This window comes from Talpa europaea (genome assembly GCF_964194135.1).
Source record: "Talpa europaea genome assembly, chromosome: 7".
Taxonomy (NCBI): Eukaryota; Metazoa; Chordata; class Mammalia; order Eulipotyphla; family Talpidae; genus Talpa; species Talpa europaea.
In genome coordinates, this window is record NC_140074.1 from 3,604,013 (window position 1) to 3,675,343 (window position 71,331).

At 50.9% G+C, this 71,331-nt stretch overlaps 1 protein-coding gene across 1 annotated transcript; it reads right to left on the minus strand.

The window, feature by feature from the left end:
* Positions 1-2,131: 2,131 nt before the first annotated feature.
* GPR107 (G protein-coupled receptor 107) lies at positions 2,132-40,575 on the minus strand (the record flags this gene model as incomplete). Its single annotated transcript, XM_084237312.1, has 18 exons — positions 2,132-2,228; positions 4,466-4,587; positions 5,234-5,317; positions 6,379-6,428; positions 13,057-13,100; positions 14,035-14,165; positions 15,958-16,075; positions 16,444-16,517; positions 17,614-17,689; positions 21,562-21,695; positions 22,588-22,698; positions 25,123-25,179; positions 26,338-26,375; positions 27,220-27,362; positions 29,629-29,708; positions 29,961-30,011; positions 30,301-30,420; positions 40,435-40,575. The coding sequence occupies 18 exons, from the start codon at positions 40,573-40,575 to the stop codon at positions 2,132-2,134; spliced, it is 1,671 nt and encodes a 556-aa protein (XP_084093438.1).
* Between the last annotated feature and the right edge of the window lie 30,756 nt (positions 40,576-71,331).

Below are 71,331 nucleotides of genomic sequence, written 5' to 3' on the forward strand. Positions count from 1 at the left end.
TCAGGCCTGCCCAAGCTCAGTCACCAGCCGTTGGGCATTGGGTGACTGAGCCCAGAGGAGCTGGGGGGCAGGGTACGGAGAACCGGCCCCCAGAGAAGGACTGCCTCCCATGCCACCTGCAAAGCTCGGGTAGGGTGCGGCCGCCCCACCTGCCTCCTCCACTCCTCCGCTCCCAGCAGTTAAAATGAGGACAGCTCCGTGGAGACCCTTTCCAGAGGGCGGCTTCATCATGCCCCTGCTCTTGCCCAGCCCTCTGTGGCCTGCCAGGAACACCTGCTGGTGGGGTGCAGTGGGGCAGCCCGGCGGGGGGGGGGGGGAAGCGTGGCAGTGGCCTGGCCTCAGCGTGAGGAGTTCTGCGGTGCTGGGGTGGGGTTTGTGTGCAGGAAAACAGAGTCCTAAAAACAGTCTCATCCCCCCTGCAACTTCCTTCTCCTGTCTCACAACTTGAAATACTTAGGGTGCATTTTCTGCTCCCACAAAGGGGACGGCAAAGCGACCCTTCCTCCAAGGTCTGCAGGGCGGTGAGCAGCAACACCTCCCGGGTGCCAGTTGACCCCAGTGCCAGCTGACTCTGGCGCCGCTGCTCAGAGCCGGGCTGGGCAGCAGAAGCCTGGTGAGGGCTCGAGCATGCCACTTCCTCACAGGGGGGTGACAAGCGAGATGGCAATGGAGAGGGAGAACTGCTTTCAGGGGAGACACTTCAGGTTCCCAAACGAGGCTATTGAGGGTTTCCTGTGGTTTCCAACTAACCCTGTGGTTTCCGACTGACCCTTCCAAGCCAGAGGGAAGAAACCACCACCAGACACCACCACTGCGACCGCCCAGGAGGCCCCGTCCCTGCAGGTGCAGCTCACTGACAAGCCCAGGCGGGCGCCGGGGGTCAAGCCTCTCACCTGGCACTGAAAGAACCGACTCAGCCACACTCAGGCTCCTGTCTCAGGCCCAGGCACCAAAACCACAGCGGGACAGCCCAGCAGGCCCTCGCCCACCCTGGTCACAAGGGCCCTGCTGTGCTTGCCCCATTAACTCCAATGACCCGCCAAGAGCGGCAAGACGGACCACCTCAGGCGACTCCCCGGGCTTGGACCAGACCAGGAAAGAGGTCTCTGGGTCTCCACAACACCTCCCTGACCCCAACCCGAGAGCACACCGCCCCATCACAGCCACACCCCCGGAGCCGGGGGCAAGGTCAGCCTCCTCCCTCTCTTCAGAAAGGCCACCTGGCGACAGGCCTTTCAACAAGCACAACTCCGTGAACCTCTCCCGCCCCAGCTGCTCTTCAAGGAACACTCCTTCTGCTGCCCCCTATTATGAATATCAAAGCAGATAGGCCCGGAGGAGACCAGGAAACAAGATACGGGCCTCTCCAGTTAGCCAGGGGGGGGGGGGGGGGGGGGCCGGGCCAGAATGCCTTCTGAGTATCCACATGTGTTTCTGGACATCCAGCAGGCCACACAGCCTGCCGCGACCTAGTGCCCACTTCCCTCCAGCTGGGCCGTGCTGTGTGCCAGGGACTGGCCTCAAGGGGACATCACAGGCGCAGAGGACAGCAAGGCCACTGGGCCCCCAGAGTCGCCATGTCCTGGTCAGTCCAGGGCCAGGGCCAGAGGTCAACAGGCAGGGCTGAGAACCTCGAGGGCGGCTTGCATGCTGCCATTGGGCTGTGACTTTTTTCCTAAATGAACTGAATTTCATGCCCTCGTGTCCCTTCCTGGTGAGTCCCCTCACCCCCCTCAACACCTGCCCCCCCGCAAGCGCACCCTGCACTGAGACTGCTTCAGACACCAGACACCCACCAGTCCCTGTCTCCGCGGCCGCACACCTGGGGTCACCGCAGACACCTTAGAGCTCCCAATGGAAATAAAAAAGAAATATAAATTAAAAAGTCTTCCTTTTATCCTCCTGCTTCCTCCCCGCCATCCACAGCTGAAGGAGAATTCTAGCTGCCTCTAACCAGCCACAGATCCAGTTTCCATAAGAGAGAGTGAAAAATTAGGTTTCCGTGGCACTTCACTCCCAGCCACGTGCCCGGTGGTGTCACTGTCGGGAAGTGCCACCCGCGCTCCATCACCAGTAGGACTATTAATAAGTTAAGTGTCGGCCTGGACAGTGCCGTCCTCGGAGCCGCCCGTCACGCGGTGCCTTCCCAGCCGCCCTGCGGCTCCACCGAGCCGTTGGTCACCTTCTTGACTTTCTTCATATTCTCCATCACCCCTGACGTCGTCACTCTGCACAGGGAAACGCAAGGAAAACTTCAGGCTTAGTGAAAAGGTCGCCGTCCCCACAGCAGAGCTCAGGAAGGGGCAGGGGCTGGCTCTGGAACCAGACGAGCCTGGGCGCAGAACCTGACCCATCCTCGCCAGCCGCGGAACGCTGGCCAGGCCACTCGCCCTCTCCCTGCTTCTGTACAGTAAGTCGTCCCCGCTTCCAGAACTGTCAGGACAGTCTCACCAAGTGCTCCGTCATCCTTAGCAGCAGCTGCTGTCACAATCAACGTTCGTCTGTCGTGTCCTCCACTAACTTCCACGCTGCACACACGTATGTCAGTTTGAGCAAGAGGACAGCATGCGTGTTACGGTCGCCGGTCTGGAAAGGAAGCTAATCAGCAGCGGACATTTACAACAACCAGCCACAGTGGGTCAGTCCTGAGTCAGGGCACAGAGTGGTTTGGAGGAAACTTCTGGGCCCGTCCAGAGACTCTCTTACCACCAGAGGCTGCGCCGAGCTGTGCACTGTCAGCGGGAGCGGGGGCTGAGCTCCCACCATGGGTCCCTCCCAGCAGAGCTTGTTCTCTGTGGGTGCCTGGTGCCAAGGTGTGGGGAGTCTGCCCCTGAAATGTGGCCAGGACATGGAGCACGAGGAGCCGGCACAGGGGCGCTTTGCCAATGTGAGCCCCGGTCTCTCAGGATGGAGCCCAAGAGTCTCTCTATCTTAAGGAACTGGGTGGCACCAGAGCAGGTGATGCCAACCGAAGACGGGGTACTCCCCAGCAGGTGCCCCACAGGGACGTCAAGGCAGAAAGAGCTCCGAGGACCCCAGGGTGTGGGGTGTGCATCATTACACATCCGTCCACCCATGCTATGTTTGGCACCAGGAGCCACCCCAGGGTGAGGTGTGACTCTGGGTGCTGACAAGTCAATGTGGCCTCATTGGCTGTGGCAAGATGTGCCATCTGGGGGTGCTCGTAGCAGGGGAGGCTCCACATGCGAGGGACAGGGGACATCTCTCCGCCTCTGTCTGTGTGGTAAACTGACAACCGCTCTAAAAAGTCGCTCCGCAGGCGCATAACCCCGGGCCAGCGCCACCCTGAGGCTCCAGGTGCAGCGCAGTCCCACACTTCCCCGTGGGCTGGCAGGCATTCCTGACCAGTCAAGTCAGTTCAAGCCACCAGCTTGACACTGCCAGGACCCATCTGCCGCACCCACATGCCACATGCTGTACCTGCCATTGGTCACTCAGGGGCATCGACACACCCAGAGACTCTCCCTGGGCCTAACGATAGGACTGGCACAGGACAGAGACAAAACTGAGTGGGGCTCTTAGGTCCCCAGTCCTGCGACTGAGTTTGAAGTCCCTGGGGACAAAGGGATGCACGGGGGTGGGGGGGTGGGGGGGTGGAGGGGTGTGTGTGAAGCTGGCTGGGGCTGGAGCAGCTTTGCAGCCCGTACTGAAAGACGAGGAGTGGCGGGATGAGATGAGAGGCAGGAGGGGGCAGCAGCACAGAAGGCAAAAAGCACGTGTTCCCTGCCCCCACTTTTCCTGATGGCAGAAATAGTCCAGGCTGCGGAGAGCACACAGCACACGGGGCCCAACACATATGTGCGTTCAAACAGCGCCTGCTGCTGTGTAACTTGCTGCAGTTAGCATTTTAGCATCAAGGTGGGTAAACCTCTGTGGCCTGGGCCCAAGGAGAGGCTGAAAGAACTAAAAGGGGAAGATAAAGTCTGCATTAGTCCTGAGCCTGGCCGTATGCAGGTGGGAGGAGTCCATCACCCGGTGCCCGCGGCCCCAGGGAGAGTGGGTAGCTGGCCAGGCTCGCTTCCCACAGTCTAGTGTCAGATAAGGTTGGTGAGAAAAGACAGGAGGAGGTAGAAGAGAACCATCCAGCTCCCAACAGCGAGCTGGTGCTCAGGTGTGGCCAGCAGACGAGACCTGGAGGGGCGCAGACTGAGGTGTGGGGGGTGCTTGGTTCTGTGGTGGGGTTAGACGCTGCGCCCTCCTCAGGAAACACCCTCCAACATGGAAGACAGAGCTCGTGGCCTTCTAGAAGGCATAGGCGAGGGCTCAGCATGCCTGGGCTGAGGTGGACTCTGGAGGATTTGAAGGTGCCATAGGAACAGCACAGCCTGGGGTGGTGGCCCCAGAAGCCATGAGCCCTCTTTTGAAAGGGGAGGTACCACCTCTGGAGAAAAGGAGCTGCTTCACACTGGTAAAGGGGCAGGGGAGATGCGAGGGGGATTCTTACACAGACTCCATTTCCAAGTCGTCATCTTCCTGAGAGAGCTGGAGGTAGGGGTTATCTGAAGCTGGGCGGAACTTATACCCCGTTAGGACAAAGAACACCAGCGTAGCCATCTCGTCCAGGAGCTGTGGATTTAAAGATCACCCCAAACGAAGGGATTAGCAACACGGTTCTCCAGAAAGCAGCAGGACTAAACAAACAAGCCCCCCTGCATCCATCCATCGGCCACTCACTCACTGAAATACCAGAGACCCTGCAAGGGGGCGCGTCCCTTAGAACGTCAGTCAGCTCAGGCCTCAGTGGAGCATTCTGCTGCAGAGCGCTCTGGGGCCCTGCTTCAACCAGTCTTCCTCAGTATCTTTTAAGAGCTTGTGACAGCCCCACAGTTCCCCACAGTGCCTAAAGCACCAGGTGAGAACAACAAGAAAAAGGCAGAGTCCCAGGAGACGGCCCCACCGGCGATAGCGGTAAAGAAGGGAGTTCCCGGCTGCAGCAGCGCCCGAGCCCCACAACCGGAGGAAAAGACCGTGTCCCCATCTAGACTGAGTGACAGCAGGAAACCGCCCTCTTGCCACTTCTAAAATTGAAAACTCAAATCAATAATGCAACTACTCTTTAGATTTCGTATGAAATCTAGCAGCTCTCCCAGCCAGGTAAGTTTACTGTAGACCAGAGCGACCGAAGGTCTCAGTGGCCACAGCCAGATAAGTCTGGATAAATCTGGAAAGACCTTCAGCCACAACCCGCGCCACCCAGGGCCGCCGGCCGCACCTGGTAGAGCCACTTCCACTGGAACGGGACGGCCAGCTTGAGCAGAAATGCGATGATCCTGGTGAAGTATATGTAGCACACGATCTGGGGGAGACAGAAACCGCCGTCCTCCAGCAATTTGTTTTCTCAGATAAACCACAAAGCAGAATTGCCTGAAGAAAACCAGCTCCTCAGTGCCAACTCGCTAACATTGCAGGGAGCCACGTACCCCATGCCCGGCTACACCCAAAGGGGCCCTTCACTGTCTATGTGACTGAGCTGCTGGCAGGAGCTGCACCCACGGGAGAACAGAACACTTGGCGTGGCCTCTGGCACTGCTGAGTGACTCCGCCCCCCACCTACTCACACACACACTGACTTCAACCCCAAGCATCATGTTCTTATCCTACCTGGGGAAAATATGGACTTAGGGTCTTTTCAGCAGATGCTATCAGTAGTTGGGGAGAAAGGACCCACAAACTGAGCACCCCGGCCCACCCACCACAGCAGGCGCTGCTCTCCGTGCCCACGCCTGCCCAGGGTGGCCAGGCTCGGGAGCAGAACCTGCACACCAAGCGCGCAAGGTGATGGCCAAAGCCACAGACAGTGGATGACTCAGAAACTCTCTTGGGAGTCCAGAGGCGAACTCTGGAAGGCCCAGGCCTTCCAGAGTCCCAGAAATCCAGACCCCCGACTCCCACAGGTCCTGCCCCCCAGTACTGCGCTTTCGCGGCCTGTTCCATCCAGTCTAGCCCTGTTTGAGGTGTGATTCCATTTTTGTAAAGAATTAAAAGAGCAAGTCTAAGCAACAGTGACCCGCGTGGCACACGGCCAGAGCAGAATCCAGGGCAAGAGCTGGTGATGCTCAGTGGCCATTACCTCAGGTGATGGTGGGGGTGGGGAGAGGGAGGCGGACCCAGTCAGGACCAGAGGGGGCTTTTGCCCTCCCTGAATTTTCAAAAATATCCAGCATGTGTATTTACAGCTCTGTTTAAAACTAAAATTTAAAAAGAATGAATTCAGATATTTAATCTCCCACATCTAAGGAGACAATTGAGTTTTATGACACGAAATCCACACAGCTCCGGGCCTTCACCAGTTCTCTGGAAGCTCACTTGCTCTGCTCCTCTGAGTTTATTTACAGAATTAGGATAGTTTTTACTCACCAAGACGTAATAATGTCTGAAGAGTTTCAGCTTTGCTAGGTTAATAGCAGCTAGGGAGAAGAAAGAAGAAAATAAAAGGTTCATTAACTCCTCAGTTTTATACAAGCCACACTCTGGGTCAAGGGGGCAAATCTAAAGTGGATGAGTAGGGCCTCCCCGGTGGCGCAGCGGTTGAGTGCTGGGTTGCGAAGCTGCCTGCAGAGTCTGCGGCGCTGGTTCGATCCCCCAGCTGCTCCCCGGCCACCGGAGGAGGGTCCCACATGGCGCGCAGACCTCTCCTGCCGCCCGCTGCTCCCCTCAGCAGTGCACTTGGGTCCTTCTACCTGCTCTGCTCCCCGCTCTGGCTCTGGTGAATTCTCTCGCCCTCCCGCACTTCTGACTGTACCCAGTGCATGTATAAACAAAACAAACAAAGCAAACAAATAAATAAATAAATAAAGCATGCCTCTATTAAAAAAAAAAAAATTAAAAAAAAAATAATAAAGTGGATGAGTATTGGGCCTCCCCGGTGGCACAGCAGTTGAGCGCTGGGTTGCAAAGCTCAGGCCGCGCCGGTTCGATCCCCGGCTGCTCCCCGGCCACCGGAGGAGGGTCCCACATGGCGCGCAGACCTCTCCTGCCGCCCGCTGCTCCCCTCAGCAGTGTACTTTGGTCCTTCTCTCTGCTCTGCTCCCTGCTCTGGCTCTGGTGAATTCTCTCACCCTCCTGCGCTTCTGACTGTACCCAGTGCATGTATAAACAAACAAACAAATAAATAAATAAATAAAATATGTGCCTCTTTAAAAAAAAAAAAAAAGTTTAAATAAAGTAGATGAGTATTGCCCAGGGGTTTCTGGAAATGCAGCTGCTTGGCAGGGCCTCCCCCATTGCCAGGAAGGTAGGGGAGTATGTGGGGAACTTGGCTGGCACCGGCAAAGTGGGGGACACTCCACTCTGGGTGGGCAGCTTTAAACTGGTTCTGCTGGAGCTACTAACACCAGAGGTCAGGAGACACACGCCCAGCCCCTAGCCACCGGATACACCCCACCTCTGCCAGTGGTGCAGAGGGAGCCGCACCCCCAACTAGGATCAGTCTCAGGTCGGGTCCTGAACCCCATCTGAGGGAGTCTCCCACAGGCTACGGTTGTGAATTCAACGAACCCACGATGCATCCTGCAAACTTCACTTGGGTTTTCACTACGGACTGGTAACAAGCCCTTTAAATAAGACCTGCCAGGCTGGGTCCTATCTTCTCAGCTGCTCAAGGTCAGGGAGCCTGGGCCGCTAACTTCCTGCTGCTGCCTCTGGCCATGAAATATTGATGCCCACAGAGGGCAGCAGGCTCCCTCCCCATTAGCAATCCTTTCATTCATCATAAACCTTCCAGCAGGAGGCAAATTAATTTTGCTTAAAAGCATTCAATTACAGTCTCTGTTTAAGAATGGGACTGTGGGTGGTGAAGGTTCAAATTTCCTCTCCCTCCCTCCTCTGGCTGCAGATTAGTAGGGGGCAATCAAGCTTAGAATTCCACAAGAAATCCCTGGAATCCTAGGTTCACCTTCAAGGTGATTAGCAACTACAGCATCTGCATGAACCAGCTCTGAGAAACCAAAGGCATCCAGGAGAGGAGGGATGGGGGCTCCTTCTGGAAAATTCTACTTCCCAAACTCAAGAGGGGGAGCACCAATGCACTCACTCTTATACACACACAACACTGAAGAAGCTAAATTTGAGGGGCAGGGGACCAAAGGCCTTCCTGTGCCCTCTCTGGCACCCTGCTCCCCCTCCCCAGGGTCTGGGCCAGGCCACAGCGGGGTACAGCAGCACTGCCACTCGACCTCTGGCCGGTCCAGACACAGCAGCACTGGACTCCTTGAGGCACTGGACTCCTTGAACGCCAGGTGAGTGCCCTGTCTGGCGAGTGGGAGGGGCTTCCACAAGCGGAGACATGAAATCTGAGAAGTGCCGGGTAAATGAGTCCCACTGACTTGAAGCCTTGCCTGTGGGAGGGCCCGGCCGCCGGCCACCCACCCGTGTTCCCAGGTGTGTTCACCCCAGCACTGCCCAAGTTGCTCTCGCCCCACGGAGCCTGCACATGTGGCCTGTGGGCCCCCAAACAACTACATGGTTCTAGAACAAGCCTCAGTTCTCCTTGCTGTGAGAAACTGAGAAAACAGCACCACCCCTTACACCATCTAAATAACAGAAACACTCCCAAAGCCTCTTTTGAATTTTTTTGCAGTAATTAATTCTGACAGATGGAACTGCAGCCTCAGCTCCACCAAGAATCAGCAGCCCCCCAGAGATGTCAGGATGCCAGGCCAGGACAAGCAAGGCCGCCAAGGTCAGGCCCAAGGAAGGCTCCCCACCCACCGAGGGGCAGGGTGAGGTGAGGACGGCCCAGAGCGGGCAGCGTCCCAGCAGAGAGCTGACCTGGCAGTGGCCAGCAGCCAGTCTGCTGCCCCCCTGGGGTCTGCCTGGAGACACAGGCAAGGAGCTGGAGGGGTAGAGGGAGGAGGCGACTGAGAAAACAGAGGGGTCAAGGCGTGGCAGGCCCTGGCTGGACAAGGAACATGTGTGAACGGCCGTGGGGAGCAAAGGGCACAGGCAGCAGCTCCCTGCTGTCAGGCGCCGAGCCACACCTTATGCTGACAGCAAGACGCCCTGAGGGGAGAGGGCAGCACCCACACATCTGGCACCCACCAGGAAATGTCAGCAAGGCTCTGCCGCCCGGGACATGGACTGACCAGCGCTGCTAAGAAACACGGCCTCGAGCAGCAAGACTCAGTCACACGCAAGACGCTCACTGACTAGGCTGCTGCTGCAGGCCCGGCTTGGACCCCATGAGGCGTCCCAGGCCCAGGGAGGCAGGAGGGCCAGAGCGGGACGCCTGCTTATGAAGGGAGAACAGGAATAGGTAACACTGCAGGGTCTGCGCATCTGTACATCCACCTCTGCTGCTTCCTGGCTGTGGGGCCCCACGGAAGCGGCCTAACCTCTCTGAGCCTGAGTTTCTTCGTGGGTAAAAGAACACCACCTGGCTGGAGGGCGGCTGCTGAGTGGCACAGCACCAACCCAATGCTGAATGTGACACAGGGCCCGCCACCTCCACAGGACTGCACGGTGGTGGTGACGCTGGACAGTGGTGGCCTGGGGGCCGCCAAGACCCTGCGGTCTCCTGCAAGCAGTGTGGCCTTGCATGTGCCATTGAGTCAGCCTGCAGAGTAGGAGGACCTGGCCCCCGGTGGGAGCACTGCTCCAGCTTTGGGCAGCGAGCAGCAGGGCCAGCAGGCCAGCTGGGGTCCCCCAGCCTCCCTTTGCTTTTCTTCCCCAAAAGCTTTCCCTGGAGTTAAGACGGCCGCTCCCTGGACCACGCGGGGCTTGGGGGACTCCCTGGACCATGGGAGGGGTTCCCCAGAAGAAGGCAAAAGGCAGTGACGCTACCTGAGCCCCAGGCCTGCTCGGCACTGGCTATTTGGCCACCTCTGCGTCTACACCATTGATGATCCTGCCACCAGGGGAACACGTGGGGTCTAGTCAGGGAAGCCGCCTAGGAGGGCTGTGCCCACAAACACCTCCAGGCCTCTGCTGTACTCAGGACACGCATGGCTCAGGATGAAGAAGCCCTTCCTCGCGGCCCATGGCCAGCACGTTGCTGTTTAAGTGCTTTTGAAGCTCATGGAAAAGCTACGGTCCTGCGGGACACTTCCTCTGATATCTCCTCAGAAACACACGGGGGAAAAGGCGACCAGGACAGTGATGGTTAACGAAACAGTGTAGAACCCCAAGCCTGCCCGCCAAGGGGAGGGCACCATGGCGGCGGCAGCCATGAACCCCGCAGGTGGAACAAGAGCTGGCGCCTCCAAGAGACTCAGCCAAGCTTCCTCCCCCAGGACATGCGCAGCAGTGACAGAGGACCTGGGAAGCCATGTCTGTGGCAAAAGGAAAAAATGAGGCTTAAGCCCTCAGGTTCAGTCAGGAAGAAGCCACCACCTGGACTCCATCTGCAATCCCCAAGGCAGGAGAGCCACAGACACCCCCGCCCACTGCTGCCAGCCCGGACTCCACGGAAACTGAGATTCCTGAACCCACATCACTGTCAAGGTCACGCAATGAGTCAGGGGAACAATCACCCTAGAGCAGGAAGCAGAGTGTCAGCAAAGCACTTCCGCATCCAAAAGAGGCTGCTGCCCATGCCCCGAGGAGGGGCTGGATCTCGGGGTGGGAGTGGGGTGTGAGCTGAGCAGCACTGAGGACCGACCGCAGGAGGCCGGAACCAGCGCTCAGTGGCAAGCTCAGCCCCGCTTTCCAGACAAGATGGGCTGGGCCAGGCCACGCACAGCCACACTGAGGCTGGCTCACAGAGGGTGCCATTCCTGAGAGCTCTCTGCTGAGGGACTTCAGCTGGGGAACGTGGCTGCCCTGACTGACGTCATCAGTGTAATCAAGCTCCTCTTTGGAGTGAAACAGGCATTTGTGGATTCGCTCAAAAACATCCTCATTCGGGCCTCCCCTGGTGGTGCAGCGGTTGAGCGCTGGGTTGCGAGGCTGTTCGATCTCTGGCCAACGGCGAGGTTCCCACAAAAAAAAAAAAAAAATCCTCACTCAAAATCAATTCAGTGAAGAACACAACTCAAGAAGACGTCCCCATTCATTGAACGTGTCCCCCTTCCAAAGGGTCTGTATTTGCTGAGGAGAAATGTGTGCTCTCCTACAAGTGTCACCCCCAGAGTGGCGAAGCAGTGCCCTGCACGTGGGGGACCTCCTGAGTTCGCCGCTGCTCTCGGCAGATGGCCCCATGCTGCCGCCTGGTGGGAGAACGAGGACCTGCCTGGTGGGGCCGGGCCGGGGCTGGACGGCTGCAGCCCTGCTGGAGTGTCTATGCTCCAGACGCTGGGGGCTTCAGACCCCATCTTGGGCTTTCCCTGCGGAACTACATCCCTGGTCGGATACTTTCCTAGGATCCTCAGCCAGTCTCTCAGTGGTCAGTCTCTCCCAAAGTAGTCAGAGACAGTTACCCTGGTCACCCCGATCCTCTGAAGGCGAGGGGAAGAGAGGCAGCAGAAGGTGAGGAGGGCCTGGAGGGGTCCACAGGAGGAAGGAGAAGGTCAACAAGAAAAACAGATGAAAGGTAACAGCTGGAAACACTGCTCTTGGGGATTGTAAACATTTTCAGTCAAACAGAAAACAAATCCAGACATGTGGAAGCGCGTGAAGATAAAAAATTATCAGCAAAACATCTCATGTCGGTGTATGAAAATAAGACCAAACTATTAAGCTACAAAAATAATAAAACCAAAAATAATAAAAATAATAAAGTTACAAAAATAATAAAACCAGCTTCTTACGTAACATGCCCAGGAGGGGGAGGGGGAAAGACGAGAATAACCCCCAATAAAAATTATTCCCTGAGGGCGGGTCTTATTTTCTCCTTCGGCTTTTCCTGTTTGTGGCAGGGCACCTCGTTACAATTCTGTTTCTGTGTATAATGTCCGGAACCCGGCCCACGAAGGGGGGTCGGCGCTAGAGCTCCCTGGCACGAGGACGCTATGGAGCCTGTAAGCGAAAGTTCCCTGCAAACCACTTCCCACCTAAACCTCACTCACTGGGAAGAATTCATGGCAGAGGACATTCTGAAGGGAGAAGGGGAATCGGTGCCTTTGAAGGAAAAGAAAAAACAAGAAGGAGCTGGTCCCCAGGCCCTGAAAGGAAACAAGAGCAGGCAGGGCCTGCTGCCACTGCTTCGGAGGCTGGGGCCTGGCATGCCCGGAATCAGCAGTGCCAGCAGCCTCGGCCCATGGCAGGCATCTCAGGGTAATCATTGTGGGCCAAAGGGGCCTCCCAGAACAGTGCTCTTTTTAAGTAAGAACATGGGGGCCTTGCCTGACACTGGCATGGAGCCTAGAAGTCAGGTTTAATTCCTGAAGACTACAGTGTGGTATTAGCTCTGGAGCAAGTGTGAAATGAGAACCAGACCTATCACCCATCTTCCAAATGTTCTAAAATGAATCCACGTTACTTTATTAGCAGCTACCTGAGAAAGAGTGGCCCTCAAGAGCTGACTACCTGCAGGATAGGTGACTTCAGGGGCCTGGAGGCAGCGCACTGCTCCCCACCTGAGTCCCGAAATACCCATGGGGCCACAGCAACCTGTGGGTGAGGACAGTATTCCAACAGGCCTAGAAACTCACAAAGCATCTGCGGGCGGTTTCTTTTCTAACCTGGGAGGCACAGCTGGAAAAATCAAGAAGCAGAAAGGGCACCATGGCACCACCACTGAAAACTCAGGACCTGAAAGGTGCTCTGTGGGCCAGTCTCGCTTTAAATGAATCCCGACACGTCTATTTTGGAAGCGTGTTAAATCAGCAGGAAGGGTGCCTGACGCACAGTCTGCCCCGATCCATACGTAACAGCTCCTGTCGCATGGAGAGGTGCTATCTGGCCTTCCAAGACATGGGTTTCTCCTCCTGACTCAGTTTGCAAAGGAGAAAACCAGGCTCACGAGTGGGACTGCCGTGAGTCAGCCATAGCCGCCACCACCAACCAAGCCCCCAAAGACAAGTAGTCTCCCCAACACTTAACACCTGCCTCTGCACCCCCCCCCACCCCCCGGCTGCAATCCCCAGGTCTCCCAGTCCTAAGCCTCTTCTAGCTCCCAGGAGAGCCCTGGGGATTCGGAGAAGGAACAGAGGGACTTGCCTTTTCCGTCGGTTGCTGAAGCTTCTTGTAAATGTCTGATGGACCTAAAAATAAAACATTCAGAGAACAAAAGATTAGCTAACAGTCTCCACTCCACTGCTCCGCTCCAGAGAGTCGCAGCCTAGTGTCCCTTGCTGATGCACGGCAGGGGTCAGACTGGAGGCTGCTGCACCAGAGGGTAGCTTTTGGGGCAGCACTTCCAAGTGGGCCTCAGGCCCAGACTCCAGAGCCCGCCCTCTGCTGGCCACGTCTAGCTGACCAAAACAGGGGCCTAGGCGAGAACAAAAACTAAGACGCAGGATCCTGCTCTCCCGCCTTACCGCGCTCCACCCACCACTCGAGGCAGTGCACCCTCGCTGACCTCTGGCACCCAGGAGAACGCGGACCCCAAAAGGTCACCTGGACTTCTCCAGTCCAGACCTAGCAGGCAGACCTATGGCTTCATGCAAAGCTGACATTTCATTGCCTGGAGAGTTCTAACTTGGCTGAGCCAGGTGGGCCTCCAGGGAGGGAGTCTCTTTTCTGGCTGAGGTGCTGCTAATTACTGTCATTACAGCTCAGGCAGGTGAATGCAACATTATTCAAGAAGATGCAGGCGGGGGTTCCAGGTAGAGTTCAAAGGCACCAAGGGAAAGACTGTCTGAGCCAGCACGAGTTTTAGGTGAATGAACCTCCTCACCTTCCAGTCGACTGGGCAAGAAGAGGCCATTTATGGGATTTCTTCAACTCTCTCCCTTCTATTTTATGCTGCTACTAAGTTCCCATTTCCAGACTCTTCCTATGTCTACACTGCCAGCTTTGATGCCAGACTAGCTTATCAGACCCTGGGGGGGGGGGACCAGATAAGGACACAGATCCCAGGGTCCTGTCCCTGGAGTCAGATTCTGGTCAGTTTGGGCCCCAGGAAGCTGTGCTTTTAACAGGTGACTTGGGCCAGGTCGGGAAGGGCAGCGTCAGCGGCGGGTGGGGCAGACTCACCACACCACAGGGAAGAGGATGGCCCCGCAGCACAGCAGGTCAACCAGGAAGAGGGAATCCTTCCACAAGCTGTACTCCGTCGTGCCCTCCTCAGTGGACTCTATGATGATGTAGGCCACGTTGGCCAGGACCTATGGAACACGAGAAGGCGCTGAGGCCCAGAGCAAGTGCGGACTTTCACACTAATGGGGTGGACACTGGGCCTCCACCCTACGGTCATGGCCTGGCTTCCAGCCCATGAGCTCTAGCCCTCTCCACTCGCCCAGCAAGCAGCAGCCCTGCGCCCACCTCATGCCTGCTCAGAGACGAGCCCTGTGACTCCATGGCAGGCAAGGGCATACAGAGGAGACCGCTCTACCTGGCGCCCTCTCAGGACACACACCTTTGGCGGCCTGAGCCTCCTTGTAAAGACTGAGTCAGGCAGCACACTGGAAACTGGGGGTGGGAGAGTGACTAGCGGGGGTGGAGGGAGGGAGGGAGAGAGAGAGGAAGAGGGAGAGAGGGGGGGAGGTGGCCTCAGCTGTTTCCACACCACTGAATCAGGTCTTCCCAGCCCAGGAGACAATGCAGAGTCACCCAGTTAAGCTGCTCCCGAATTCCTGGCTAGAAGAAAACGTGAGGGAAGGAACAGTGACGGCCGGTGAATTCGCCAGGTTCGGCTCAGCAGGCGGGACCCCCAATTCCTTGCCATCCTGTCTGCACTCCACAAAAGGTGCCCTTGTCTCTGCTGTACCTCTCGGCCTCTGTCCTGTTTCTTTCTTTCAACATGTAGGCCAGGCCCATTTCTACCAAAAACTGTCCAGATCATTCCAACCTGGGCGATCACCCTACTCCTCCCACCACTGGTCAGGACATTCCTTCAATGCTGACATGTTCCCACTCTGGGACACGAAGGTGGCTGTGCTGGAAATGTGGACCCGCCATCTCCAAAGCTGAGTGGGCTGAGCTGAGGGCCTGCCTCACCCCTTGCCCCCGATGTGAGACCAGCTGACGAGAACAACTTCATCAGACATATGCTCTTAAGTCAGGCAGAGCACAGGGCTTGTCCGTGTGAGTTCTCCATGCTCTGCCTCCATTAAGACTGTTCTACATGAGACGAGGTTCCTCTCCTGAGGGCCCCAGCCTAGTGAGGCAGGCCACACACAGGGCACAGGGCCCCCCCCCGCCCCTCAACACAAGGCTGGAATAAATGTTCACCCAACATCTACTTAATATTCTCCGTGTGCAAACTCACTGGTGTCATTCACAGTTTTAAAATAATTTGTTAATAAAGTCCACGAACAGCTCAGCCTCTTTGCTAAAAGGACGTTTTGTCACAGGGTAAATGGACCCAGAGGGGGCCTCCCAGTGGCGCAGGGGTTAAAGACACAGCACTGTCAAGCATCGACAGTCACTGCAGCACGAGTTCAATTCCCGGCCAGGGAGCTGACCCACATGGCACAGCAGACCTTTCCTGCCTCACCCGCTGCTCCCCTCAGCAGTGTATTTCAGTAGATCTGCCTGTTCTGTCCCCACTGTCTCTGGTGAATCCTCGCACACACCCCCCACATCTCTGAACTATACCCCAGTTCTTCGATGCATAAATAAATAAATCTTTAAAAAACAAAAATAAATGGACCCAGAAGGTAGGCTGCATGCACCCCCCAGTTTTCAGCAGCTCTCTACAAACATGGGTGTCCACATGCCAGCGTGAAGATCACTGGGAGTTAAGCACCCCCATGGTGCTTAACTGATTCTGACTGAGTGGGACGCTGCTACGACCAGCGTCCCACTCAGTCAGAATCAGAATCCCAGTCTTCAGCCCCCACCATGGCCATAGCTGGGGCTTAAGGGCGAGTCACCCCTCTTCCTGGATCGGCCTGAAGCTGCGCCTGCTGAGAGCCCCGACAGAGCAGGACAAGCAGATGTGGGTGGGCCCTGTACCTGGAGCGGGATGACAATCATGAAGATCTTCTTGTCTTTATCAGAAAGGATGTGCTTGATGAACGCCCAGCCAGTGCCTATGAGCGCGATGGTGATAAAGAGCAGCGCCCCTTTCAAGCTGGAAGAGAGAAGACATGCAGACGCCGGTGGGCTCTCCAGACCCTGCCCGAGTTCAGTGCTCACTCTCTCATGTGCTGCCCGTACAAGGCAGGAGGCGCCTGAAGTGGGCAACACTTCATTCTGGGCATGCAAACAGCTCCACACTCCAAAACCCAGGCAGCCAACCCCCACAGGGAGGCACCCCTTGCAGGAAGGAGCATGGCCACAAGCGTGGACAACTGCAGTGCTCCAGGGGGGCCTATGTCAGCCTCCATAGGTTGCCATAGGTTGCCAGGGAGGATAGGGCGACCCACAGGGCAGGCCTCTTCCTGCTGGCTCCCCCACTTGCTGCCAGTATGGCACCTGTCAGGGACCATGGGCACTTACAGGTGAGTGATGTAGTACACGACGGCCCAGCCCTCCATGGGGAAGCCCTGGGACGAGATGTAGTGGTAGTCGATCTGCAACAAACAGTCTCAGTGAGTCACGGGGCACGCGCCAGTGGAGAACCTCGTGAGGGGAAGACCCGATGCCTCCTGGCCGAGTCACAGTCAAGCGTGAGCCGCGCGCAAATGCCAGGGAGCCAAGACAGCTGGCGGCAGGTTTCAGAGTCACCACCATCTCAGTTCACCTACGTTCTTCTTAACAAAGCCCAGGTCAGAGCACCACGGGTCTTTTCGGGACCCTGCCGGGCACCGCGTTCCTTCCTGCCCCTGCTGCCCACACAACAGCAGGCCCGTGAAAAACCTGCATGGGGTCACCCAGCTCAACAGGGTTCTCTGAAAACCTCCTGCAAGTCCAGAGCTCCTCGAAGCCGCCGAGTGACAGGCTTCAGCGGCACGTCCTTATGCCTCCTGGCGAGGTGAGGCTCAATTTGTTCAATTTGTTCTTCTCTCACAAATGGCCACCTAGAACTCCCAGTGCCTCCAACATCTTACCCGTCATTATCAATACGGTTCCCGTCTCCCCAAGGAGCCCTGAATGGGGAGCTGTCTGAACACCTGCCACTCCCTGCAGCTGGAGCTGGAGACACCTTTCCCCCAGCACCCTCTGAGGTGCAGGAGGGGTCTGGAGACCAACCCTCACAAGTGTGCTCCGGGACCCCTAGGGACTCGCTCCCAAGGGCTAAACGGTCAAAGCTCAAGCTCAATTCTTATGTCTCAATCTGTAGAGCCCCCGTTTCCTCCCAGTAAGAGAAGTCAGCACTGAACTTCAACTCAGATGGGAACATAGGGAATATTTAGAAAAATACCGGAAGTGCTGGGATCAATTCAGTAGGTGGCACTCTAATCTCAAGAAGTAACAAAAATAAACAATAGCACCACCACAGAAACAGGAGACGGGGGAACGCCAGGTCTGTGGGTGACACCAGAAACGGTCTGAGGTCTGGTCTGAGGAGCTGTGGTGATTTACCCCCATGGCAGCTGGAGGCTTCATGAGAAAGACGCTCTTTCATCTTTACCTTCCCATAATCTATCACGTCCTCTAGTTTGTTTTTCCTGGTCATATGGGCACTGTACATCATTTTACAAATAGCCCCACAATATTGGCACATACCGCATGGAACACCAACGAGAGAGACTTGGTGAAAGGTAGGGCCGCCATCAACCAGTGGATTTTAAATACATCATTCCTAAGGGAACAGACAAAAAGTAATTAAAGGAATATTCTAGGTTCTCAAAGCACAGCTGGAGCCCCAGGCATCACTAGGAGGTAGGAAGCACTACCTCAGCCAACTACAAACAGCAGCCTTTTTCACTTTCTTACAAAATCTTTTTGGCAAAGTTTCTGCACATAAAAAAAGGTTTCGAGCAGAGCCTGAAGCACCTCCACTGTATCATGCGAGGAGGAGGCGACAATACCAGGTGAGAAGCGCAGAGCCAGGAGAGCTGGGGACCCTGAGGACCCAGCGTTGAGGCCCCACCCTGAGGGAGATCTGCAGTCTGGAGAAAGGGAGGGTTGAAGGGGCTGTAGGGTGGCCAAAGGGAAAGCTGGGGTGGTACACCCTCATGGATGGATCCTGCCCAATAACCCAGGCCAGTGGGATACAGCCCCTTCTCATGCCTCTACATGGGCCAGTCACCCTTTCACCAAGCATTAAACTCCCCTGTCCCTTCCTGCTCGGAACGCCCCTGACAGGACACTGCGAGACCATTATGGAGAACACTGTGACTCTAGTAACAGAACAAAGACGGGAGGATGACGCAAGGGGAACGCACGTGCTCCGCCATCAAGGCCCTCCGTCAGGTCACGGCTACAGAGCGTGGCGAGGAAGGGCACAGATGATCAACCCAGCAACAGACCCGCGAGCAGCTAAGGAACAGCCACGTGGGGACGGACAGAAGGTGACACCAAATCGTGGGACCAAGGACTGTTGAATTATCAGCACGGGAAAGGTGCCCAAACCTGCAGGGAGGGAGGGGAGCTGGGTCTCCACTTCCACAAGGGGACTCGGACGGCTATGTGTAAAACACACGCTTTGTCATCTTGGAGCAGGAAAGGGCTTCTCAAGATGCAAGAGGCAGTGTCCAAAGGACTAAAATTAGTCAGCTGACTCCATCAAGAGGAAAGATTTCCATCCAACAATGAAGGCCGCAGACAAGTTTAACAGCTGGAAGAAGAAACGCGCAATGTCTAAGACAGACAAGGGATTGAGGTCCAAAATATGCAAGCAACTCAGGCAAAGCAAAGCACAGAGACAAAACCCAACAGAAACAGATGCCAAGAACACAGGAGGTCACAAGAGGGGCCCACACGGTGAGCACGCTCCTTCCCAGAGAGTCCGCAGCTCCAGTGTTCAGAGGAAATGTGCAAGGAATCGAGGCCCCAGTGCTCACTCCTCACACGGGCCAGCAAGACAAAGACGATGTCGGGGGCGAGAGCACGGGCCAACAGGCCCCGACACAGGGAGCAGTGCAGGGGAGGCACTCTGGGGAGCACTTCAAACCCCCACCACCACCAGCACAGCTCTGGGAACACAGCTCAGAGGCCACACAGAGCATGAGGGGACAGGAGGAGGGCGGACATGGCAGCATTGTTTGGGGGAGCAGAGGACGGAATTAATCAAGAGGGACTCACTAAGGGCAGGGGAGTGCAACATGGGCCGCATACCCTGGAGGGCAAAGCACTTAGGACACTTATGTAAATACAACGATGGGACGAGATCTTGGATGCTGCTGTGTGGAGAATAGGAACATCTACAATGTGGTACAGTTCACAGTATGGTTTGGGAGAATCAAAATGCATGGCTACAGGACAAGCACGATTCATCTGTAAGAAAATGTGACTATCCAGAACCCGCCTCCATCCCCTGGGTGCCTGTAGGGGGGCTGGGGGGTCCGGGGGGCGGGGGGGTCAGGCTCAAGCGGGTGGGCTGGCATGGCAGATGAGGGGGGCCTGTGTCATCAGCTGACACTCGGCTTCCAGGCCCATTTCCTGCCGGGTACTTTCTTGACCAGTGCCTATTTACTTGAAGGTCAAAAAGGAAGTGAAGGCCTGAAGAGTCTGACACCTGGAGCAGCCCCGAGATTTTCCCCTAAGTACAAAACTTCCCCAAAGCACAAAACATCAGTGCGGGGCTCACTCCCGCCCCAGGCCACCCAGCTCGCAGCCCCCGTTCAACACAGACACTGGGTGGTGCTGTGAAGGCGGGAGCTCAGCTCTGAAGCCACAGCCAACCTCAACCCTGGAGACCCCAAGCTCCCTAAGTCCCAGGAACCTCTGCTGAAAACAGGCAACACCCATCTGAAGGAGGGGGAGATTAGCCGAACTAAGCGACAGGAAGGAAGTGCCCGACTAGGCAGAGAGCAGGCCTCAACAGCCAGAGGCTGCTAGTTCTCCTGCCCCTCTCCCCCAGTCCCCTCCATGCTCTGGGGCCCAGGCTAGCAGTGGATGTGGGTTCCAGCCCTGTCAGCTGACTCGGCCTTGTCTCTCACTTCCCCCACTCAAGGCTCAATAAAAGGAGGCCAAGATCTTTCACTTCCTACCAGCTCTAGAGGCGACCAGCTTCTCCAGCAGCCTTGCAGTCATGTCCTTGGTTCAAATCTCCAACAGAACCAGCTGTAGGACTCCCGGAAATACATAGGGAAGGGGTGAAGGGCTTAAACAGCACATTTCTGTAGGCACACCCCACTTCAAAAGGAAGTCAAAAACTTCTGCAAAATAGGTCAGCCCCATTTAACCACAGATTTTAAGTTCTATCATATTCTATAAAAGTGGACCAGAGACAGTGCCTCTTGCATCACTAAATAAAGGGAAATTAATGTACCAGCAAGCAGCCAGTGAATTAGTTACCCACTTGTAAGGGCCCTGAATTTGCATAGCGCCCTGATTTGCAAAGCCATTATTTAGAGGGGAATCACATAACCGCCTAAGAAGCTCAGACTCTGAGGCAGACAGGGCTATCGCCCCAGTGCAGTGGCCAAGCACAGAGGCGTGGGTGGCAAGGCGCACAGGCTGGCTCCTAGTTCTGACTTTTCTAATAAAGGCAAAAGCAAAACTTTCTTTAACAAAACCTTTTTTATAGGCTTAATTTGTAGGAGACATTTCTTCTTATTCACAGCTGCCTGACTCTCTAGTCCAAACACAATTACGTAAGGTCCTTCACAAGACACCAGGCGCTCTTTCCATCTGGGCCTGCAGAGGGCATGACTGCCCACGGGCCCAGCCACTCCCCGGGCCAGCCCCACGCCCCAGCGATGACGGCCACCAGAAGACACCCGGGCCCGGGACTAAAGCGGCCTCGATTCCCGTCCCGGTGCTCCCGGGGACAAGGTCATTGGTATTTGGGAGATACTTATGGTATGAATTTAAATTAACCTGTAAGAACAACGCCACAGTCACAGGCCAGCCTCCAGTTTATGGGCCTTAAAACACAGCAAACGCTTCACACTATTCCCTCACTGAAAATTACTGTTTTGCTCGCAACGTTCTTGGGAGGGCAGCAGAGAGCTCACTTGCGCACTAGCTCCACTAGAGAAGCAAGCACAGGAAGTTCAAGCCTCAGAGGTTTCAGAAGAGGCAGGAGCCAGGGAGGCGGCTGTGAAGAGGTGTGGTGCTCCAGGGAGAAGCCCTCTGGCCAGTGCCCGCTCGGCCAGCCTCTGGGCTGGTGCCCACAGTGCTAACAGCAGCCGCGCTCTCCCGGCGGGCAGTCACGGTCAGTGATCTCTCGAGAACAAATAGCCCTCGAAGGGGCCCAACATGTTCACTCTGAGTCTGGGTCGGCAGGGTCTTCCCCACGGAAATACTTGGCTTACACCTTTCACTTTGCTTGTAGCTACTGAAATATTGGGATCTGCTTTTGGTGCAAAGCAATGGGAAGAGGACAGCGAGGCAAGGTAAGGGCTTCCCTAGGCCCCGCCCAGACCCGCATGCTTCGGGGAAGATGCCCTCTGAAGAGAATGGATGGTTAGTGCCGATCTCTCCCGGGCCAGGAAGTCAGCAAAAGGTGAAATGACAGAAATCTCGGATGCCCGAGTGGAAGGGTGTGAGCAGGCGATGACGTACCGTCGTTTTCGAAGAACGTGAATCCAGATGGTCCCAGAAAGGCAAAAGAAAAAGGCCATCGAAATGTACAATTTAGGAAGAGGAATTTCTCCTGCTGAGAGGTAGCTGTCGGGGTTCTTCTCCATGATGTCAATCTGAAACCAACACGAAACGGTTTTTACTTTCCAGGAACAGATCGTGCCCATCGGGCCAGCTGGAATCTTCGCTGGTTCTCTTAAGCATCAGAACGTGAACGCCAGCAGATGACATGTGCAGCTGAAGCACAAACGCGTACTGAGTGGCTTTACGGCTCTGGCTTATGAAGCTGCGCGGCAGTGTCCTGCCCAGCAGCAGGGAGACCCTTCTGGTCTCCGCTTCTCTTATTCCGCTTAGGTATTCTAAAAACTTTTCTTATAGAGGGGGCCTCCCTGGTGGCGCAAGGAGTTAAGTTGCAGCACCATGAAGCAATCCATAGCCATTTCAGCCTGAGTTTGATCCCAGCCAGGGAGCTGACCCACATGGTACAGCAGACCTCTCCTGCCTCGCCCCCTGCTCCCCTCAGCAGTGTATTTCAGTAGATCCACTTGTTCTGCTCCCCATTCTCTCTGGTGAATCCCCTCACCCGCCACACCTCTGGCCTGTACTCCAGTCCATGTATGCATAAATAAATAAATCTTAAAAAAAAAAAAACTGGGGCCTCCCCGGTGGCGCAACGGTTGAGCGCTGGGTTGCGAGGCTGCCCGCAGCCTCTGCAGCGCCGGTTAGATCCCTGGCCGCCAGGCGAGGGTCCCACATGGCGCGCAGACCTCTCCTGCCACCTGCTGCTCCCCTCAGCAGTGTGCTTTGTTGTTCTGCCTGTTCTGCTCTCCGCTCTGGCTCTGGTGAATTCTCTCACCTTCCCGCGCTTCTGACTGTACCCAGTGCTTGCATAAATAAATGAATAAATAAATCTTAACAAAAACAAAAACTTCTTATAAAGAAAGAAATGTATCGCTTTTATACAGTTAACAGAACCCATGGGTGGGGGGGGTGGCACGCAGTACTCACGTCAAGGCTGAAAGAGAACTTGTCACTGGACCGCATTTCATTTCCGAGGCAGTTATGGAAATAAAGGCTGTAGAGCCCCTCCTGGTCGTCGGTGCTGATGTTAAAAGAAAACTGAAAGCAGAGAAGGAAGAATGTTAGGGCACGCGATCCTCGGCTCCATTTTGAAATCTACGAAATAGATCAAGGTACTCTGGACAGAAGGAACAAAAAGCCCCCCAATGAAATTCTCCCAGAACAGAACTTACACAGATGTGCTCTTAATTCTGATTCTCTCCCAATGTGCATTTCCGAGCAGGCAGGGAAGCTGACAGGATGCACAGCGCCAGCTCCTGCCCTGCTCTGGGGTCCCACGACCGACATCTCACTACACTCGCCGACCACACATCACCCTCCGGGACGGTCTCCAGAGAGGCACCCAAGACGCACTCACCCAGTTTTCAAGCCAACGTGTAATTTTGCCCTTTAGGTAAAAAGCCTTCCTGGCGTAGCAGGGAGGCCCGTCGGGTAGCTGAAAAGGTGGAGGCTGCCACTCCCTCACCGATGCCTGCACCTAATGGGCTGTTTTCCCCATTGGACATTTTTCTATGGTTTTCACTTTTCACATGTTCCAATGACACATACATACTTACGTAGGTCACAACCTGTGGCTCTGTGCTCAAGTCTAAAGATTTGATTGTGAACAGTAAAAAAAGGTAGCAGTGGAAAGAAATCTGCCTCAGATGTGTTGCTGAGGCCTTTTAGACAGAGAGTAGACTACACAGAGGCAAAGACAGGACGCCACCATCAGGATGGGGTGCTAACACTTGCCTCACAGGGCGACTAGGCAGTTGGGGAAGGACGTGAGGGACCAGGGCGGGGATCCTGGGGTGCGAGCTCTATTTCTTGCCCAGGGTGATGGTTACAAAGGTGATATTTATGACTATCTGTGCCCAACAAACATAACTACACACACACCCCTCTGCATGGTTGCTGTACCTCACAAGTTAAGAGGATGGGGTGGGGAGGAAAGAGAGATCTAACAAAAAGATGGAAATAAAAGGCCAAGACTCCTCAGGCTGAATCACCGTCTCTACACCGACTCATGCTATCAACATGAACGCGCTTCTGTCCAGAGGACAGGCAGGGAAAGAAACGCTTCTAAACTCACCAATTATAGACCCCTGTGATATTGCTAACACACATATCTTAAAAACCAATAGAACCACCATGTAGAGTTGCACCTGACACCTAAAGACACCAAAAGGCCAGAACGCACAGTTGAGAGCTGGGACAGGCCCTGGCAGTCCCTTTCGGCCTTGGGGTGGATGAACTGTGAGTGCCGGACACTGGGTGGCACAGGAGGGACAAAGCTGTCCAAAAGTGGGAGGGAACTAAGGAGGGGGCAGCAGGGAGCCCCCGCTGAGCTCTTTAAGGATGGGGGGCCAGAGAAGAGCAACCTGCCCCCTCCGATTGCTGACAGAAGCAGGGGTGGCAGCCACGGTCTACCCTACGGGGCCCTCCTTTGGGACTTCACAAAAACATTTAAACGTGCGTGTACATTTAAAAGGACAGGTTTACTACAAAAAGGAAAAAGAAAAGGAGAGGCAGCTGCATAGGCACCGATGGGCCGGAGGGACGCCCGACAAGCACCGGCACTTCCTTACGAAGGCAGTAAAGCAAAGTAATTCAACGCCTCGGCCTTGGAGGCAGACCAACCTCAGAGTGAATCCACATTATTTAAGCTCTCCGAGGCGGTTTCCTCATCGGTAAAAGAGGAACAACAACAGCACCTACATCACAGAGTCGCTGCAAGGATGATCTGAGACAATACCGCACGCTCTCAGCACAGGGCCCAGCCTGCGTCCACTCACTCGTCTCCACAGTCACCGATGGAGAGCCCGCTGGGGCCAGGCCCGAGACCAGGCAGTTCACACATATCAGAGTCACACAGATGAGAAGTCCCTGCCCTTTAAGCTACCTCCTGAAGGTAAAGGCAGGCAATAAACACTACAGCAATGCTGCTCGGGGCTCACTGCCAGGGGCAAAGGCAGAGCAGGGGAGGGAAGGAGCGTGCTGTATTCAAAATAGGGCAACTGGAAGCTTTGCTGAGGAGGTGACATTTGAGCAAAGACTTGAAGGAGGAAGAAATTAAGCTGGGTGGCTTCTGAGGACACTCATGTGCAGGTACAGGGGAGAGCTGGCAGGTCACTCAGGACTCAGTCATCCTAGTGACTGCCAATGGTCCTTTCAGCAGTGGATTTCTGTGCTTCTGGCACATTCTGAATGAGAGGAGAGGAGTTGTGGGGACAGCCAGGCAGAACTGGGCTGGAATCTGGGTTGAGTCAATTAATTACCGGGACATCCACGAGCTACTCACTCGGGGAAACCTCCGGTCTGGTCAGGGTGCACCTTCAGGCGTGCCAGGGGAGACCTGCCACGCAGAGAGAAGGGCCTGCCGAATCATGCTACTCCCCCATGCAAAATCCCTGAATGAATTCTCCCTTTTATACTGTAGATAGAAATCTTGTGAAACTTTATTCAAACAAGAATACATACCTGAAATGAAACTGCCCCATTACTATTGTGAATAGAAAAGGATTTCTCTCCCATTGCCTAAAAAGACAGAACAATATTTTAGGATGATACAGGAAGGAAATCATGTTAATTAAAATTTAAATGTAAAAATAGTGTTTTAAAACCTAAATTTGCTGTCCTTCCAAAAACACTCTGATTTCAAACACTCTTTCAAGAAGTCTGAAAACCCCTTTCACAGAGGGGAATGGTAGTTTCTCCCGTTTCCTTTTCTCAGCTGTCAATTCTGCCTCTATATTAACCCTATTCCCAGCTCCTCTCCCTGCCACAGCACTTCTCTGGGCTACATCTTCAGCAAGACTGGGAGCGCCACACCCGGTCACACCCCGACACATCCACCACTGAGCTCCGGTCCCCATCCAAATGACCCACACACTGCCCTTGGCACCACTCATCAGTAAAAAGCAGTGAACAGCCAATACCCTAACTGCGGGGCTGTGCTCTGAATAATCACACTGAATGCCAGGAGACAGAAAGGAGCATGTACTGCACAATTCATCTGTGCAAAGTTCTATAAAACTAATCTATTGTGACAGGTCAGTGGTAGCTTGGAGATAGGAGGATGGCACAGGGGCAGGAAAAACTTCTAGAGTGAGGGTATGTTCACTATCTGGATTGTGGGGGTGGTTTCACAGATGTACCCATAAGTCAAAACTCACCAGAATGTCGCTTTAAATACCACAGTCTACTGTATGACAATTAAAACAAGAGTCTGCCACCTGCACACCACCTGGGTCACCTGCTTTCCTCGTCACAAGCCCATGACAAATTCCTGCTTCCTGTGCACCAACACCCCCTGCTGCTCGGCACCAGGTCATCTAAGAGCCCTTTCTCGCTCCCAAACACGTACCTCTGCCTTCAAAACAGGTAGTGCCCAACTCCCATCAGGCTCGTTCCCACCTTCCGGTCCTGGCAGTGACATCTTCACCACCGCCCCTTCTCCCCCTTCTTCACACAGATCCACCAACTTCAAGCTCAGGCCTGGTGACATCTTTCAGAGGGCTCAGCTTCCTTTTCCCCTCACTATCTGAGCCTGCTGCACAACTGCTCTGTGTGTGTGTGTGTGTGTAATGAGGGGGGGGGGCACTGTACATTCCTGTGTAAGTAAATACACTCCATGTGACACACGCACACACCCAGAAGAGCTGAGCACAAGTGAAGTGAGTGGCTAGTTCTTACCTTTGAATCCACTGTGCTTCCTTTAGACTTCTCATCACCTAGAAGCAGAAACAGAAAAGTATTACCACAGGACCCCACTGCTATCTGCCACTGCGTCACTTTTTGCGGCCTAGCTTGTCTAATAACAGATTAAAAGAAAAAGGCAAGGCCCTCTGCTGTCCTGTGGACCACCATCTCTTCAAACCCCAAAACAACCCTGAGCTACAGTAAGTGGCAAAGGTGGACCCGTCACATCACTGACGCAATCTAACAAATAACCTCATTTAGTACCCAGGGGCTCATCTCTGAGTGGCCGAGTGTGAGTGGTAGCATCCAGAGACGCCACCTGGAGTGACTTTCCTTGCTTCCTAAACAAATTACATTTGAAAACAGATTGTTTCTAAAAATATATCAGATTTATTTATACACACAGAAAAATAAACAGCAAATAATACGAGCATTAATGCATGCTTTTTCCACAGCAACAAGTGTTGAGGTTAATGTCTTCTTTCACGGAACAAGAAGGCATTCTATGCCTATTTTCACTTAAGATACTTTTCATAGGAGGGCCTCCCTGGTGGCTCAGGGGTTAAGTCTCAGCACGAGTTCGATCCCCGGCCAGGGAGCTACACACATGGCGCAGCAGACCTCTCCTGTCTCCCCGCAGCTGCCCTCAGCAGTGTATTTCAATAGATCTACCTCTTCCGCTTCCCACTCTGTCTCTGGTGAATCCTCTCACCCCCTGTACCTCTGGCCTACACCCCAGTTCTTGTATGCATAAATAAATCTTAAAAAAAAAAAAAAAAGATAATGCTAAGACTATGTTTGTGCTCGTGCTCAGGAACAATAAGGAATCCACAAAGCGGGGCGGAAAGGAAGCACTCGCTCCCCCGTGCAGCTTACCTGTCTTTTTCTGGGTCTGATTGTGTGCTGAAGCAGGGGGGCCACCCCCGGACTCCTGGCGCTGCCCAAGGACTTTCTCATCCTTGTTCACAAAGATCTTCGGTAACTGGGTACCAGCTTCTGGTGGGGATCTTATTTTCACTCTACATTCAAACAGGAAAGAAGGACACGTTCAAAGCAGAGCTCTGGCCACGCAAGTGCATGTGGCAGGCCCGGGGGCGGCGCTGAATCCTCCATGACGTCATGTGCAGAGTCGACAGAAAAATAAACAGCTGAAATGGAGACTCATGGAGGTTGAGGAGCTCACGGAGGGCACAGGGCACAGGCTAGCAGGGAGCTAGGCGAGGACTTGGGTGGTCTCACTCGAAAGCTTACGTTCTTGGCAACCAGGTGACTCTGTTCAGCAATGGGCGCACAGGGAAATGGAATGAGAGGTCAGAAAGCCAATAAAAAGTTAAAGCGCAGTCTCGGGGCACGTGAAGGGCAGTGGGTGGTGGCGGCAGCAGCCAGCCTGAGAGCCACTTCCACCTTCTCTTCAACAGACTGACCAGGAAGGGTGGGGTGGCTCTATGGCTGAGGCAGCGTGGGGCTGACCAGCTCAATGTGAAGGGAAGTGCTTCTCTCAGGGCCCTAGCTGGACGGGAGAAGTGAAGCAGAGCCATCTGGTGACAGCTAAGGAGACCACAGAGAGGAAGCAGGTGCCCAGGAGGGTAGAGCAGAGACAAAAAGGCCACACAACCCTCGCCGGGAAGCTGTTGCAGCCTCTTCTCGCTTGCAGCCCAGCTGTCCACACTCTGGATGTTCCCTGAGGTGAACAAGCAGTGTCTTCTCGGGTTAAGCCAGTCTCCACCAAGTCTTTTGTTGCTTTTTTAAAAATTTATTTATTTATGCATACAAGAACTGGGGTACAGGCCAGAGGTGTGGGTGGGGTGGTGAGAGGGTTCACCAGAGACAGAGTGGGGAGCAGAACAGGCAGACTGACTGAAATACACTGCTGAGGGGAGCAGCGGGCGAGACAGGAGAGGTCTGCTAGGCCATGTGGGTTGCTCCCTGGGCGGGGATCAAACTCATGCTGCAGTGGCTATGGATAGCTTCATAGGTTGCATCTTAACCCCCTGCGCCACCAGGGAGGCCCCAGATTAGTTTTCTTGAATGGAAACAGAAATTATCCTGGGAAATCTTCGCCAAGTGAGGGTCTAAATAGTTTCATGCAAAGCACAACCGTTTGCTCATTTTCAGTGTAGAACTTCCGATAGTCTTCTTGCCTCTAACCTCACTCAGCTCAATCCCACCCTCAGGGATGGTGGTTGAGGTGTTAAAAGGCTGTTTGAGGGCCTCCCTGGTGGCACAAAGGGTTAAGCACAGCACTATGAAGCAATCTGCAGCCACTGCGGCATGAGTTTGATCCCTGCCCAGGGAGCTACCCACATGGTACAGCAGACCTCTCCTGTCTTCCTGCTGCCCCCTCAGCAGTGTATTTCAGTCAGTCTGCCTATTCTGCTCTCCACTCTATCTCTGGTTAATCCTCTAACCCCCCGCACCTCTGGCCTGTACCCCAGTTCTTGTATGCATAATTTAAAACAAAAGGCCGTTTAAGCATGCCACCCTCAACGTAAAACCCCTTGAAGGCTCCCGGAGACCATGCACGGGGAGTCTAAGCAGCAGAGAGCTAGAATGTGCTGAGCAGAAAACCCCAGGCCCAACAGAAGTCACAAAGTACAAGTGCCTTTCAGAGACCGAAAGGCCAGCAGTCCACACAACCATCCCAGGAGCCGATGGGGTTATTAAGCGGGAGGTAAGGACCCCAAGGCCCACAGTCACACAGCTGGGGGTGGGGTGTGGAAACAGGCCGGCTCCAAAGTTGGTGATCTTGGTCACCAGGCTACAGCTGTGGGACCACTCAGGCCAGGGCCACTGAGCCCCAGTCTCCTTCAAGAGCCTAAGCTCCTTGGACTGGCACACGAGACATTCCTTTATTAAGGCCCAGGCCCAGCCCCGCCTCCTCCACGTCCCTTCCACCTTCCTTACCCATCATTAATGGGCCCCGCACTGAAGCCACCAGCTCTTTCCGCTACCCAGCCTCTGAGTACCACACTGGCTTGCTGAGCGCACCTCCCTTCCTTACTCATCGGGTACAGTCCATTCCAACCTCACCCGGAGCCTTCCCTTCCCTCCAGCACAGGTGGGCCTGCGCCCTGCCCTTCTCTAAGTTGTGGTCATCTGTATTATTCTCTTTCCCTCATCAGCCTGTCAGCTCCCCCTGGGCCAGCCGGGCCGCCACCTCCCGAGGGACTGTCACCCACCAGCACTGAATGTGGGGGACGTGGCAGACACTCAATGCCAGCTTCCCCACCAAACTCCCCCGAAGCTGACTCTCGGGGGAACTGAAGGAACATCAGAATTACTTACTCACTTCTGGAGATGTCTAGGATTAGAAAGGTGACAGAGACAGATTGTTTCTTTAAAATACAGTAATTCACATCTTCATCCTGAGGAAGAAAGACCCAATTTACATCATCTTATTCACTCACAGCAGAACAACAGCAAGAGTCTCCAGGACAAAGGCAAGCCAGTGGCCCCACCTCCACTGCAAATAGTAAGCACCAGTGGGGGTGCTCAAAGATGCTTGGGGGTCAAAGCAGCTGCCACCTCAAGCCCAGGTACGGAGAGGAAACAGGGTTCCCACACTCCGTGCTCAGCTCAAGGGAAGGGGATGACCAGGTCGCGCGGCGGACACTCACCATGTAGGCGGGGAAGCCATCGTTCTTCGTGCGGTCGAGGCTAAACCCGATCTGAGGGGCGAGAAGAGGAGCAGAGGTGAGACAGGGAGGGCTGGGCACCCTTCCTGCCCGAGGTGCAGGGAGGCTGCCCCTCCTGGCCTGCTTGCCTGGCGTCCTTCCTTAGCGTTCACTTTGTAAGAAGGCTCGCTAATCACCAAAATGTTCAAGAGTTCGAGCTTAAGTGTTAAAGCGAAACTATCCGATGTCTGCTCACAAGTGACATTTTTCTCCAAATTCCCACAGTGCAGACCTGGGCAGGGACGCCGCCAGCAGAAGCAGGTGCCGGCCTCAGAAGACTCACCGCCGCGTCCTCGTCTGCTTTGTCGTGCTTGCTCACGGACAGGCTGCTGACGTTGACCACCATGTACCCATCCCTGAAGAAGCCGAAGCTGTTCAGGTGGACCTTATGCCTCACGTCGTCCTTGAAGAGATGAGCAGGGACAGAATGAGTGAGGTGGAGGAGCCCACTTGCTTTGACCCCTCCTCTGCTCGGAGAGCTCGGTGTCTCGCTTCCGGCCGCGAGCCAATGTGGCCGCACACCCGGTGACACACGCAGCATGTCCTCACCGCGCCAAAGACTGGAGACGACCAGACAGAAACTCAAAAGAACCAGAGTTTCACAGAAGGAAGACCGCAGCAGGCGGGACTCCTTCCGAGGTCTGCCTCGGGGTCCCGGGCTGACTTGGGGAGGGCCAGCATGTGAACTGCGGGCAGGAGGAACACTGACCCAGGCAGGGGCACCATCCTGCTGTACCAGGTCTGGCAGCCGGTGGGCATTCTGGGCATTTGACATTCTTGGGGGTGGCCGGGAGGGGAAGGAGGGAGATGGGGCACCGAGAAGCGCTTGTCTACATGGGCCTTGTGTGAGCCTGGCGTGCTCAAGGCCGGCACTGCACGCCCCCTTTCTAATCCAGTATTCACATTTTCACAAAGGCTCATTTACCTCTGAACATACTATATGTGGTGGATTTTCAGGGAAGGGAGCCTTATGTAAAAGGAGACAGAATCTTCTGGACAGTCATCCCAAAGGTTGCTGCACCGGCCCGCGGCAGCCCAACCCTACCACACATGCTTGCAATGGTTCCCCGAGGGGGGATTCCGACCTCAACTAAGGCAACACAATTTAAGACCAACAGAAAAATGATATTAGCGAATCCTTCTAAGCTTGAGGTTCCACAGACACGTCATACTGTGTAAAATTGTGTTTTTTACATTGAGAACTATCTGCCTAAACTGGAAGACCTTCAAGAAGTTAGCCATGAGTTACTAACGTTCTTAAGTAGCCCCAAAAGGTCAGGCACTATGCTAAATTCTTTCCTATAAAACTTGGCGTTTGGCAGCGCCTCAAATCTGCATAGTCATGTTTGCCAGCGCTGGTTTCTTGTTCAGGTTTGAAAATTCCAACCTTTGTTTCTTTACATTTAACTCTGGTTGCTTTACAACATGCTCAGGTGTTCTGGGGGCCTTACTCTGCCGACTTGGCGTGACAGCTTGTGGTGTTTTTCCAGACTTGGCTCTCCGGCCACCCCAGCAGCTGGCACTGAGGTCTATGATGGGATCTTCAGCAGGCACGTGTCCACTGCCCCCGCCCAGTCCCGAGCACAGCTAAGACATTTCATTCTCGTTGAGAGTCCGCGCTGTGGCCAGAGAGGGACAGTTCCCCGTGCCTTGCCGGCCTGTGCCTAGGACTTTGGCTCCAGCTCCATAGCAACAGATGTTAAAATGCAATGGCCAAGACCCAGGACCCCTGTTCTGGGGAGCTTTTTACCCACTAGGGAAAAAGTTCCTTCTGCTCCACTCCCCCTTCCTGTTTATTTGACCCCGAGATACTCATCTATAGCAGGTTTACTGGATTCTACTTCCTGCTGGGTTGGAGTAGCTTGCAGTAAGTCGGAGTTCTAGGGGAGAATTAAGAAGGCAGATAGGCCCCAATTTGTCTGCTGGCAGGCACTGGAGGACTGCTAGACCACGAAAGCCAGAAAGTCCTTCTGAGGATTCGGAGAGACTCATCCCCACAGAAAATGACTTGAGGGACTATCTAAGTTCTCCCAAGGGCAGTACCAGGCCACCCTGATCCTACACACAGAAGAGAGAATTTAATTCAGCCACATATAACAGGTGCCTTAGAACATTAGGGCTTCATACGCTGGCAGAACCCACAGAGGAGCAGGGCTGCAGCGAGAGAATGAAGGGAAGAGACCACATTCCTGCCACACACAGTATGGCAGTGAGTCTTGCAGACATAAACAATATAAGCAAAACAGGCCACATTCACCACAGGTGTAATAATTCCCAGGCACAGGGAATGAGCTATGGTGACAAAGTCAGGATGGCAGTTATTCTCAGGAGGGAGAACCTTTGGGGTCACTTGGCGGAGGGGGTCTGAGGTCTGAGGGGCTTCCAGAAGTGCCTGGTGACATGTTTCTTGCTAGTTGCATTAGTGTCTTGACACTGGAAATTCATTGAGCTGCCTGCTTAGAATTTTTAAATCATGTACATTGTGTATCAACAAAATTTAAACTTTAAGTGTGCTTGTCCTAATTCATCCTGCATTTAGATGTAGTGTAGCCAAATGGAGGCTCAGTAAGCTGCTTCTGGACACACACAGCCCACCACATCCCTCTTTTCTAGGCTGGGAGAGGCACGAGAAATGTCTCCTTTGCAACCTTCTAACAATTGTTCTTTCCGCATTAGTAGTACATCTCTTTACATTCATTTTTGAAGAACATTTTAAATAATTATAACCGCAGGGGGCTCCCTGGTGGCACAAGGGGTTAAGTCTCAGCACTATGAAGCTATCTCCAGCCTCTGCAGCATGAGTTTGATCCCTGGCCAGGGAGCTACCCACATGGTGCAGCAAACCTCTCCTGTCTCTCCGCTGCTCCCCTCAGCAATGTATTTCATCAGTCTGCCTGTTCTGTTCCCTACTCTGTCTCTGGTGAATCCTCTCACACCCCATACCTCTGGCCTTACCCCAGTTCTTGTATGCATAAATAAATCTTAAAAAAAATATAACTACAGCAAAACTCCAAGTTTCCAGCACTTACCATGAACCTGCTCATGTGCCAAGGGTTTTCCTGTGACTTCTATCCTCCCTGACCCACTGTGGCTCTTCACCCACCACTGGGATGAACACACAAGCTCAGAGGTGCAACGACTAGCCCAGACCCCCCCAGACCCCGCAGAGGGGAAGCCAGGATTCCAAGACAGATCTGTAATAAAGGTCATTTCACACCACCGTTTCGTAGTAAGGGAAAATAATCCTGAAATATCAAGTGCAGACTGGATGACCGAGAGGAATGCACAAGCCCTAGAGACATAGCACTTATCAAGACTAAATCACAAAGGATAGAAAATCTGAACCAATGGGGGGCCTCCCTGGTGGCGCAAGGGGTTAAGCCCCGCACTATGAAGCAATCCGCAGCCTCTGCAACACGAGTTCCATCCCTGGCCGGCCAGGGAGCTACCCACATGGCGCAGCAGACCTCTCCTGTCTCACCCGCTGCTCCCCTCAGCAGTGTGTTTCAGTCAGTCTGCCTGTTCTGTTCCCCGCTCTGTCTCTGGTGAATCCTCTCACCTCCCACACCTCTGGCCTGCACCCCAGCTCTTGTATGCATAAATAAATAAATCTTAAAAAAAAAAATCTGAACCAATGACAACAAGTCAGGAGATCAGAAATCAAATAGTTAAGGAAAAACAAGCACCAATCCTTCCCAACTCTTCCCAAAAATAGAAGTGGAGGAACACTTCCAAATTCGTTTTTGGAGGCCAGTGTTATGCTGCTGGCAAAGCCAGACAAGGACACCACCAGAAAAGGAAGCTTCAGGTCACCGTCCTTGCTGAACAGAGATGCAAAATTCCTCAAAACACTCGCAGGCCAAATGCAGCGGCACCGCAGGAGACCACGGGCCACGGCGGCGGGGGACTGGCCTGGTCAACTCGGACAGACCAACGGCCACGCCACAGACAAAATGATTGTTTCAGCAAAGGCAGAAAAAGCATTCGGCAAAAACACCACCCTTTCATGACAAACTCGGGGCGCAGCAATGTCCCTGGGCGTCCCACGCCCGCATCCTCCTCAGTAGGGAGCGCCGAGGAGCCCTGCCTCTAAGTCAGCAGCAAGACGAGGACGCCCGCTGTCCCCTCCGGTCCTGAGCTGGGGCTTGTGAACTAAAGAGAGGGAGAGGGGCCTGGCTCGGGGAGCCCCGCAGCGCGGCGCTCTGTGTCCAAGGGGAGGGGAGGGCGGGGGTGGGATTTGAGGCAGGTGACGCGGCGACACGCGAGACTCCGGGCTGGGTGGGCGAGAAGTGAAGAAGGAAAGGTTTCGGCGAAAACATGCTGGTGTTTTGGAGGAAGCGTGAGGGGGCGGGGGGCGGGGGGCGGGTAAGAGCCGCTGACTTCTGTTGGGGGGTGCTTAGGAGAGAGCCGGGAGGAGAGGGGCGCGGGCAGCGAGTGAGCGTGCCCACAGTTCAGACTGGAGCTCTGATCTGGAGAGCGACGACGTGTGAGAAAAAACACTCCCCCAGCCCACGAAGACAACTGTGATTTTGGTGTATTTTCTCTTCTCGACCCCAGTATAAAACTGTTCCATGCCGACAGTTCTGCTCTTGTGACCAAAGACCAGAAAGTCAGGAAATGCGTTTGCTCAAATATCCCCAACAATTTTGCATTAAACTGTTTTCAGATCTAAAGCAAGAGGAGCAATGACACTTCAATATAGTTTTTCTCACAAACTGAACTGCAGGAAATAAAAACAGCTCAGAGCTGGGCCTCCCTGGTGGCCTAGGGGTAATTCTCAGCGCTACCACCACAATGGCCTGAGTTCAATCCCCAGCCAGGGAGCTACCCACATGGCGCAGCTGACCTCTCCTGTTTCCCCGCCGCTCCCCTCAGCAGCGATTTCAGTGGAGCTGCCCATTCTGCTCCCTACTCTGTCTCTGGTAAATCCTCTCACCCCCCCCCACCCTCTGGCCCACACCCCAGTTCTATGTAAAAGTAAAATCTAAACAAACAAACAAAAACAGCTCAGAGCTAAGAGGCCCAGCCCGGTCCACCGCCACAGCCTCTGTCTAGAACAGAGCCTGCGGAGCATGTAACAGATACCTGGAGAACAGTGGGTAAGGGAGTAGAAGATGTAAGTTACAAAGTTACCTAGTAAGATGAAAATCCGCTCAATGAATATGCATATACGAGTATATGCATATATGTGTATACATGCACACATAGGTTTGTCATAATAAAATGTTTACATACATATCTTTTCTTGAGACTTTCTGCTTACACTCAACCCCAGCTAGCACAGATCCCATAAGTAAGTGCTTCTTACCTGACTAGCCCAAAAGTTAAAGAGCACTTAAAGGCTGTTGGGGTGCCAACCCAGACCTGCCTATTCCACAGGCATGCTCTTTCTTGCGCTGCATGAAGCCGCTGGTATAAAGTTTTGCTTATCTGAGTTACAACCTATAGATAATTATAAAAGTCAAAACCCACCCAAGAAATGCCGAAATTAAATCAAAGCACACAAAGTCTTAGCAAGACACTTCCTGGTCACTGTCGCACAGGCAGCAGCTCCCTAAAGGCTGGAACTACCAGTCACCTTAATATTCTGCATTTGTAAAATTTGTCCATGATGTAAGAGCTACCTTCAGACCATCTTTAACATAAAATTTGGACTCTCCTTTTTTTTCATCAGTAAGAATTAGAAAATTGGGCCTCCCCGGTGGCGCAGCGGTTGAGCGCTGGGTTGAGAAGTTGCCCGCGGGCCTCTGCAGCGCCAGTTCGATCCCCGGCTGCTCCCCGGCCACCGGGTGAGGGTCCCACATGGCGCGCAGGCCCCTCCTGCCGCCCGCTGCTCCCCTCAGCAGTGTACTTCGGTCCTTCTGCCTGCTCTGCTCCCCGCTCTGGCTCTGGCGAATTCTCTCACCCTCCCGTGCTTTTGACTATACCCAGTGCTTGTATGTATAAATAAAAAATAAATAAATAAATAAATAAATCTTTTTAGAAAAATTAGAAAATTACTATTAAAATAACATTAATGGTCATTTAAATATTACCATTTATTCACAGTTATGAGTCAGAAAATAAATATTTATCGAATAAATGAAAGGAAATTACCTGTCATCCAGAAAAGGCTAAATTATATTCTATATCTTAAGACTACAAAGTCAAGAAGCATTAAAATACTTAAGAAACACTCCATCAACAGGGGCAATTCTATATAGAACTCAGAATACAGAGGGCTGTATCTGGTTTCTTTATTGGCCTGAAACTTCCTTTGGGTCGGAACCACGCATAAAGCAACTAACTAGCAGTGTTCCCTGAGCATGTTACTGTCTAAGGAATGATACCTGTGAGCGCTACATTCACCTTTGTCTTGTGTACCACACTTGAGAACTATACCAAGATCCACCACACAATAAAATAGAATTTAATCAACTTGATATCAAATAGCACAATTAAAGAGCATATTTTGAAATTCTAATATCCAAAATGATGGTGTTAGGAAGTGTGGGTCTTTGGGGGTGCTTAGATCATGAAGGCGGTCTACATAACGAGGATAAGGGACCAGGAAGAGAGCCCTGGTCCCTTCCATGACCAGAGGTCATAGCACAGACACCGGCTCTGAACCAGGAAGAGCGCCATTATTAGAAGCAACCGTGTTGGCCTCCTTGATGTCCAGCTCTGCGTCCAGAACTGTGAGAAGCCAGAATTGGCTGCTTATAAAGCACCGAGTCTGTGACAGCAGCTCCACCTGGACTAAGGCATTAATTAATGAAGTAAGAGATAAAACACATCAGACATCAACAGCAACCAATAGGACAAAAAGACCATCAGACACTATGTCCCCAACGGAAGAACACAGCACTGCCTATGAGTGTCACCAAAAGAATTAAACCCACAATGATCCAGACGCTAGATCTAATCACCAATTTACAGAAAATACAAAAGATTGATGAACAATCAAATTATACCACAAGGAAATAATCAACAAAATCCAGCAAGGGTGGGCCTCCCTGGTGGCACAGCGGTTGAGCGCTGGGTTGCAATGCTGCCCACAGCCTCTGCAGTGCCGGTTTGATCCCTGGCTGCTGGGTGAGAGTCCCACAAGGCACACAGACCTCTCCTGTCTCGCCCGCTGCTCCCCTCAGCAGTGTGTTTCATCAGTCCGCCTGTTCTGTTCCCTGCTCTGGCTCTGGTGAATTCTCTCACCCTCCCGCGCTTCTGACTGTACCCAGTGCTTGTATAAATAAATAAATAAATCTTTAAAAAAAAAAAAATCCAGCACGGGGTGGGGAGGGGACAGGAGTAGGATCTTTTAGGTATTAAGAGAGATCTAAAAGGTATATTAACCAATCATAATGTGAAGATCTTATTTAAATTCTGGTTTTTTTTTAAATTTAAATCCATGTATAAAAAATGGAAATTTGAAGCTGAGTTAGTATTTGATGCTACTGAAGTTTTTTTTTTTTTTTTTTTTTTTTGGCTATAATGGCATTGTATTTATGTCTTTTAAAGAGTCCTTATTTCTGGGCCTCCCTGGTGGTGCAACAAATTAAGCCACAACCTATGAATCTGTCCACAACCTCTGCAGCATGAGTTCGATCCCTGGCCAGCCAGGGAGCAACCCACATGGTGCAGTAGACCTCCAGACTCGCCCACTGCTCCCCTCTGCAGTGTACTTCGGTCAGTCTGCCTGTTCTGTTCCCCACTCTGTCTCTGGTGAATCCTTTCATCCCCTCTGGCCTATACCCCAGCTCTTGTATACATAAATAAATAAATCTTAAAAAAAAAAGAGTCCTTATTTCTAATAGGTACATAATGAAATATTTATGCATGAAACAATATGATGCCTTTGATTCCCCTAAAATAAGACAACAGTAACAAATGATGGGAACAGGGGCCTCCCTGGTGGTACAAGGGGTTAAGTCTCAGCACTATGAAAGATATCAGCAGCCATTGCAGCACAAGTTTGATCCCTGGCCACGGAGCTGACCCACATGGTGCAGCAGACCTCTCCTTTCTCCCTGCTGCTCCCCTCAGCAGTGTCTTTCAGTAGATCTGCCCATTCTGCTCCCCACGCTGTCTCCAGTGAATCCTCTCACCCTCCCCCCACACCCCAGCTCTTATATGAATAAACAAATCTTTAGAAAAAACAATAAATAATGGGAACAACGTATAGAAAGGAGAATCCCCATAAACTGCTGGTGGCATAGTCATCTTAGAAAGTTATTTGGCAGTTTCCTAAAAAGTCAAGTATAAATCCACCATATGACAACTCTACTCCACTCCTAGACACTACCCCCCACCCGGAAATGAAAACATGTCTTCACAAAGATTTGCATGTGAATGTTTGTAGCAGAACTATTCACAATGGCCAAAAAATGAAAACCCAAATGTCCATCAGTAGGAAAATGGCTACGCTTAAAAACAAAGAAACAAACCCAAAAAACCCATGCAATGTTAATAGTATTCAGCCATTAAAAGGAATACATGGTAAAGACAATCTAATGTTGCTTCTCTGACAGGCTCTCTTCAGGTGATTTCCTTTTCCTTGGGCAAGAAGATACAATGTTTAAAACAATCACAGTACTGACTATGGAGTAAGGACCACACTTAAGAAGCTATGTTACAAAGATAAAAAGCTTTACTGTTGCAAGACAGAGAAATCAATCACCAAATTACACCAACTTAGTTTGCTTCTACCACAGAGCTTAGTATAAATTTTCATCTATACCAACACTATTAGCATTTAACTTATAATCCAGCCAGCTGACATTTTAATTGTAGAAAAGTAAAAAGAGCACAGGATTGGGAGTCAAGACACATCCCAGTGTGTCCTATATCTAATCTATAAGCTAATTAATATGACCTCAGCTGCATTACTGATCTAAGATAAAGGATGCCAAAGTGTAAAATGAAAGAATTTTAAAGATCACTTTCTTTTTTTTATTTTATTTATTTTTTATTAAATAATAAATTTTATTTTTATATTCCCCCATACAACTGCACATGCCCCATTCTGACCCCAATCCCTCCCCTCCCGGCCCCCACCCCCCAAAAAGTGTCTCTGGTTCATAGTTTTTTGTTGATTTTGATTTTCACTTTCTTATAGTTATTCTTTTTCCTGATCCCTTATTTAAGTTTTCTAGATTCCTGCTATGAGTGAGACCATCCGGTATTTTTCTTTTTCTTTTTGGCTTATTTCGCTGAGCATGATCCCTTCCAGCGCCATCCATGTTGCTGCAAATTGCATGTGTTTATCTTTTTTGAATGCTGAGTAATATTCCATGGTGTATATGTACCACATCTTCTCGATCCAGTCATCTATTTTTGGGCATTTGGGCTGTTTCCATAGCTTAGCTATTGTAAATAGTGCTGCTATAAACATAGGGGTGCAGGTGTTCTTTGGAATTGATGTTTAAAGATCACTTTCTTAACTTGAAGTCAAGCCTAGGAACTATGGCTACAAGTAAGCTTAAAGAGGATCAGAAAGCCCCAACAAACTCCGAGGAAGTTTCGTCTACTTGCACTTTCTCAATCCACTCTCAGCAGAGTCTCAAAAGGAGCCAAGATCATCTCCCTGGAAAGAACCACTTTTTTCAGGGTTATTTTTATTTACAAACAACAAAAAATGATACCTCAGAGTACGGTTTTGGGGTCTGGTCAGGATTCTAGTGCTGACTGTATTCTTTAAAGACTATGTTCATAATAAACCAAAATATTTGGTGGCTTCCTAAAGCAATGCGTTTAAGTAAGACAAACTCTATAACCCCTCAGCTTCTTAGAAAACTGTTAACTGTGAGCAAACGGGACGTTTAGCCTTAGCCGACTTTTTGGGTGTGTGTACAAAATACAAGTGACAGGTAGGACGAACAGGACAGTCTCCCTGGCTAGAAACCTTTTTTCACAGCTGATTTTTCATTCTCGGTGCTGTATTTCAAGCAAGATTTGAAATTCCTCCAGAGTTGCAGCTCTGATCACTCCGGAGAGCGCCCTAGGGCGAACCAGAAAACTAAGACTAAGGTTTCCGCCTACTTTCCAACTTGCAGGCAGGAGGGGACGAGTCGGAGGCCGCCGACGAGTGAAGTCGGGGATGAAAGCTGCCGGGGAGGGGGGGGGAGCCGCCCCGGGCGAGGAGCCTCGGGAGCCGGCAGGGAGGGCGAGCGCGGCCCCCGGTCCCCCGGGGTGACGCGGCAGCTCAGCCCCCTCCCCGGTCTCAGCTCGAGCCCCCCCTCCCGCCCCCCCGACGACCCGAGGGCCCCCGCGCCGTCACGCCCGCCGCTCCCCGGGGCCGCCCTCGCGAGCCGCCGCGCCCGAGCGCCGGGGCCGGGTGGCCCCGAGGACCCCCGAGGAGCCGAAGTTGCCCCGTCCCGGGGGAGCGGCGTCGGCCTCCGCCCCCCGGCCCGGCCCGGCCCTGCCCGGCCCGCGGCCGTACCTTGAGCGCCAGGTGGTGGACGCGGCCCAGGCCCGGCTCGGCCAAGAGCTGCAGCAGCCCCAGCAGCGGGAGCAGCCGGAAGCCGGCGGCCGGCCGAGGACCGCGGGAGCCCGAGGGGCCGAGGGGCGCCGGGGCGGCCATGTTTGTTCCAGCATCACCAGCCGCTTCCTCCCCGCCCACTTCCGGGGTCAAAGGGCGGCGGCGCCGGAAGTGCCCGGCCGGGGCCCGGGCGAGCAGCGGCGCGGCCTGTGGCCCTGGGCCGGCGACCTGCTGCCCGCGACGTGGCCGAGGGGCCGCGCCTGGCCGCCTCGGGGCCGCTCAGGGGCCCATCCCCGCGCGGCCTGCGGCGGCCCCAGCACAGGTGGCGCCCCCGTGCGGCAGCGGCCGCGGGCAGCACCGGCCCGGGCTCACCGCGCTGGGCCTGGGAAGCGGCCCGGGCCGGACCCCGCCCCCGGGGGAACCCCGGCTCCGCGAGCGTGGGGTGCTGGCCCTGGGGCCCGCACGCCTGGCCTGCTCGGTGATGGGCCCAGGCCGAGAGCTGCGCGCCCTCGGCGGACTAGCCCTGGGGGTTCCTGGCGGGTTCCCAGTCCTTGGTTTTCTAAGCACTTAACACTGAAATTTCAGAGGAAATGGCTGCAGACAGAGGGTTTATGGGGCCCTCGGTTAGGTCTTTTGTCTGCATTCTCGCTTGTACGCCTTGGAACGGTCCGATTAAATAGGTGTCACCACTGTCTCTCTGTACAGGGAGCAAACTGAGGCTCTGCAAGGCCTGTTTCAGGGGCAGCGGGGAGGGTCACGTGGGAACCTTTGACTTTGCTTCATTTCTGTTGCCCTGGATGGAGTCTAAGGCTCATGTCTTTCTCGTTCTGGGTGGAAACTTTCCTCGGAATTTATAGGGAGACCTTTATTCATTTGCTTATTTTTTTTAATTGTAGGTAGATTTTTTTTTTTAAGATTTTATTTATTTATACATACAAGAACTGGGGCACAGGCCAGAGGGTTCACGAGAGACAGAGTGGGGAACAGAACAGGCAGATCGACTGAAATACACTGCTGAGGGGAGCAGTGGGCGAAACAGGAGAGGTCTGCTGCGCCATGTGGGTAGCTCCCTGGCCGGGGATCAAACTCTTGCTGCAGTGGCTGCAGATAGCTTCATAGGTTGTGTCATAACCCCTTGGGCCACCAGGGAGGCCCTTTGGGTAGATCTTTAATGGGAGGATTCAGTAGTGGGTTCCCTTCTCTCGTTCTTTTTTTGTTTTAAAATCAAGGAGCTTTAGAAGAACGTGGTTATTAAAATTGTTAATAAACAGGTGAGGTTTATTTCGTTTTTTGATTTTTTTTAAAGCGGGCCACACTAACAATGCACGGTCTTTGTGTGAAATTATTTAAGCAAAATCAGAGAAAATAGGAGCCTCCTTGGTGGCACAAGGGGTTAAGTCTCAGCACTATGAAGCAGCAGCAGGAGTTTCAATCCCCAATCCTGGGCCAGGGACACATGGCACAGCAGACCTCTCCTGTTTGCCCTCTGCTCCCCTCAGCAGTGTATTTCATTTGATCCACCTGTTCTGCTCCCCACTCTGTCTCTGGTGAATTCTCTCTCTCTCTCTCTCTCTCTCTCCCTCTCCCTCTCTCTCTCTTTCTCTCTCACACACACACCCCTCTGGCCTACACCCCAGTTCTTGTACTCATAAATAAATCTTTAAAAAAAGGACTCAAAATCAGAGAAAATAAAAATCTCCCAGAATGCCAATCTGAGTATCAGTGCAGGAGCATGTTCTATGACAGGACCAGATCCTTTCAGTCTTTGACTGGGACTAGGAACTGAAATGAACATATTTTCATGGAACTGCACTCAGATTAAAGAAGTCAACTGGGATGAGAGTCCTAGATCTTCCAGCTGTGTGCAATCTTAATAAAAGTCATGAAGCATGCATTCTTCCCTTGAGCCAAAAGGCAGTGCAAGTTCTGTTACACCCTCTGCAAGGACAAAAGTAGGGCATTAAGGTGGGGCCAGAAAGATCGGACAGTGATGTTTGGTAGATGGTGGAGGAGAGCCCTGCTTTCCCCAATCTCTGATCTTTAGGCATCTCCAGTGATCCTGCCTTGGCCTATGATTTCTCTTTCTGTGGTTCCAGTGGTCAACCATGGTCCAGAAATATTAAGTACAATAATTTGTCTCAAGACCACATTCACATAACTTTTATTACAGTGTGTTGCTATGATTGGTCTATTTTATTATTGTTAATCTCTGATGGTGCCTACTTTATAAATCAAACATTACCATGCACATGTATGTATAGGGGAAAACAGAGGATATAGTATGTAGGGTTTGTTACTGTCCGCACGTACAAGCATCCACAGGGTTCTTGGAAGGTATCCCCTAAGGATAAGTGGGGTTGATTCTAAGACTCCCGAAGAGACCAGAATCCACAAAATCTAATTCAACGGACATGAAAACAAACCCTAAGTGATTTGCTCACGATCACTCCAGTGGTTGGTTAATTTTCAGCAAGTATTTTAGAACCAAGACTGGAATCCACCTGCTTCAAAACTGAATGTGCTTCTTGCACTGTGTTGTTAAAAGACCCTTTTCCCCTGGCAGAGCTTGATTCTCCTGCAGATAATAAGTGCCACGAAGGTCCTTTTTCTCCAGGCCCTTCCTGTGGGTCTCCACTTCTGCTATTGCCAGGAGCTTCAGGGGCCAATGAGAAGAAGGGACCCACATCACCATTGAAATGTACTTTGACTTGTGCATTGGAGATAAAGACATAGGCCAAGGATGAGTATGGGTCTCTTTAACCCGCCTTAGCTACAGGAGAGAAAGGGTTTGACTACAAAGACAGCAAATTCCATTGCGTGATCAAGAATTAATGATCCAGGACAGAGGCTTCGCCCAGGGAGGTGGCTCTGGAGGTAACGCTGAGGGAGCTGGCCAAGGCCCAGGGCAGACACCAGCGGCTCCCAGTTCTTAAATGGTGGAGAGAGCCTAGATAGATGGTGAGCACGTGCTTGGCAAGGTCCTAGAAGCATGGCGGTCTCGCAGAAGGGGAACGGTGCAATGACAGATGGTCAAGACATGCCCTGAGGATGGGACGGTCTCAGACTGTGGCAAGATGGAGGTGGAGAAGCCCTTTGCCATTGCCAAACAGTAGGGCCCCAGCCTGTGGCCCACACACGGAGTGAAGCCGCCCACCCCTGAGCTCCATGCTGCCAGCCCACTCCTGGTCTAATGCTGTGGACCCTTCTTTTTGCACTCCATAGGCTGTGGACCCATTTTTTTTTTTTAATATTTATTTATTCATACAAGAACCGGGATACAGGCCAGAGGCGCAGGAGGATGAGAAGATTCACCGGAGACAGAGTGGGGAGCACAACAGGCAGACTGACGAAATACACTGCTGAGGGGAGCAGCGGGCGAGACTGGAGAGGTCTGCTGTGCCATGTGGGACTCTCCCCAGCTGGCCGGATTGAACCCACACTGCAGAGGCTGCGGACAACTTCATGACGCTGTGCTCAACAGCCTGCGCCAGCAGGGAGGCCCCATGTGGACCCATTTTTGTTACAGACTCCCCCAACACTTGCCGGGTAAAAATAAAAGGTGGGTTTTTATAACCTGAAAAAAAAAAAAGCCAGAACCCAAGTAACAATGTGTTATCAAATGAAATACTTTTGGAAAGCATTTTATAAATCAGCAACATGAAAGGGCATGGTAGGAATGATGTAAAATAAGTGATACTTTCTTTTAGGTATCAGGAGGAAATACCAAAAACAGCTGAGTCTCACTTCAATATGAAACTGAACAACTAATAAAGGGAAGGGTGATTCATAAGTGCAGTTTCTTTTTTAAAGCACTTTAAACTTCAAATGCTTTGGAGTATGTTTACTATTTACTTTTTAAAGTGTGGTAACATTTTTGAGAATTTCTGATTTTAAATTTGAATATAGAGGCTTCTTCAACAGGGAGTGATTAGGAAGAATCTTGATTTCGTGTGTTTTATATGATGAAACATCTAAATAGTTTAGAAGGTAGAAAACTTGTCTTTTGGTTTCTGGAAAACCATTTCGCAAGGACTCATAGTTGCATCTTGTTCCTTGCTTCTTTTCACTTGGGAATTCTCCTGTGGCCTTCACCAAGGTCATGTGCTATGGTGTTTCCCCAGAGGTTTGTCAGAGATAGCTTCCTCCAGGTAGTCGAGAACTGTAGAATGCTGGTCATTAGTTTAGAACTGAGACAAATAAGAACGGGAACAGTAATTACAAAGGCGAAGTACTTTTTAGACAGTTTTCAAATTCTGTGAAAACTGCTTATATTTAGACTCATGATTTCAGAGTTTCAAGAAAAGTTTGTTTGCATAATCATGACACTGTAACTGGAAACAGACACATTGAGCAACCCAACAAGTTACGCCTGCTCCTCCCTGGCAGTGCTTCCAAAGGGGCATTAAACTTTAAGGTAAGGACTGAAAAAGCCTGGAGGGGCTGAAAAGGTGGATCTAAGGCTGGGTTTTGGCCTTACTTTCTTAGTCACATGCATTTTATTTTTGTTTCCTCCAACTCCGCAGGAGCCACTAAAGGTTGCTACAAGGAGCAAAACTTGTAGTTCCAACCTAGAGCTATGATACTTAGCAAAATTTGTTCCAAAATTTTTCAGCAATCTTTTAAAATACTGAATGGGTTCATATTCTCCAGGTGTAGTAAGACAGAAGTGGCATTTGTTTTTCTTATCAAAAGTTGTTGTTTTCAGGGCCTCCCCTGATGGTGCAGCGGTTGAGTGCTGGGCTGCAAGGCTGCCCGCAGCCTCTGCAGCGCCGGTTCGATCCCGGGCCACTGGCGAGGGTCCCACAAGGCACGCAGATCTCTCCTGCCAAGCCTGCTACTTCCCTCAGCAGTGTATTTTGTCAGTCTGCCTGCTCTGCTCCCCGCTCTGGTGAATTCTCTCACCCTCCTGCACTTCTGACTGTACCCAGTGCTTGTATAAATAAATAAATAAATCTTTAAAAAAAAGTTGGTGTTTCAGACCCAAAACCTCTATCAACACAGTATAGAGAACCAAAAGCCAAATCAGGGCCTGGAAATACATTCCCAAGACATTCTTTCGCTTGGGGTGGGGGCATGACCTTGGTGTTTTCCTGCCCAGTGATCCTCATGGAAAAGCTGGGCCCTGACACATCTTAAATCCTGGAGAAAAACTTCAAATTGAACTTCAGCTTATTGGCACAATGTGTAACTCGTCAGCCTCATAGCCGGCCAGATTTTCTTGATTTTTTGCATTTCTTTATTGACCTTCAGGGGAATTCCATCATCAGTTGCAAAAATTGGTTGTAGTTTTAAGATTCTACTCACCATAGAGTCCCGACTTTTATCCCACTCCAACTTTTTCCACTTGGCTGCTTTCTTGGATCCTCAGTAAGAAGCTTGAATGCTAAATAAATAGGGAATGTTCAGCTAGAAACTGATGGAAGCCTTTTTAAAGAAAAAAGAAAGTCCTGAGCATTTCATTAGAAATTGCTGTTCACCATTAGACAACCAGTCAGCTGGAGTCCAGGCAAGCTGCCTTGTGCTGTCAGAAGTGCTCAAAGGATTGCTTTTCTTATACCATAATTAAAAATCTCCAGAAAGTAAGAGGAAAGGAAAGGGCACCAACACTTGGGCCCTGTGTGCTAAGCATTTTACATGAGTTTTCTTTCTTTTCATCATTGTAATAACCTTTGAAGCAAGGAGCATTTCCATTTTATAGAAGAGGAGACTCCAGCTTAGAGAAGGAAAGTAATTCAGCCGAAGCTCTGGAGCTGTGGTGCAGGGCTGTCTGAATCTGGCTGCCCCCAAAGCCTGTGCTCACTGCCAGCTCCCTCGTTTCAGGCACCCTACCTAGGAGGTGCCTGTTTTACAAATGAGGAAACAGAAGCACAGAAAGTTTAAATTACCTGCTGGAAGGCCAGACATCTAATAAGCAGTGGGACGCTAGGGACCCGATTTAACAATTACAAAATCTGTGTCTCTTGAAATAAATAAGATATAGATATTTATACATCTAAGTCCTTGACTCTGATAATTATTTATTGCAAGCAGGTGAGAATTGCCAAATAAGACGGTTTGCCTCTAACTAAGTAGCAGTCTATACAGGGTGTGTGTCCAGAGACTTTATAATAGTGGTAACAGCCACGTGTTCAGCTTATTCAGTCGAAATATATATAGTTACCCACCAAGATGGTAACCTTGTAAATCCGTGTTTTCTATTGCTGAGGTGTAGGTAACCCAGACTGACACCCTGGGTAATTCCAGCATTTGCATAGTGTAGATCACCTCTTGTGACAATTGATTCCTAAGTAGGTCAGGTCCAGTAAGTTGTTAATACTGAGTATTTCCTCTTTAAGAGTCACCCCGTTTTACTCTAAGGGAAGCTGAAATGGACTTAGCTCCTCAAAAAATACCGTGTTTTATCTTATCTTCGCTGGCTTTTTTCTTTATCTTGGTCCCTGTATGCTTCCGTAACTTCAAACCAGTGGTGTCTTTCTCCTTTATTATTTTTTAAAGATCTGGACCCTTTTAAACCTTTCACTCTTACCACCTAAACTTACCGACATGAACATATTTGCAGTGTGGTCTGATTAACCCGGCTCCATAGAGTTTTGCTGCGGTGGCTTTTAATGGGTTCCTATAACTATTTCCTGCTTACTCGTCTTCAAAGGTTTCATCTTTACGTGCCTCATGTTTTCTGCTCCGCTTGCTACTCCTCCCTTCTCCTGTCTCTTCTCTTCAGCAGCAGGTGTTTTTCTCCGAATGGCATCTTCTTGACGCAGTCACTCCATTTTTGAGAGGTCTCCACGTCGAGATTAGATCATTGTATTTGAGAAAATATTCAAGTCTCGGCAGGAAGGGAAGTGGAGGTGGATACCCAGGCAGGGTCTCGTTAGGCAACCTGCATTTCACTTACATTTCCAAATAGTAAAGTAAACGGTGCCCCATGACTTGAATTTCTCATAACCCCTCCAACTCACTCTGGGTATTAATCTGCCTTGAAAGATAGGTGGCTGGACGTTCTGATTGTCAGAGGCCTAGCAGTCTCTGGACTAAAGAGTTTCCAGGCCTGGTCATTGCCAGAATAAAATATTTAAGCACATACACTAACAAGGAGGAGGGGGGACTTGTAACTGAAGAAAGACAGAGCTGAGCAGTTTAAATGGTTTAAGTTTATTGTAATTCTGTCAACAAAGGAAGTAGACCCAGAGGCTTATCTGCAAGGGGTTTTCAGCCCCACCCTTTCGTGGTGGGGAACAAGCTGGTGGAGGCTGGGGGTGGGCCTGGTGGTGGGCCTGGTGGTGGGTGTCAGAGACGCATCCCTGTGGAAGTTCTGAAACGAGGCATATTTTAGGAGCCCACAGTTACTCAGAAAAGGCAATAAAATGAACTGAGGTACTCAGGAGGGGTGGAGAGCCAGGGGGGAACTGTGCGCGCGGAGACCTCTGGAACACGCAGAAAGGGGGTCAGTATCTCCTAAAAATGAGCCCTCGGTTTACGAGCCGCAGGTCAGGCAGCAGGTGCGCCTTAACCTCACAGGCACACGGTGAGAGGACGCGGTATTACCTGCTGCGGGCAGGCGGGGGCTCTGGGCGTCCGGCGAGGCGGCGTCTCCGTCCAGGGCCGCCCGTCTGAGCGGCGGGTTGGAGCCACAGGCGCTCTCCGTGGCCCCAGCGCCGTCGCTTGCACCACCCGGCGGCAACATGATCTCACGTCTGAGCGTCCCTTGGCCAAACAAGTTGGAAATCACTAGTTTCAGAGACCAGAAACCAGTGGTTGCGCGCCCCTGGATTCCTTTCCCGGCCACTCGCCGCCAGCCGGGTCGCCCCTGGGTGCGCGTCCCCGGCCTCGGGGCGCGCAGACCTCGCGCTCCAGGCCCCCCGCGCGCCGCGCCGGGCTGCGGGGCTCCCCGGGCCTGGGGGCGCCCGGGCGGGGGAAACAGGCTCCGGGCGAGCTCGGGCCGGCGCGAATGGCGGCCAGGGGAGCCCCGAGGCCCGGAGCGCGCTCGGCGCGGCGCAGCCTCCTCGGGCCTCCGCAGAGCGCGGGTGTAGACCGGCGGCTCTGCCCAGAGGCGAGAGCGGGCGGAGCGCGCCGAGGCGGAGACAGAGCCCGGCGGGGGCGCCCGGCTCCCCACGCGTCCTTCCGGACCCCCCGGCGCGGCGGAGCCGGGGGGGAGCCCGAGGACGGGGGTCGGGCCGGGGGGGCCGGGGGCGGGGCTGCGCGCGTGCGCGAGCTGTCAGGCCGGCCCCGCCCCGCGCGCCCCGCGCCCCGCCCGCCGCGCGCCCCGCCCCGCGCGCCCCCCCTCGCTGCCGGGTGTGGGGCGGGCGGGCGCTGCGGCGGCCGCGGCTGCTGCTTCCTCGGGCCATTTTGCTGAGGAGCGATCGGGAGGAGGAGCCGCCGCGCAGACCCCGGCCAGGAGCGACCAGCCCCGGAGGCGGCGGCCGCGCGGCCACGGGCTTTCCTCACCCGCGGGGATCTCGGGGCGAAGGGCTCGCCAGGGAGGGGGACCGCAGAGCCGCGCCCGCCGCGCGGCGCGCCCCTTCCCGCCCCCTGCACCATGAGCTGGGGCTCCGAGCTCTGGGTGAGTGCGGGGCTGGGCCCGGCGGCGGGAGGGCGCGGGGCGCGCGGGCTGAGTCTCCCCGCGGCCTGGGGAGGGGGCGCGGGCCGGCCGCCGGGGCGGCGCCGATGGCGCGCGGGTCGGGGTCCCTGCGGCCTGGGGAGCAGGCGCGGGTCCGGGTGCCCCTCGGCCTCGGCGGCGGCGGGAGGTGCGCGCCCCCCTCGTCCCTCGGAGGCGACGGGAGCCGGCGCGGGACCCCGGCGGCCTGGGGAGGGGGCGCGGGTCCGGGTGCCCCGAGGGCCCGCCTGCCTCTCCGCGGCGCCCGGAGGCCAGCGCGTGCCGGGAAGCGCCTCACCGCGCGGGGCGAGCCGCCCGGCACCCGGACGGGCCCGCGGGGGGCGTGGAGGCCCTGGGTTCCCTCGGCTGCGTTCTTTCCTGGGGCGCCCCAGCCCCGCGCTCCCAGCGCTTCCTCCCGGCGGAGGTGCCGGCGCCCGGGCGCTCTTCCCGGGGGCGCGGCGGCCTCGGCGGGGCTGGCTCGGGGTCCTGAGTGTTGGGGTGCTAGAGCGAGAAGTGCTGTCTTCCCCTGAAGGCGAGAACTTCTGACCCGTGGCGGTGTGGGGCGCACTTGCAGCTCCCGAGCGCGCGCGGGGACTGCGGCGTTTGGCCTGGCGGGGAGCGGAGCCGGAGTTGGGGCGAGATCCTGTGTGATCACCTTGGGCGAGAGCCCTTCGCCGGGCAGGTCGCTCAAGTGCTCAGAGGAAGCAGCTGAAATGGGGAAGGCTGGCGCTGAGGGGCGCGCCTCACCCGCATCCTTAACCTGCGGGTGCGAGGGGTACCCAAGGAACGTGGTGTCTGGAAGCTCTGCCCGTCTCCCCCCGCGCCCTGCACCCTGGGGAGCCGGGGTGCTGGGTAGCGCCCTGGCCGCCGCGGGGAGGAGAGGCTGAGCCCGGGAACTAGTTTCCCTGCCCGGCCCTGGCCCTGATTCGGGGAGGCCGAGGGCCCGGCCGGGCGGTGCGGAGTCCTGGGGGAGGCGCGCACGGAATCTGTGATCGCCTGAAATGTTCAGGATGAGGCATCGCGGGTGATGAACTCGCAGACCTCTGCTCTCGGAATTCCATTTGTGCAGGGTGTGGAGGAGAAAGTGCGGGCGGTGGTTGCTCTCTGAGCTGAGGCCAAGTCTCACGTCAAAATACAACAAGGTTACAGCAGCTACAGAAACACAGAGCATCGTCTCTTAATCTTTCTTTCTTTTTTTTTTGCTTTGTTTTTACATAACCATTGCTTCCTCAAAAGCAGCTACTGTTAATACCCAAAATCCTGAAGGCAATAGCTCCCTTAAGATAATTTTTTTTATAAACATTATCTGTCTAAAGGGACTCAGATTTTTGGCTGATGTTTACAAATATTCCTTTTTTTAATAAGATAGCAGACGGTTTTAAACATCTGCACACATCTAGTTAGGCAACATCGACCACTTCCTTTGGCTCTTTAGCTTATCTGCAGAATCAGAAGTAGTTTTTAATCCGAGGACAGAAATTGGGGCACAACTTGTTTTCACTTGTTCAAATAAGAGAAGAGGGTGAAACACGATGTATTCCTGAGTGAAATCGAGTGTGGTTTAGGCAGCAGGACGGGCGGTGGGCATTTCCTGTGGTGCTGACAAATGCTTTGGAAGGTGATCCCAAGACAGGAGGGAACTGACCAACTCCAGTCTCCTGCATTATTCTCCTGTCCCCCAAGTTTTAGGTACTTGTTCACCAGTGCAAAACGCAGGCCATACACCAATGTGATTTTGTGCATTTCGAGGGGAAGGATCCCTGGCTCGGTGGGAACTGGGCTGTGGCTTCTGGACCACCTTCATGTTAAGCAGCTTTCTGGTGAAATGTGCCCCTTAGGGTCTGGACCTGCTTTCTTCGGGTGCTGCCATCTTCATTCCCCGAGCAGAGCTTGTAGTGATCGTGGGGACCTACTTCCTTCCGGGGTTCGGGGTGGTGCTCTCTGCCCCTACTGATGTCAGGGCCGAGCAACGGGACGCGTGACACACGGCTCCAGTGAACACAGGGGCCGGGGCTGGGCTGCTTCCCTGCCTGATTGAGAATCTGGGGGGGCTGGTTGCGGGAGAGGCCGTGGGCCTGGAGGGAGAGAACAGATCTGCAGGGCCCAGGCTGAGTCTCTTCCCACTGCATTATTCTGCACACTTCTTTTGGGGGTGTGGAGGGATGGGAAGGAAGGCAAAGAGAAGCAATGGTTGGAAACAAATGGGTACTGGAAGTCTTAGATTGGCTTCAAAAGCATTTAGGGGAACCTCCCTGGTGGCACAAGGGGTTAAACACCGCACTATGAAGCTGTCCGCAGCCACTGAAGCATGAGTTCAATCCCCGGCCAGGGAGCAACCCACATGGCACAGCAGACCTCTCCTGTCTCCCCGCTGCTCCCCTCAGCAGTATGTTTCAGTAGATCCTCCTGTTCTGCACCCCACTGTCTCTGGTGAATCCTCTAATCCCTCACACCTCCGGCTTGTACCCCAGCTCTTGCATGCATGCATAAATAAATCTTTTAAAAAAAAAACATTTGAGGTGGTCCAGGATGGGGATACTGCTGAAGCAAATGAAGGCTTTAGCTCTAAGGGGGTTGTTGAAGCAGGTGATGGGTCGGGGAGGCCTCCCGCTCCTGCCCTTTCTGCAAATACTTGCAATAGATTAAAATAGGAGTAATTGGGAAAGACTTTTTTTAAAAGATTTATTTATGCATATAAGAACTGGGGTACAGGGCCTCCCCGGTGGCGCAGCTGTTGAGCGCTGGGCTGTGAAGCTGCTCGCAGCCTCTGCAGTGCCAGTTCGACCCCGGGCTGCCGGGCGAGGGTCCCACATGGTGTGCAGACCTCTCCTGCCGCGCCCGCTGCTCCCCTCAGCAGTGTATTTCATCAGTCTGCCTGCTCTGCTCTCTGCTCTGGTGAATTCTCTCACCCTCTTGTGCTTCTGACTGTACCCAGTGCTTGTATAAACAAACAAACAAACAAATAAATAAATACATAAATCTTTTAAAAAAAAAGGAACTGGGGTGCAGGCCAGAGGTGTGGGGGTGGGAGGATCCACCAAAGACAGAGTGGGGAGCAGAATAGGCAGATGGACTGAAGACACTGCTGAGGGGAGCAGCGGGGAGTCGGGAGAGGTCTGCTGCAGCATGTGGGCTGCTCCCTGGCCGGGGATCGAACTTGCGCTGCAGAGGCTGTGGATAACTTCACAGGTTGCGTCCCAACCCCTTGCACCACCAGGGAGGCCCTGGGAAAGACTTTGAAGGGAGAAGGTGTATAAACTACTTAAAGGTTTTTTTTTTTCCACTCAGTAGGTGCATGAGGAAGAACCAGTGATAACAGTGCAAGTATGTGTCCGGGATAAGTTAGAAAAAAACAAGGCATACCGTTGGCACAGCCACCCTTGTCCTTGACAGCCTTTTAGTTTAATAGAAAGGAATGAACACGTTTTTTGCACCAAGAGAAGTGCAAAAATCTGAGTTTTCAGGTAAAGCACCAAAAAGCATCAGAGCAACAATGTCTATTTTCGTCGGCCTTAATTTCTTAGTATTTGAGATTTTACAAAAAATAATTGGAGTCATGAAAGATTCTGAAAAATAAACCTCCAGTTCTCTGGTGGTGAGAGTCTGGGGAAGGTGCGGTGCCTTGATTGAGGGGTTGCCTCGATGGTGGCTTTGGGATCGTGCACAAGTGCAATGAGATAATGATGGAGCCTCGAGCCCAACTTGGCAGCATTGCACTCTGGAGGGAGAGAGACGGAGCTCTGGCCTGGGAGGCCATGAGCCACACGGAACAGGTGGCTGCAGCTTTCATAGACCTTCCCAAACCCTACCAAGGCTTACACACATTTTAGGAGTTTAGCCAAAGTCCAGAAAGGCTGTGAAAAACTACAGGTTTCCACCAGGCACTGTTCTCTAATAAAAGCTTTCTTTTAAGCCACATCCTGCTTGTTAGCCTGAGTAAAGCCTTTCTCCGCTCTCCCCCTCCCTTTTTTTTTTAACCCCTGTATTAGGAGTAAACTTTCACATTCTAGGAAACTTTGAGGAATTGTGAAATGTTAGGAAATTATCAGGCAACTGTAACATGCCTTCAAAACCCATAATTTGCAATAACTTTATTGGATTAGTTTGCCCCTAAATTGGGCTTTTCCTTTTCTGTATCAGAAGCTCAAAACCAAGTGTGTGTGTACATTATAATAGGATGTTTTTTTGTATAGCTCTTCATAATAATGCCTGTTAATCAGTTTTAAACTTTTGAAGAGCAACTGCTCAAGACACCAATCAGCCTGTTAGAAGTCACATTATATCCATCGAAAGTTATTTACTTCTTTCAGAGAAAGCATAAATCTGGTTTAACTCTAGTCTGCAACACGAAATTCCAAAGAGTTTCTGTGTAAGAGTAAGCAAAGCATATTTACCCAAGACTTGGTTCAAAAAGAAATGTTGGGGCCTCCCTGGTGACCTAGGGGTTGAGTCTCAGTGCTATCACCACGAGAGCCTGAATTTGATCCCTGGCCAGGGAGCTACCCACACGGCACAGCAGACCTCTCCTGTCTCACCCGCTACTCCCCTCAGCAGTGTGTTGAAGTAGATCTGGCTGTCCTGCTCCCCACTCTGTCTCTGGTCAATCTTCATACCACGCCCCCCCGCCCCGGCCACACCCCACTTCTGTGAAAAAATAAATAAAAATCTTTTTTTGAAAAAGAAATGTTAATTAGGTAAACAGGTTGCCTGACTTGTTGGAGCTGTGACTAGTCATTGGGGAAATGGCAAAGCCAGGGTTTCTTCCATTTGGTTGTTTTTTCCTACCTACTCATTAGAGGAAGTGACAAGGTATTGAAGTGTCAGCTCACTTTTTTTTTATGAGCTTGCTTATTAACCTGATGCATAAATACAGCCACTGCAAAGTTTAGCTTTCCTCACAGAGATTGGACTCGAGCTAGCAAATTATTCAGGGAAGACTCTGAGTGTCCTCTCTGCCATCTTTGCTTTGGTGTTAATAAGAAACGAGTGGCCCAAAATGTCCAAACTGAGAAAGTCACCAGAGAAACCCAAATACAACATATTGGCTAATATAGGAAGAAACCACTTATGTTGCCTCTATGTCACCTTTGCTGAATCTGTGATTTGCGGCCAATGCCAGGCATGTGCTGTGCTTTCTGCAATGTATTAACTCTACAGTGACAGCGACTGTGACCCTTTGAAGAGGCAGCAGTGAAAGAGTTATCTGCTAACTCCACCTGGGACAATGCCTGACTCATAGCAGGAGTTCGTTTATAGAAGAAATGAGTGAATCCCTTTTCCCTTTGGGTTTTACATTTTCTTTATAAAAGTAACAAGAAGGTAATTATAATACCTTCCCGCACCTTGGCTCTTGTAAAACAATCTTTTATCATTCTAGGCACTTTTTTAAATGGGCTATTTCTTAGAGCAGTTTTAGTTTCACAGCGTCTGAGCAGAAGGTACAGAGATTTCTCATATGGCTCCCTGCTTTCAAATAGGGACAGTCATTTTTTTTTTTTTTTTAAGATTTATTTTATTTATGCATACAAGAGCTGGGCCGTAGGCCAGAGGTGCAGAGGGGTGAGAGGATTCACCAGAGACAGGAGAGCAGAATAGGTGGATCCACCAAAATACACTGCTGAGGGGAGCAGTGGGCCAGACCGGGGAGGTCTGCTGCGCCAAGTGGGTCAGCTCCCTGGCCACAGTGGCTGGCCATAGTTTGATATCCCTGAGACTTTAACCCTTGCACCACCAGGAAGACCCTCAAATACACAGTTTTAGGCACTTTTTTTTCTTTTACACTACAGTAAGACTTCAAAATTTATTTCTTCTCTGTGCGTGCTATTTATACTGGATATGCATGTGTTTACATAAGGATACTTTAAAGTATGCTAACATTTTATTTTAATTTTTATTATTTTTCTTTTCCTTGACTCCATGTCCCTCCATTCACAATACAGACCAGGCAAGGGGCCTGGACTGGGGTGTAGATGGGGTATATTTCCTTTGCCTCCTCTTTCTATATAGTCAATATAAAGAACACAGCCTGTTAACATTTTAAACTAGACAATGCTGGGTCTTTTTTAATCAGGAAGTAATGGACTATGAATACTTGCAGGTTTTGGAGAATTATTACCTCTTCTTACTACGTAGAGCCGAGGAACTGGTCCTCTACTCTTCTGCTGTTTTCTCTTTGTTTTGTTTAGTTTTTGCTGTGGCTCTCTATTCTTAACTCTTCAGAGACTTCTGTTTGGGATAAACAAAGCCAGCCCAACAGAGGAGACTGACTCCGGGACCTGGCAAGCAGGACAGAGCTCCTCGGAAGACAGACTAAATCAAGTGTGATCCTGCCATCCCCTCTAGTCCATTAAAACAGCCAGGGCCTAGGCTTTCCTGGCCAGTTAGATATTAAACAAAGTCCGGTGACTTTGTGGTGGGTGTTTACACAGCCGCTGCTGCCAGCACTTTCTACATTAGATATAATCTTGAAATTTGGTGTAAATGGCCTTCTGTAGGTAAAACGATTTCAAGCAAAGAAGTTTTGTTGTATGAGTGTCGCTGAGTGCGAGACCACGTAGTAGCTCTTGCTGTACGTTGGTGCTGCTTTGAAGCACTTCCTAGTTAAAGCTAATATTGTGTTTCCTGCAAGTATTACTCATACTTGTTTCATCAACACCACCCACATTTAAAAATAAGGCTTTATTTTGACACTTAAAAATTGCCAGCTACCAAGAATACATGAATGCCCTGGGAAATTAATCTAATTAGATTTTAGTATGTGGATGTGAAGTCTTCTGGAATTCATTTATAATGAATTATTTGTTTTCTGACTTGAGCCCAGGATACTCATACTAGCTTGAGCCCAGGATAAAAAATTAATCATGAAAGATATTGGTAAAAAATTAATCTGGGTAAAAAAAAAATAATCTGGGTGAAAAAATGTCTGGGTAAAAAAATTAATCATAAAGGACCAAATAGGGAGATAGTTAGTTAGTTGGGAGTATGTGAATTTTTAGTATTGACTGATTGTGATCTTCCGAGGGGAACCAACTCTAACTCAGGATTCTCACCCACTTTGTAAAACCTCCATTGAAATTATGTGAAGCTTAATCACCTTCGTCGTTTAATACTAGAATAGATTCAAATGTACAAAAGAAGAGGAAACTTCCAGTTTCTTATTGCCAAGTTATAATACCCATATATATGATATCACACTAGCTGTGCTTTTTTTTTTTTTTTCAAATTTAGAACATACCATTCTAGAAATTGGAATTTTAAAAAGAATTACTTCTTAGATAAACACCTGTGGTCTTAGCGTCTACAGTTCAGCTGCTACTGTCTCCATTTTTACTTCTACTCTCTTTATGGCTTGTAAAAACAGAAATAAATAGCTTGTAATCGCATAAACTCCATAGATCTTATAATATTTTCCTATGTGCCAGGCCCTGTTGCCTGTCGAATAGTCATCACCAACACGGCCAGCTTGGGAGAGCTTATCATATCTCAGATGCTGTGCAACAGGATTCCGACCTCATCTCATTTGTTTGCCTCGAGAGCCCAGCACTGTGTCTAGGAATGAGATGCTGAGGTGGATTCGGGTAACACCCATGGAGCAATGTGCATGGACCGAGGGGGCCGCCAGGTCTGATACAGCACAACAGGTCTCTACCAGGCGATGCAGAGGAAAGATGACCCCCTCGAGGCGTTCACAGTAGACAGAAGTGGCCAGCCCTTGTTCCGCTGCCCTGCTCATTCCCCTTGACCCAGGGTGGCCCCAAGAAGCCGGTGACCATGGCTGCCTCCCGCCCCGTCATTGGTTGTGAGTTGCTGTAAGCAGCGCATTGCTGTGGCTTGAAAGTCGAGGCAGACCCCAAAGGACAGGGCCTGCTGACCGCTCCCCTGAGCTGGGCAGTGCTTCCCAGGTAGCATGAGGGTCTCAGAAGCACCACCCCACTGTTAGCCCCTTTTACAAGAAAGGAAATTGAAACTCGGATGGGTTTGATAATGCGCCAAGAATAGAAAATAGAGATTCAACCCCAGGTCTTGGGATCTTAGAGCCCTCTTCCTCAATCTTTTTTTCTAAAGTTAAGACTTTTTTTTAAAAAGATTTATTTATCTATGTATATAAGAACTGGGGTACAGGCCAGAGGTGTGGAGGGGGTGGTGAGAGGATTCACCAGAGACAGAGCGGGGAACAGAACAGGCAGACTGACTGAAATACACTGCCGAGGGAAGCAGCGGGCAAGACAGGAAGGTCTGCTGCACCATGTGGGTTGCTCCCTGGCTGGCCGGCAAATCGAACTCATGCTGCAGAGGCTGCAAAGGCTGCGGACAACTTCATAGGTTGCATCTTAACCCCTGTGCCATCAGAGAGGCCCCTAAAGTTAAGACTTTTAAAATGTATTATTATTTGAACTTTTTGTTATAGAACTTTTCACGCATATTTAAGGAAAGTAATATTGTGAACCCCTAGGCACTCATCACCCAGCTGCAAGGTTTTTGGTATGTGGCATGGGGTCATCTTTTTGCCCCCACGAGGTTTATCAGAGTCTTCGGTCCTCTCTGCCCCACACTGTCATATTGCGCTGGGACCTCGCTTTCCAAGGAATCGGTATAGGACCAAAATTCTCCTGTGTATTAAAATATGCAAACAGAAAAGAACCAACTTGTTAAGTGCTTGGCACACCACGATTAGGGGCTTTAAATACCTCCTTTCATAACCTAACAAGGACCCTGTGAGTGTAAGAGTTCTCTCCGTTTTATGGATGCATCTCAGAAGTGAAGTTACCAGACTCACCCAGACAAGAAGAGTAGTGCTAGCATTTAAATACTCAACACATGTAGTTTAAAAGGCCTCTTCTGTATCAGTAGCTTGCTGTTTTATGCCCGTCACTCACTCCTGTTTCCCCTGCCATTGATGTCAGTTTGCTTTCTAACACAGTTGATGCTACTCAGATTGAGTCATTGAGAACCGATGACTCACAGCACTGAGGGCTGCAGACCCGGCAGAAACTGTCATGAAGCCGACATGCCAGGTGTTTCAGGGATGTCTGGGGACTGCTCCTTTCTTCTAGATCCCAAGTTGTTTTTTCTTTTCTAAGTTCAAGAAATGAGTTGGTAAAGGTATTTAACAGCAGTCATTATCAAGGTTCTGATTTCACGTCTAACAAATTTATCTTGGCAAAAAGTAGTTTCAGTTCAATGAAGAAAGAACAAAGATTGATGTTGACCACTGTGGAGTTGGGGGTGGGGGTGTCCTCTGCTGTCATTTGCAGGCCTTTAAAATTTTTGGTCCTTCGAGACATAAGGAAACTGGGCCTCCCTGGTGGCGCAGGGGTTAATCTCATCATGATCAAGCTATGGCTAGCTACTGAGGCCTGATTTCGATTCCTGGCCGGGGAGCTGACCCAACCATGGTGCAGCAGACCTCTCCTGTCTCCCTGCTGCTCCCCTCAGCAGTGTATTTCAGTGGATCTGCCTGTTCTGCTCCCTACTCTGTCTCTGGTGAATCCTCTCACCCTCTGCACCTCTGGCCTGGACCCCAGGTCTTGTGTGTATAAATAAAAATAATCTTTAAAAAAAAATACATAAGGAAAACAAATTTTCCTCTCCTCCCTATGGCTAAAGAAACCTGGCACCTTGCAGGAAGCTGTTGACCTTGCACTTGGAGCAGCCCTACCAAAGCTGAGAGCGGGATCCTGAGGGGTATTAAAATGGGGTGGACACTGCTGAGGAGACCCAGCCAGGCTGCATGGGCGCCTCATCTTGCTATTATTTTGTTCTGGGCAAGTCTTCTCATCTCTGTCCCCCACTCTAGAAAGGGGTGGGATGATGTTTCACCTTCCCAACAAGGCTCAAAGGCCAGTGCTTATTTGTGAGGTGCCTGGAGATTGTTGGGTGAGAGATGATGGGTAAATAGAAATTAGTATAATAATGGGGAGGGTTCCAGGGGAGGGAGAGCCCTGCCCCTTGGGAACAGATTGCAGAACTCTGGCTGCAAGCAGCATGGTGGGAAAGGGAACAATTTACTGCCCCCCACCCTTCTAGTTCTCACTGTGAGTCTTTGTCCTTTGGCTAAAAATTCTGTTGGCCTCCCCGGTGGCACAGCGGGTTGAGCGCAGCTCTGTGAAGCTGTCCACAGCCTTTGCGGCGCAGGTTCGATTCCTGGCCAGCCAGGGAGAAACCCACATGGCACAGCAGACCTCTCCTGCCTCACCCACTGCTCCCCTCAGCAGTGTCTTTGGTCTGTCTTCCTGTTCTTCTGCCAACTCTGTCTCTGGTGAATCCTCTCACCCTCCCGTGCCTCTGGCCTGTACCCCAGTTCTTGTATAAATAAAAATAATAAAGTATTAAAAAAAATAGAAAACCAAAAATTCTGTTTACATGTTAACAATAAAGTAAAATAACCTTGTAGTTGGGAATGCCTGGAAATCATTGCAAGGAAATTTGGATCACAGGACGGCACCCATGCTTATCTTTTCTCTTTTTTTCTTCTTCTTTTTTTAAATACAAAATATATTTAAAAAAATTTAAAACAACAACAAAAAATAAAATATAAAATGTGCCGGGACACACTACTGTGTCAGTTGTTGGTACGGCGCTAGGGTCTACTTAAGATATAATTTTAATGTTATTCCTCAGGGGAAATAATTCTCTTTGGTAATTATTATTATTATTTTGTTTTAAAGATTTATTTATTTATTCATACAAGCACTGGGTACAGTCAGAAGTGCCGGAGAGTGAGAGAATTCACCAGGGCCAGAGCGGGGAACCGACAAAATACACTGCTGAGGGGAGCAGCGGGCGCAGCAGGAGAGGTCTACGCGCCATGTGGGACCCTCAGCTGCACCCCTGGAATCGAACCTGTGCTGCAGAGGCTGTGGGCAGCTTCGCAGCTCAACACTCAACCGCTGAGCTACCAGGGGAGGCCCTCTTTTGTAATTAGTACCCCCTCTTTTTTTTTTTGTAGTTTCATGAAGTCACATTATAACCCCACCCCCCCCAAGAAAGCTGAATGTTTGCTGCTTGAGACATCTAATAAGTTATTCCACCTATCAATTTAATTTGAAGTTGATTTCTTCTTAGCAAAGAATCTGAGAAGTTTAAAAATATTGGCATTAGGAACAGGTTGTATGGAAATGCTTGGCAGTGGTTGAAATCCATAAAAATTTGGATTTCATGACTGCATAGGTATATGTGAAATATATTTCTCACCATGATTCTGAAATTTTAGATTGAAATTTCACTTGTCCTTAAAAATAGGTGTTCTATATGCATCATTCAGTTTTCAAAAGCTACTAAGGTGTACGTGGAAAGTCTCCCTGTCACCTCTGATGGATTTAATTCTTGTCATTACTGTTTGGTAAGAGGTGGGTGATATCAGTGCCAAATAATTATGACTTTAGTATAGACAAGAAGAAACTAAACACAATTATAAAAACCACATTATGCAAGAGATAAGGCCTGATGAGCACAGTGGAGGTTTCTGTGTTTTGGCCTGTGCACCTACTAAGTGCCAAGATGTGGATCTTGGCCTCAAGTAGCTTATATTCCAGTGGGGCTGCAGAGACATGGCCACGAAGCCACAGTGCAGCTGAGCGGGACGGGGCACGGGGAGCTCCCTGGAAACATGTCCCCGGAAGTGTAACTCAGTGGGGAAGGAGCATCATCCGTGTGCTCCTGAGGGGTTAGCATTTTATACGGGGATCAGGCTGGGAGGGAGACCCAGACAGCCTTCCTGGAAGAGGCAGCAAATGGCATGCCCAAAGGCAGTGCAAGAGGACACTGCCTGGAGGATGTGCAGAGCACACGAAGGGGAAAACCTGGGAGGACTGTGGCTTCACCTTGACGCATGCAAGATAACCTTGAACTGCTAAAAGCAGCCACCCCTGGAGCCAGCTTTTCCCTGCGCATTGCAGTGTGGCTGAGACTGGAAAGGAGCTAGACAGCTACAGGCTGTGCCAACTGGCTGATTGGACTAATGATGTGGGTTGGAGTAGAGGGCACCCCCACCATTTTCATATGCAGGGAATTAGGTTGAAATGAATTGCTGGAGAGTGATGAACGCCTGAGGGCGGCGTGCATTTTGTTGGTAAGACAGGGCCATGGCTGGGTCAGGCCAGTTCCCTGCTTTGGCAGGGGGGATCAATAGCCAGTCTGTCTCACGTTTTTGTTTTCACCAGTTGAGCACAAAACTCCAAGCTCTGCTCTCTCTGTTTTCACCCAGGTACCAGGTAACTTCACAGGTACCAAAGTCTGCTCCTCAGCTCTTTCAAACTAATGCATTTGGTATTTTCATTATGCCTGGAGGTGACTCACACTAACCAAATTCCCAAGTCTGATGAATAAACCAGAATGCAAAATTTACATTTAAGAAGTATATGCATAAGGAGACTAGCTATTCACATTTGCCGACTTGCACATTTTCTCCCCGTAGGCTAATAATCTACATGGAAAGCTGAGCTCTCTGCAAAGTTTCTTAGAAAGCATAAAATCAAAATAGTTGGGTGAATTTATTTATTTATTTGTATTTTATTTCTTTATAAATTGAGTGATTTTTTTTTTGAGATTTATTTATGCATTCAAGAACTGGGGTATAGGCCAGAGGTGTAGGGGGTGAGAGGACTCACCAGGCACAGAGTGGGGAACAGAACAGGCAGACTGACTGAAATACACTGCTGAGGGGAGCAGCACGGAGATAGGAGGGGTCTGCTGCGCCATGTGGGTAGCTCCCTGGCCGGGGATTGAACTCATGCTGCAGTGGCTGTGAACAGCTTTTTGGGTTGTGTCTTAACTCCTTGCGCCACCAGGGAGGCCCTGTAAATTGAGTGAATTTAATCGACAGGCTCGGCACAGGCTGTGGAAGCTAAGGCATGTTATGACTTGTAGAGGGAGGTGAGCTCTGTATTAGGGACAAACAGATTTTGTAGATACTCTATAGATGAGTCCTTTTCTTTTAACCTGTTCTTTCTTTAGACAGACCTCAAGGTAATTAGTTATGGTTCAATTAGCATCTCTGTTTCAAGGCAAAGGGAACTAGCAGTGAACCAAAGATTAAAAACATTTACTCTTATATGTGCTCTTTATAATGTAATTGATGATGACAAACGCTTTGGAGAAACACAAGGGTGTGAGAAGCTGAGAACAGGAGGATTAGGGCTGGTGGGAAAAACAGAAATTTAGTGTTGGTGGGCCTCCCTGGTGGTGCAAGGAGTTAAGTGCCAGCACTATGAAGCCATCTGCAACTACTGCAGCACAAGTTTGGTCCCCTGCCAGGGAGCTGACCCACAGGGTGCAGCAGACCTCTTCTGTTTCCCCGCTGCTCCCCTCAGCAGTGGTTTTCAGTTGAGCTGCCTGTTCTGCTCTCCACTCTGTTTCTGGTAAATCCTCTCACCACCCCCTCTCCCCACATCTCTGGCCTAAACCCCAGTTCTTGTATGCATAAATAAATAAATCTTTAATCTTTAAAAAAAAAAAAAGAAATTTAGTGTTGGGCATTTGTAAGATCTTAATGAGATATCTAAGTAGCCGCTCTCCAGCAGATAGTTAAATACATGTACCCGAACTCCAGGAACTGGTCCAGTCTGCCTGGATCTATTTGGTTCTGACTCAGAGTAACCAGGAAAACTAGATTGAAAGCAGTAAAATTATAATCTCTTGACATAGTTCTATTCCTCCAGTCTCTTTAGAACGCTGCCACTTCCTAAAACTCTCCTAATATGTTGCCCTTTTGGACACTGGCGGTGTTCTGTTTGCTGAACTGTTTACCTTACTGAGAATCACTTTGTGCAACTTGTTTTAGACTGGAAGAGGTGAAGACTTAAGAGCTGATTGGTTTTGTAAATTGTTATAAGAGCATAATAAACAGATCTTGAAGCTCGATATGCTTAGAAGTAAAATGAATGTACTAATTTGTAAATGGAAAACATCAAAATAAATAACCACTGGCAATCGGTTTTTTGGTTAATAATCAGAAATTAATGTTACACATGCATCATTTTAAGTTTTTTGCAGACAATGCAATAGCTTTGACTCCACTTCTTTTTTTTTTTTTTTTTTTAATAGAGGCATGCTTTATTTATTTGTTTGCTGGTTTGTTTGTTTGTTTTGTTTATACATGCACTGGGTACAGTCAGAAGCGCGGGAGGGTGAGAGAATTCACCAGAGCCAGAGCGGGGAGCAGAGCAGGCAGAAGGACCGAAGTACACTGCTGAGGGGAGCAGCGGGCGGCAGGAGAGGTCTGCGCGCCATGTGGGACCCTCCTCCGGTGGCCGGGGAGCAGCCGGGGATTGAACCGGCGCCGCAGAGGCCGCGCGCAGTTTCGCAACCCAGCGCTCAACCGCTGCGCCACCGGGGAGGCCCTGACTCCACTTCTTGACTGCTGCCTGTGTGCTTGTTCTGACATCTGGGGATGAATAGAGAATGTCTGAATAATTATTTCACACCTTGTTGATTGCACTCTCCGTTGTACCTGATGCTGCTAGATGTTCTTGCTGTTTCTCCAGGATAGTTTAAAATTGGTAAAACTCGATCTCCAAAAAGTCAGATGGGTGTGTGTAGGTGAGGGAGGGGAGGAGGGACTCTATTTTGCAAAGATGGCCACAGCTGGATTTCCTATTGCACGTGCTTTCACGGTGTGACCGAGGGACCTTCCCACTGAGGGGTGAGCAAGGGCTTCTGTCCCTTCCCCCGAACAGAGGCGATCCTCCGGGACCACCTTGACCCACAGAGTGTGATGAAAGTGATGCCAGAGGATTTTTGAGGAAGGATCAGAAAGAAACCATACACTTTGCCTTGCTCTTGTGGGCACCTGACTCTTAGGACCTGCGCCATAGTGTTAGGCAGCCCAACGGCTTACATGGTGAGGCCCTCGGAGAAGATGACTGTGGAGGTTCCAGCTCACAGCTCAATTGAGAGCTCCTCTGTCAGTCATATAATCAGCTGCCAGTCACCCGAATGCAGGATTTCCAGATGATTCCGCCCTCCCTGTTTTCTGGTTCCCACTGCCATGGAGGAGCAGAGATAAATTGCTGACCTCTAATAAGGTGGTTCTTTCCCACTGAGTGGGAGTGATTTGTTAGACACTAATAACTGAAGTAGTAACCTCTGATGTTGCGGTGGAGAGTAGTCACACTACCTCGCCTTTTATTCAAGAATAGGGCTACCGTGTGTCTTTCATTCCAGGCTAAAGATAAGATCACGTTCTCTTTGAAGAAATCCCTTATAGTGTGAAATTGAAATCAGGAAGTTCTTATTTGTATTTTCTCTGCAGATCACAGAATAGGAAAAAGAAATGCTGACACAGAGGCATTAAGAATTATAAGAAAAAGAAACGTATTTTATTATTATTATTATTATTATTATTATTATTATTATTTTAAAGATCTATTTATTCATTCATACAAGAACTGGAGTACAGGCCAGAGGTGCGTGGGTGAGAGGATTCACCAGAGACAGTGGGGAGCAGAACAGGCAGACTGAGTGAAACACACTGCTAAGGGGAGCAGCGGATGAGTCAGGAGAGGTCTACTGCACCTTGTGGGCTGCTCCCCAATGGGGGATCAAACTCTTGCCATAGTGGCTGCGGACAGCTTCATAGGTTGCATCTTAACCCCTTGCACCACCAGGGAGGCCCAAAAGAAACTTATTTTTAAAAAAGTTTATTTATGTGTAGAATTGGGGTATAGGCCAGAGGAGGTGTGTGTGGGGGGGTGATGGTGAAAGGATTCCCCAGAGACCGAGTGGGGATTAAAAACAGGTGGATCTACTGAAATACACTGCTAAGGGTAGAAGTGGGAGAGACAGGAGGGGTCTGCTGGCCATGTGGGTAGTTCCCTGGCCTGGGATCCAATTCAGGCCATAGCGGTGGTAGCGCTGAGACTTAATAACCCTTAGGCCACCAGGGGCCCTGAAAAAGAAACTCTGTTTAAACTAAGTTTGCCCTAAGGCTCTTGTCAGGAGGGTGTACACTTTGTGTGGCAATCCCGCGTCATTCTTTATAAAATCTCAGCATTTTCACATTATCATCACAGCCGCCGACCTACAGGAGGGAAGGTTTCTTTGCGATTCCCTTTTGTGAGAAATAGTTTTTCTCCCTAAAATTCATCTCCTTGTCTTTGAAGTGTAACCCATGCTGATGTGTCGTTTGAGAAATATCAAATAATACCAAAATTTTTCCTGGAGCTTTAGTTGAACAATAACCTCAGCATTCCGAGCACAGGGTATGGGTTGGCTAAGGCTACGCATGTGGGTCTAGCTGTCGCCGCTACTCACCGCCCCCGGGTCTTCACTCTCTGGTCAGAGACTGGTCCTCGCCAGCCTCTAACGGCTACTTATGTTAAAATTCTTTTACTTTAGGGCCTCCCCGGTGGCGTAGCGGGTTGAGCCCCACTCTGTAAAGCTGTCCGCAGCCTCTACAGCGTGGGTTCGATTCCCAGCCAGCCAGGGAGATTCCCACATGGCGCGGCAGACCTTTCCTGTCTCGCCTGCTGCTCCCCTCAGGTCCATCCGTCTGCCTGTTCTGCTCCCCGCTCTGTCTCTGGTGAATTCTCTCACCCTCCTGCGCCTCTGACTGTACCCCACTTCTTGTATAAATAAATAAATCTTAAAAACAAAATTCTTTTACTTTATTCTTACAAGGTTTCCTCCATCTAGTCTGCATGTGACTGTGTTCAGGAGCCCGGTCTGGAGTCAGACTGCTTGGTTCAGAGCCCAACGCTAACTAGCTAAGTAATTTGGACAACTCATCTAACCTCAGCTCCTTTGTCTGTAAATGGGGATAATCACAGTGCCTGCTTTACGGGAGGATGGAGGGCCCGAAACGAGTCAGTGAGGTCAGAGGGCCACCGCGAGCCGTCGGAGCTTTGGCCATCGTCGCTCGCCTTCACAAGTGGCTGTCTGGATCTTTCTTGTGTCTTGAATTACATGTGAAGAAGAAACCCAGCAGCACTTCCTTGGCAGGGGTGCTTTGGAAGTGATGGAGAAATTCTGAGCTAGACAGTGGGACCTCAAGTCCCTCCAACTCAAGCGTTCTCAAGTCCTCTGAGCTGCAGCATCAATTGGTGCTGAGGTGCTTGTCGAAGGAGCCCCAATTCATAACCAACAGGAACTACGTCCATTTGACTTGTGGCTGAGGAACTGCTTCCAAGGCTCGAAACCCTATTTAGAAATTTTATGTATAGTTCCCACACTATGGCTCAAAGAAATGCTAATAATGTTAATAGGAGGTTGCTAGAAGATTCCATAATTCAAAAAGTGACCCATAAATAGAATCATTAGGCGCATTCCTTAAGTGGCGAGGCTCTCTGCACAGGGATTGAATGTCTTGGGTGTGACTGCACGGGCAGAAATATCAAGGACTGTTTCACACAGCAAAGACTTTTTAGCTGGGAACCCCAAAGGCTTGTAAGTAATGTAGGTAAGTAATACTAGTCCAGAAAAGCTTCAGAAAATCAAGTTCTTCCTTTTAATGGAAATGAAATGCAACATCATGATTACTTTCTGTGTTTCTTGGGATTATGAAACACTGTTAGTTATTCCAGAATGCAGAATGAACAGTCAGTTCAATGAGAAGGCCCTCCTGCTCCCCCCAGCCCCCGAGAGAAGTTAGAAGTTGGCCGGGATAAAGAATGCTTATGACTTCAAGCAGATCTGTATATTGTCATTCGGTTATTAAAAGGGCGAGCGCTTTAAAAGTACGTTGCAGAGGGCCTCCCTGGTGGCGCAGGGGTTAAAGTCTCAGCGCTATTAAGCCATCACCGGCCACTGCAACCTGGGTTTGATCCCTGGCCTGGGAGGGGACCCACATGGGTCAACAGACCTCTCCTGTCTCACTTGCTGCTCCCCTCAGCAGTAGATCTACCCGTTCTGCTCCCCACTCTGGTGAATCCTCTCACCTCCCTTACCTCTGGCCTGCACCCCAGTTCTTGTATGCATAAATAAAATAAATCTTTAAAAAAATAAAAGTGCACTGCAGAAATGGACAGAGGATTGTCCATTTCCCTCACGTGCACACTTAGGCGTGGTCGTCTACAAATGACCTGTTTGTTGGAAGAGCAGTGCTTGTCTGAGGTAGAGACCCGCCTGGATCACATGCTTGGAGTGTGGGGCTGGCTCTTATGGGATCGCAAACCCCTGCCCAGCTGAAGATCATGCTTATCTTGACTTGCAGCGTGTCAGAGACCAGGGAGGCTTCAGGGGGACGACAGGGGACTGTTTCCCGGGGTATTTAGTTAGTAGTCCTATGGACAAGGCCATCTCCCATGGACAGAAGATCGACTTCAGGGAAACTGGGCACAAGACGAAATGCCCAGAATGAAAAAGGGGAGCCACGCCTTGGATCCTGCAGCAGCTCCAGGGGTATAGTGGGGAGAGATCTTAGGAGCCGGGGTTCCCTAATAGGAACCATCTTCAGCACCATCACAGAGTAAATGCTCAATGTAGACAAACCCTTTATCTCGCAGGCCCCCCTGAGCTGTGTTCATCTTCCTGCAGCCAGCCTGCTTCCACCTGAGGGCTCCGTCCTGCCCCATCCTGCCCTGCCCTGTTCTGGCCCATTGCGCCCTGCCCTGCCCTGCCCAGCCCAGCCCCGTCCTGCCCTGCCCTGCCCTGTCCTGCTCTGTCCTGCTCTGCTCTGTCCGCTGCCAGGGATGCTCTGGCCCCAGCCGGCATCCGGGACCTTCACCTCCTCCCTGCATCCCGCTTTGTTGCCGTGACAGCTTTTCATGCAGTTACACTTACACTCTTCGGTGAACTCTGAGAACTCAGACAACATGAGACAAGGCTGCCTCTATCTGGGCTTTTTATTCTTGAGGATATTAAACGAAGTATGTTCATACTTTTAGACCCGTAGCTTTATGAACGCATGGTAAATCTGTGTTTTTCCTAGTAGAATTATGTAAACTATGCCTGATGAGTATACCAAACAGTACTCTTCACAGTAAAAGTAAGATATTCCTTCAGTGTTAGTTGATCTTCGTACACAGGAACCCAAGTGTGCAGATATTAGTGGAAACTTTTCTGTGAACACTGCAAGTTACCCACTTTCACTATGTCTGCTTCCAAGTTAATAGATTTCGTATCTATCAGAATTTCCTCGGGAGGTGAGCTCCCTGTGGACAAGGGTTTTATGTCTGTCCCTCAGGATCCCGAGAGCAGGATGCTGGATAAGCGAGACAGCCACCTAACAGAAATGGTCTTGGATTTTGCCCTTTGATAAAACACCCGTTCAGGCTCTTACATAACTCATACGCCTTCCAAAAACAGATTAAAAAGTCGGGACAGGCGGGCATCCCTGGTGGCACACGGTTGAGCGCTGGGTTGCGAAGCTGCCCGCAGCCTCTGCAGCACCAGTTCGATCCCCGGGCACTGGGTGAGGGTCCCACATGGCGCAGCAGACCTTTCCTGCCACGCCTGCTGCTCCCCTCAGCAGTGTACTTTGTCAGTCTGCCTGTTCTGCTCTCTGCTCTGGCTCTGGTGAATTCTCTCACCCTCCCGCACTTCTGACTGTCCCCAGTGCTTGTATAAATAAATAAATAAATAAATCTTAAAAAAAAAAAGTCGGGACAGGCACTCTGCAGGCTGGGCCTGGGTCCCATTGCTGCACCGCCTGGGTGATCCATGGGCTGCCTGAGGGCCAGGATGACATGGCGGTGAGGACCCCCTCTCCTGCCTCCTGCGGTGTTATCAGAAAATACACACAGCTTCATGTGTGGAAATGTGTGGAAATGGTGTGGAAAATGATGTACGGAAAATGATGACATTGTCCAGATTACCCTCAAGTTTACATACAGAGAAAACTACGCAGACGAAATTCCTCTTTAGGAACTATTGTCCCAGGGGAATCTAGGAGATAATGACGTCTCAGATATTTTTAAGTGATTGGCCTTACAGGCAGAAGGAGATCTTGGTATGGGGATGATTTTTACTTTAGTCAGAGCTGTTGAGAAAAATGAAATGAAATAGTAGATCAGATAAAAATGAGAAGAGAGGAAGAAAAGAAGCAAGAAGAAAAGGAAGCAGAAAAGCAATTATTTCATGGCTTTCCCATTACAGGTGAGAATCTCTTAAGTTGGGAGGTCAAGTTTGAGGCAGAACGCTTGGAAATAAAGAAGAACAAGCAGGGAAAAATAAGTGGGGAACAGTTATTTGAAACTGACCATCATATTGAAACAGCTGATATCTAGATTTTGGAGGATGCTGGAAACAACATGCAGGCAGATGAGTCTGTTTCAGGAAATGGATAAGTTGGGGCTAAGGGAATGAGAACCATCCAGACTACACGCCTGCTGACCCGAAGAGCCGTGTCACTGACTGATGGAATGACCCCCAAGAGGCTGGCCACCACCACATCTATGGCTTTGCCGAATGAGTGTTGATTTTCCTTTCCTTCTTTCTAAGAAGAAATAATTTTATTTCTTCTTTCTAAGAAGAAATAAAGCTATTCTTCTGATAGTTTTCTTCATTGAACTTAATAAATGGACCTTAAAATTTAAAAAAAATAATAAGCAGGGGGGGGGTTACAGGGCAACCCTGATATAAAACGGGTTGCTGGACTGTGGGTCCTCACCCTCGCATTTAAAGGGGACTTAAACTTCAGGCACACAGAAAAGGTTGATCAAAAGTTTACTTACAAGGAAAGGGGAAATGAGGAAATGAATAACTCAGGGAGAAAAAGAGGGAGACAAGTTCGTAAATGTGTCCTACCCATTCCGCTGAACTGAAATTCCAAATGACCCGCCAAGACTAAGTGCTGCCTGGCCAAGAGAGTGAGGAGAGAGAGAGAGAGAGAGAGAGAGAGAGAGAGAGAGAGAGAGAGACCCCACTCACATGCCTGGTTACATTCTCAAACAGAAAAAAATGGCTGCTTAACTCCGCCCTCAGGTCCTCCCAACTCTACCTTTGGGAATCATGGGATTTGTAGTTCCCAGTGTCTTGATGACGTGGGGGTAGAGTCCACAAAGCCTGTATAGAATTTTCTCAGGACATCCTTTCCCCCTGAAAGGGGCAGTTCTAGAGAAAGTGATGGTAAGGGTGAACATTGTGTTTATTGTTACCCAAGAGGGGAATAAAAGGAGCTTGTTCTCCAGAGAAGGTATACAGCTGGCCGACAAGTGGTGAGCACACTGACCCTCATTGGTCATTCAGGAAATACAAATGAAAACCACAAGGAGATACCACTTCACACCCACCGAGCTGACCATAGTATTTTAAAAAGCAGGAAATGACACGTATTGGAGAGGATGAGAGAAATTGAAAACCTATTACATTGCTGCTGAAAATGTAAAGGGGTCAGCTGCTGGGGAAAACTGGCAATTCCTCAAAAAAGTAAACAGAAGGATGACCATATTATCCAGCAATTCCATTCCTCTGTATAAACCCAGAGAAATTGGAGATAGGTGTTTAAATAAATACTGTATAGGAATGTTTATATGCTACACTATTGACAATAGTCAAAATGTGGAAACAATCCAAATGTCCGTTGATGGCAGAATGGGTAAAAAAAATGTGGTATGTCCACAAATGGAATATTATTCAGTCATAAAAAGGATTAAAGTGTTAATACCTGCTACAATGTGGATGAACCTTAAAAACATTAAGCCAAAGGAGAGAAGTCAGACATAGAAATGGCCACATATTTTGTTTCACTTATATAAAATATTCAGAATAAGTAAATCCATAGAAATCAAACTGACTGGTGTTTTGGCAGGGAAAGCTGAGGGAGGAAGTAACTGCTTAATAGGTATGGGGTTTTTTGCTCAGGTGATGAAAATATTTTGGAACTAGATAGAAGTGGTGGTTGTACAACCATTTATTGTGAACATATAAATGTCATGTCATAAATGGTTAATTTCATATTATGTGAATTTTACCTCAGTTAAAAAAAAGACTTTAAACAGATGGATGCTGGACATCTTAATTATCTCTAAAATTTGAGAAGCTGGCCAGTCTTTGGAAATTTAAAAGCCAGAGTAAATGCTGTATAAAACAATTGATCTTTTAACTCCTCAGAAAGGCTCTATAAATTTTCTCCCAAGTAATTAAAGGATTGCTGTGTTGTGTTTGAAGTCTCCTTAATGATTGTCTGAGTACTCTTGTTGCAAAACAGGTTAGAAGGGTATATTAGGTACTATTTAAAAATACACCCACAACATTTGACCAAACTCAAAGAATTAAATGGGAATTGTTCTCTCTGTAAATTAATTTCCACCAAATCATTGTTACGCTTTCTGCTAAAACCAGTATTTAGTGGCTTTCCATCAAGTTGGCCGATGGTTATTTCCTCTGAG